The sequence below is a fragment of the Somniosus microcephalus genome, unplaced genomic scaffold, assembly GCF_052327205.1.
Source record: "Somniosus microcephalus isolate GS21.2 unplaced genomic scaffold, FLI_Smic_1.0 unresolved_chr4, whole genome shotgun sequence".
Taxonomy (NCBI): Eukaryota; Metazoa; Chordata; class Chondrichthyes; order Squaliformes; family Somniosidae; genus Somniosus; species Somniosus microcephalus.
The window spans coordinates 34,730,189-34,800,925 of NW_028225182.1; the positions used below are offsets into that span (position 1 = coordinate 34,730,189).

Below are 70,737 nucleotides of genomic sequence, written 5' to 3' on the forward strand. Positions count from 1 at the left end.
GACCAAGTGAGAGAGAGAGTGACCAAGTGAGAGAGAGAGTGACCAAGTGAGAGAGAGAGTGACCAAGTGAGAGAGAGAGTGACCAAGTGAGAGAGAGAGTGACCAAGTGAGAGAGAGAGAGAGTGGCCAAGTGAGAGAGAGAGTGACCAAGTGAGAGAGAGAGTGACCAAGTGAGAGAGAGTGATCAAATGAGAGAGAGAGTGACCAAGTGAGAGAGAGAGAGTGACCAAGTGAGAGAGAGAGTGACCAAGTGAGACAGAGAGTGACCAAGTGAGAGAGAGAGTGACCAAGTGAGAGAGAGAGTGACCAAGTGAGATAGAGCGTGACCAAGAGAGAGAGAGAGAGACCAAGTGAGAGAGAGAGTGACCAAGTGAGAGAAAGAGTGACCAAGTGCGTGAGAGTGAGTGACCAAGTGAGAGTGAGAGAGTGACCAAGTGAGTGAGAGAGTGACCAAGTGAGAGACAGTGACCAAGTGAGAGAGAGAGTGACCAAGTGAGAGAAAGAGAGAGTGACCAAGTGAGAGAGAGAGAGACCAAGTGAGAGAGAGAGTGACGGAGTGAGAGAGAGAGAGTGACCAAGTGAGTGAGAGAGTGACCAAGTGAGAGAGAGAGTGACCAAGTGAGAGAGAGAGTGACCAAGTGAGAGAGAGAGTGACCAAGTGAGAGAGAGAGTGACCAAGTGAGAGAGAGAGTGACCAAGTGAGAGAGAGACCAAGTGAGAGAGGGAGTGACCAAGTGAGAGAGAGAGTGACCAAGTGAGAGAGTGACCAAGTGAGAGAGAGAGTGACCAAGTGACAGAGAGAGACCAAGTGAGAGAGAGAGTGACCAAGTGAGAGAGAGAGTGACCAAGTGAGAGAGAGTGTGACCAAGTGAGAGAGAGTGACCAAGTGAGAGGGAGAGAGTGACCAAGTGAGAGGGAGAGAGTGACCAACTGAGAGAGAGAGTGACCAAGTGAGAGAGAGAGAGTGAACAAGTGAGAGAGGGAGTGACCAAGTGAGAGAGAGAGTGACCAAGTGAGAGAGAGAGTGACCAAGTGACAGAGAGAGACCAAGTAAGAGAGAGAGTGACCAAGTGAGAGAGAGAGTGACCAAGTGAGAGAGAGTGTGACCAAGTGAGAGAGAGTGACCAAGTGAGAGGGAGAGAGTGACCAAGTGAGAGGGAGAGAGTGACCAACTGAGAGAGAGAGTGACCAAGTGAGAGAGAGAGTGAACAAGTGAGAGAGGGAGTGACCAAGTGAGAGAGAGAGTGACCAAGTGAGAGAGTGACCAAGTGAGAGAGAGAGTGACCAAGTGACAGAGAGAGACCAAGTGAGAGAGAGAGTGACCAAGTGAGAGAGAGAGTGACCAAGTGAGAGAGAGTGTGACCAAGTGAGAGAGAGAGTGACCAAGTGAGAGAGAGAGTGACCAAGTGAGAGGGAGAGAGTGATCAAGTGAGAGAGAGAGTGACCAACTGAGAGAGAGAGAGACCAAGTGAGAGAGTGAGAGAGTGACCAAGTGAGAGAGAGAGAGTGACCAAGTGAGAGACAGAGTGACCAAGTGAGAGAGAGAGTGACCAAGTGACAGAGAGAGTGACCAAGTGAGAGAGAGAGAGTGACCAAGTGAGAGAGAGAGTGACCAAGTGAGAGAGAGAGAGAGAGAGTGACAAAGTGAGTGACAGAGAGACTGACCAAGTGAGTGAGTGAGAGTTACCGAGAGAGACCAAGTGAGAGAGAGAGAGACAAAGTGAGAGAGAGAGTGACCAAGTGAGAGAGAGAGTGACCAAGTCAGAGAGAGAGTGACCAAATGAGAGAGAGTGTGACCAAGTGAGAGAGAGAGTGAACAAGTGAGAGAGAGAGTGACCGAGTGAGTGACCGAGTGAGAGTGAGAGTGACCAAGTGAGAGAGAGAGTGACCAAGTGAGAGAGAGAGAGAGTGACCAAGTGAGAGAGAGAGTGACCAAGTGAGAGAGAGAGAGAGTGGCCAAGTGAGAGAGAGAGTGACCAAGTGAGAGAGAGAGTGACCAAGTGAGAGAGAGAGTGACCAAGTGAGAGAGAGAGTGACCAAGTGAGAGAGAGTGACCAAGTGAGAGAGAGAGTGACCAAGTGAGAGAGAGAGTGACCAAGTGAGAGAGAGTGATCAAGTGAGAGAGAGAATGACCGAGAGAGTGAGTGACCGAGTGAGAGTGAGAGTGACCAAGTGAGGGAGAGAGTGACCAAGTGAGAGAGAGAGTGACCAAGTGAGAGAGAGAGTGACCAAGTGAGAGAGAGAGTGACCAAGTGAGAGAGAGAGTGACCAAGTGAGAGAGAGAGAGAGTGGCCAAGTGAGAGAGAGAGTGACCAAGTGAGAGAGAGAGTGACCAAGTGAGAGAGAGTGATCAAATGAGAGAGAGAGTGACCAAGTGAGAGAGAGAGAGTGACCAAGTGAGAGAGAGAGTGACCAAGTGAGAGAGAGAGTGACCAAGTGAGAGAGAGAGTGACCAAGTGAGAGAGAGTGTGACCAAGTGAGAGAGAGAGAGACCAAGTGACAGAGAGAGTGACCAAGGGAGAGAGAGAGTGACCAAGTGAGAGAGAGAGTGACCAAGTGAGATAGAGCGTGACCAAAAGAGAGAGAGAGAGACCAAGTGAGAGAGAGTGACCAAGTGAGAGAAAGAGTGACCAAGTGCGTGAGAGTGAGTGACCAAGTGAGAGTGAGAGAGTGACCAAGTGAGTGAGAGAGTGACCAAGTGAGAGAGAGTGACCAAGTGAGAGAGAGAGTGACCAAGTGAGAGAAAGAGAGAGTGACCAAGTGAGAGAGAGAGAGACCAAGTGAGAGAGAGAGTGACGGAGTGAGAGAGAGAGAGTGACCAAGTGAGTGAGAGAGTGACCAAGTGAGAGAGAGAGTGACCAAGTGAGAGAGAGAGAGACCAAGTGAGAGAGAGAGTGACGGAGTGAGAGAGAGAGAGTGACCAAGTGAGTGAGAGAGTGACCAAGTGAGAGAGAGAGTGACCAAGTGAGAGAGAGAGTGACCAAGTGAGAGAGAGAGTGACCAAGTGAGAGAGAGAGTGACCGAGTGAGAGAGAGACCAAGTGAGAGAGGGAGTGACCAAGTGAGAGAGAGAGTGACCAAGTGAGAGAGTGACCAAGTGAGAGAGAGAGTGACCAAGTGACAGAGAGAGACCAAGTGAGAGAGAGAGGGACCAAGTGAGAGAGAGAGTGACCAAGTGAGAGAGAGTGTGACCAAGTGAGAGAGAGTGACCAAGTGAGAGGGAGAGAGTGACCAAGTGAGAGGGAGAGAGTGACCAACTGAGAGAGAGAGTGACCAAGTGAGAGAGAGAGAGTGAACAAGTGAGAGAGGGAGTGACCAAGTGAGAGAGAGAGTGACCAAGTGAGAGAGAGAGTGACCAAGTGACAGAGAGAGACCAAGTAAGAGAGAGAGTGACCAAGTGAGAGAGAGAGTGACCAAGTGAGAGAGAGTGTGACCAAGTGAGAGAGAGTGACCAAGTGAGAGGGAGAGAGTGACCAAGTGAGAGGGAGAGAGTGACCAACTGAGAGAGAGAGTGACCAAGTGAGAGAGAGAGTGAACAAGTGAGAGAGGGAGTGACCAAGTGAGAGAGAGAGTGACCAAGTGAGAGAGTGACCAAGTGAGAGAGAGAGTGACCAAGTGACAGAGAGAGACCAAGTGAGAGAGAGAGTGACCAAGTGAGAGAGAGAGTGACCAAGTGAGAGAGAGTGTGACCAAGTGAGAGAGAGAGTGACCAAGTGAGAGAGAGAGTGACCAAGTGAGAGGGAGAGAGTGATCAAGTGAGAGAGAGAGTGACCAACTGAGAGAGAGAGAGACCAAGTGAGAGAGAGAGAGAGTGAGAGAGTGACCAAGTGAGAGAGAGAGAGTGACCAAGTGAGAGACAGAGTGACCAAGTGAGAGAGAGAGTGACCAAGTGACAGAGAGAGTGACCAAGTGAGAGAGAGAGAGTGACCAAGTGAGAGAGAGAGTGACCAAGTGAGAGAGAGAGAGAGAGACTGACCAAGTGAGTGAGTGAGAGTTACCGAGAGAGACCAAGTGAGAGAGAGAGAGACAAAGTGAGAGAGAGAGTGACCAAGTGAGAGAGAGAGTGACCAAGTGAGAGAGAGAGAGACCAAGTGAGAGAGAGAGAGTGATAAGTGAGAGAGTGACCAAGTGAGAGAGTGACCAAGTGAGAGAGAGTGACCAACTGAGAGAGAGAGAGTGACCAAGTGAGAGAGTGACCAAGTGAGAGAGAGAGTGACCAAGTGAGAGAGAGTGAGTGAGAGACTGACTAAGTGAGTGAGAGAGAGACCAAGTGAGAGAGAGAGTGACCAAGTGAGTGAGAGAGAGAGTGACCAAGTGAGAGAGAGAGTGACCAAGTGAGACAGAGTGACCAAGTGAGAGAGAGAGTGACCAAGTGAGAGAGAGAGAGTGACCAAGTGAGAGAGAGAGTGACCAAGTGAGAGAGAGAGAGTGACCAAGTGAGAGAGAGAGTGACCAAGTGACAGAGAGAGTGACCAAGTGAGAGAGAGAGAGTGACCAAGTGAGAGAGAGAGTGACCAAGTGAGAGAGAGAGAGTGACCGAGTGAGTGACCAAGTGAGAGAGAGAGAGTGACCGAGAGAGAGGGTGACCAAGAGAGTGAGAGAGTGACCAAGTGAGTGAGAGAGTGACCGAGTGAGAGAGAGTGACCGAGTGAGAGAGAGTGACCAAGTGAGAGAGAGAGTGACTGAGAGAGTGAGAGAGAGAGTGACCAAGTGAGGGAGAGAGAGTGACCAAGAGAGAGTGAGTGACCGAGTGAGTGAGAGAGTGACCAAGAGAGAGTGGGTGAGAGAGAGAGTGACCAAGTGAGAGAGTGCCCGAGAGAGAGAGTGACAAAGTGAGTGAGAGTAACCAAGTGAGTGAGTGACCGAGAGAGTGACCAAGTGAGTGAGAGAGTAACCGTGAGTGAGAGAGAGTGACCGAGAGAGTGACCAAGTGAGTGAGAGAGTGACCGTGAGTGAGAGAGAGTGACCAAGAGAGAGAGTGTGACAAAGTGAGTGAGAGAGGGACTGAGAGAGAGAGTGACCAAGTGAGAGAGTGAGCGAGTGACCAAGTGAGTGAGAGAGAGTGACCAAGTGAGAGAGAGAGAGTGACAAAGTGAGCGAGAGTGACGAAGTGAGTGAGAGAGATTGAGTGACCAAGTGAGTGACAGAGAGACTGACCGAGTGAGCGAGCGAGAGTGACCGAGAGAGTGAGAGAGAGAGACCAAGTGAGAGAGAGAGAGACAAAGTGAGAGAGAGAGTGACCAAGTGAGAGAGAGAGTGACCAAGTGAGAGAGAGAGTGACCAAATGAGAGAGAGAGTGAACAAGTGAGAGAGAGAGTGACCAAGTGAGAGAGAGTGATCAAGTGAGAGAGAGAATGACCGAGAGAGTGAGTGACCAAGTGAGAGTGAGAGTGACCCAGTGAGAGAGAGAGTGACCAAGTGAGAGAGTGACCAAGTGAGAGAGAGAGTGACCAAGTGAGAGAGAGTGATCAAGTGAGAGAGAGAATGACCGAGAGAGTGAGTGACCGAGTGAGAGTGAGAGTGACCAAGTGAGAGAGAGAGTGACCAAGTGAGAGAGAGAGTGACCAAGTGAGAGAGAGAGTGACCAAGTGAGAGAGAGAGTGACCAAGTGAGAGAGAGAGTGACCAAGTGAGAGAGAGAGTGACCAAGTGAGAGAGAGAGTGAGTGACCAAGTGAGAGAGAGAGTGACCAAGTGAGAGAGAGAGTGACCAAGTGAGAGAGAGAGTGACCAAGTGAGAGAGAGAGTGACCAAGTGAGAGAGAGAGTGACCAAGTGAGAGAGAGAGAGAGTGACCAAGTGAGAGAGAGAGAGGCCAAGTGAGAGAGAGAGAGTGACCAAGTGAGAGAGAGAGTGACCAAGTGAGAGAGAGAGTGACCAAGAGAGAGAGAGAGAGACCAAGTGAGAGAGAGAGAGAGTGACCAAGTGAGAGAAAGAGTGACCAAGTGAGTGAGAGTGAGTGGCCAAGTGAGAGTGAGAGAGTGACCAAGTGAGTGAGAGAGTGACCAAGTGAGAGAGGGAGTGACCAAGTGAGAGAGAGAGAGTGACCAAGTGAGTGAGAGAGTGACCAAGTGAGAGAGAGAGAGACCAAGTGAGATAGAGAGTGACCAAGTGAGAGAGAGAGAGTGACCAAGTGAGAGAGAGAGTGACCAAGTGAGAGAGAGAGTGACCAAGTCAGAGAGAGAGTGACCAAATGAGAGAGAGTGTGACCAAGTGAGAGAGAGAGTGAACAAGTGAGAGAGAGAGTGACCGAGTGAGTGACCGAGTGAGAGTGAGAGTGACCAAGTGAGAGAGAGAGTGACCAAGTGAGAGAGAGAGAGAGTGACCAAGTGAGAGAGAGAGTGACCAAGTGAGAGAGAGAGAGAGTGGCCAAGTGAGAGAGAGAGTGACCAAGTGAGAGAGAGAGTGACCAAGTGAGAGAGAGAGTGACCAAGTGAGAGAGAGAGTGACCAAGTGAGAGAGAGAGTGACCAAGTGAGAGAGAGAGTGACCAAGTGAGAGAGAGTGATCAAGTGAGAGAGAGAATGACCGAGAGAGTGAGTGACCGAGTGAGAGTGAGAGTGACCAAGTGAGGGAGAGAGTGACCAAGTGAGAGAGAGAGTGACCAAGTGAGAGAGAGAGAGAGTGGCCAAGTGAGAGAGAGAGTGACCAAGTGAGAGAGAGAGTGACCAAGTGAGAGAGAGTGATCAAATGAGAGAGAGAGTGACCAAGTGAGAGAGAGAGAGTGACCAAGTGAGAGAGAGAGTGACCAAGTGAGAGAGAGAGTGACCAAGTGAGAGAGAGAGTGACCAAGTGAGAGAGAGTGTGACCAAGTGAGAGAGAGAGAGACCAAGTGACAGAGAGAGTGACCAAGGGAGAGAGAGAGTGACCAAGTGAGAGAGAGAGTGACCAAGTGAGATAGAGCGTGACCAAGAGAGAGAGAGAGAGACCAAGTGAGAGAGAGAGTGACCAAGTGAGAGAAAGAGTGACCAAGTGCGTGAGAGTGAGTGACCAAGTGAGAGTGAGAGAGTGACCAAGTGAGTGAGAGAGTGACCAAGTGAGAGAGAGTGACCAAGTGAGAGAGAGAGTGACCAAGTGAGAGAAAGAGAGAGTGACCAAGTGAGAGAGAGAGAGTGACGGAGTGAGAGAGAGAGAGTGACCAAGTGAGTGAGAGAGTGACCAAGTGAGAGAGAGAGTGACCAAGTGAGAGAGAGAGTGACCAAGTGAGAGAGAGAGTGACCAAGTGAGAGAGAGAGTGACCAAGTGAGAGAGAGAGTGACCGAGTGAGAGAGAGACCAAGTGAGAGAGGGAGTGACCAAGTGAGAGAGAGAGTGACCAAGTGAGAGAGTGACCAAGTGAGAGAGAGAGTGACCAAGTGACAGAGAGAGACCAAGTGAGAGAGAGAGTGACCAAGTGAGAGAGAGAGTGACCAAGTGAGAGAGAGTGTGACCAAGTGAGAGAGAGTGACCAAGTGAGAGGGAGAGAGTGACCAAGTGAGAGGGAGAGAGTGACCAACTGAGAGAGAGAGTGACCAAGTGAGAGAGAGAGAGTGAACAAGTGAGAGAGGGAGTGACCAAGTGAGAGAGAGAGTGACCAAGTGAGAGAGAGAGTGACCAAGTGACAGAGAGAGACCAAGTAAGAGAGAGAGTGACCAAGTGAGAGAGAGAGTGACCAAGTGAGAGAGAGTGTGACCAAGTGAGAGAGAGTGACCAAGTGAGAGGGAGAGAGTGACCAAGTGAGAGGGAGAGAGTGACCAACTGAGAGAGAGAGAGACCAAGTGAGAGAGAGAGAGAGTGAGAGAGTGACCAAGTGAGAGAGAGAGAGTGACCAAGTGAGAGACAGAGTGACCAAGTGAGAGAGAGTGACCAAGTGACAGAGAGAGTGACCAAGTGAGAGAGAGAGAGTGACCAAGTGAGAGAGAGAGTGACCAAGTGAGAGAGAGAGTGACAGAGAGAGTGAGAGAGAGAGAGACCAAGTGAGAGAGAGAGTGACCAAGTGAGAGAGAGAGTGACCAAGTGAGAGAGAGAGTGACCAAGTGAGTGAGAGAGACCAAGTGAGAGAGAGAGTGACCAAGTGAGTGAGAGAGAGACCAAGTGAGAGAGAGAGTGACCAAGTGAGTGAGAGAGAGACCAAGTGAGTGAGAGAGAGACCAAGTGAGAGAGAGAGTGACCAAGTGAGAGAGAGAGTGACGGAGTGAGAGAGTGACCAAGTGAGAGAGAGAGTGATAAGTGAGAGAGAGAGAGTGATAAGTGAGAGAGAGAGAGTGATAAGTGAGAGAGTGACCAAGTGAGAGAGAGAGTGACCAAGTGAGAGAGAGAGAGACCAAGTGAGAGAGAGAGAGTGATAAGTGAGAGAGTGACCAAGTGAGAGAGTGACCAAGTGAGAGAGAGTGACCAACTGAGAGAGAGAGAGTGACCAAGTGAGAGAGTGACCAAGTGAGAGAGAGAGTGACCAAGTGAGAGAGAGTGAGTGAGAGACTGACTAAGTGAGTGAGAGAGAGACCAAGTGAGAGAGAGAGTGACCAAGTGAGTGAGAGAGAGAGTGACCAAGTGAGAGAGAGAGTGACCAAGTGAGACAGAGAGTGACCAAGTGAGAGAGAGAGTGACCAAGTGAGAGAGAGAGAGTGACCAAGTGAGAGAGAGAGTGACCAAGTGAGAGAGAGAGAGTGACCAAGTGAGAGAGAGAGTGACCAAGTGACAGAGAGAGTGACCAAGTGAGAGAGAGAGAGTGACCAAGTGAGAGAGAGAGTGACCAAGTGAGAGAGAGAGAGTGACCGAGTGAGTGACCAAGTGAGAGAGAGAGAGTGACCGAGAGAGAGGGTGACCAAGAGAGTGAGAGAGTGACCAAGTGAGTGAGAGAGTGACCGAGTGAGAGAGAGTGACCGAGTGAGAGAGAGTGACCAAGTGAGAGAGAGAGTGACTGAGAGAGTGAGAGAGAGAGTGACCAAGTGAGGGAGAGAGAGTGACCAAGAGAGAGTGAGTGACCGAGTGAGTGAGAGAGTGACCAAGAGAGAGTGGGTGAGAGAGAGAGTGACCAAGTGAGAGAGTGCCCGAGAGAGAGAGTGACAAAGTGAGTGAGAGTAACCAAGTGAGTGAGTGACCGAGAGAGTGACCAAGTGAGTGAGAGAGTAACCGTGAGTGAGAGAGAGTGACCGAGAGAGTGACCAAGTGAGTGAGAGAGTGACCGTGAGTGAGAGAGAGTGACCAAGAGAGAGAGTGTGACAAAGTGAGTGAGAGAGGGACTGAGAGAGAGAGTGACCAAGTGAGCGAGTGACCAAGTGAGTGAGAGAGAGTGACCAAGTGAGAGAGAGAGAGTGACAAAGTGAGCGAGAGAGTGACGAAGTGAGTGAGAGAGATTGAGTGACCAAGTGAGTGACAGAGAGACTGACCGAGTGAGCGAGCGAGAGTGACCGAGAGAGTGAGAGAGAGAGACCAAGTGAGAGAGAGAGAGACAAAGTGAGAGAGAGAGTGACCAAGTGAGAGAGAGAGTGACCAAGTGAGAGAGAGAGTGACCAAATGAGAGAGAGAGTGAACAAGTGAGAGAGAGAGTGACCAAGTGAGAGAGAGTGATCAAGTGAGAGAGAGAATGACCGAGAGAGTGAGTGACCAAGTGAGAGTGAGAGTGACCCAGTGAGAGAGAGAGTGACCAAGTGAGAGAGTGACCAAGTGAGAGAGAGAGTGACCAAGTGAGAGAGAGTGATCAAGTGAGAGAGAGAATGACCGAGAGAGTGAGTGACCGAGTGAGAGTGAGAGTGACCAAGTGAGAGAGAGAGTGACCAAGTGAGAGAGAGAGTGACCAAGTGAGAGAGAGAGTGACCAAGTGAGAGAGAGAGTGACCAAGTGAGAGAGAGAGTGACCAAGTGAGAGAGAGAGTGAGTGACCAAGTGAGAGAGAGAGTGACCAAGTGAGAGAGAGAGTGACCAAGTGAGAGAGAGAGTGACCAAGTGAGAGAGAGAGTGACCAAGTGAGAGAGAGAGTGACCAAGTGAGAGAGAGAGAGAGTGACCAAGTGAGAGAGAGAGAGGCCAAGTGAGAGAGAGAGAGTGACCAAGTGAGAGAGAGAGTGACCAAGTGAGAGAGAGAGTGACCAAGAGAGAGAGAGAGAAACCAAGTGAGAGAGAGAGAGAGTGACCAAGTGAGAGAAAGAGTGACCAAGTGAGTGAGAGTGAGTGGCCAAGTGAGAGTGAGAGAGTGACCAAGTGAGTGAGAGAGTGACCAAGTGAGAGAGAGAGTGACCAAGTGAGAGAGAGAGAGTGACCAAGTGAGTGAGAGAGTGACCAAGTGAGAGAGAGAGAGACCAAGTGAGATAGAGAGTGACCAAGTGAGAGAGAGAGAGTGACCAAGTGAGAGAGAGAGTGACCAAGTGAGAGAGAGAGTGACCAAGTGAGAGAGAGAGTGACCAAGTGAGTGAGAGAGTGACCAAGTGAGAGAGAGAGAGACCAAGTGAGAGAGAGAGAGTGACCAAGTGAGAGAGAGAGTGACCAAGTGAGAGAGAGAGTGACCAAGTGAGTGAGAGAGTGACCAAGTGAGAGAGAGAGTGACCAAGTGAGAGAGAGAGTGACCAAGTGAGAGAGAGAGTGACCGAGTGAGAGAGAGTGACCGAGAGAGAGTGACCAAGTTAGAGAGAGAGAGAGTGATCAAGTGAGAGTGAGACTGAGTGACCAAGTGAGGGAGAGAGTGTCCGACAGAGAGAGAGTGAACAAGTGAGAGAGAGAGAGTGACCAAGTGAGAGAGAGAGTGACCGAGAGAGAGAGAGAGTGACCAAGTGAGAGAGAGAGAGAGAGAGAGTGACCAAGTGAGAGAGAGTGACCAAGTGAGAGACAGAGTAACCAAGTGAGAGAGAGAGTGACCAAGTGAGAGAGAGAGTGACCAAGTGAGAGAGAGAGAGTGACCGAGTGAGAGAGAGAGTGACCAAGTGAGAGAGAGAGTGACCGAGAGAGAGACCAAGTGAGTGAGAGAGAGACCAAGTGAGTGAGAGAGTGACCGAGAGAGTGAGAGAGTGATTGAGAGAGAGTGACCGAGAGAGGGAGGGAGAGAGTGACCGAGAGAGAGAGTGACCAAGTGAGTGAGTGACCGAGAGAGAGAGAGAGTGACTGAGAGAGAGAGTGACCGAGAGAGAGAGTGACTGAGAGAGAGAGAGAGTGACTGAGAGAGAGAGTGACCGAGAGAGAGAGTGACTGAGAGAGAGAGTGACCGAGAGAGGGAGAGAGAGAGTGACCAAGTGAGAGTGACCAAGTGAGAGTGACCAAGTGAGAGTGACCAAGTGAGTGAGCAAGACCATGAGAGAGTAACCGAGAGAGAGCAAGCAAGAGTGAGCGAGAAAGTGTGAGAGAGAGAGCGTTTTAGAGGACAAAGAAGCAGGTGAGAGATAGAGTGAGTGAACGAGGGAGAGAGAGAGCGAACGTGAGAGAGAGAGCATTTTAGAGGAGAAGGGAGCAGGAAGCAGGTGAGAGAGTGAGAGTGCCCGAGAGTGAGTGATCGAATGAGCGAGAGAACGTGAGAGTGCCCGAGAGTGAGTGATCGAATGAGCGAGAGAACGTGAGCGAGAGAGTGAGAATGCCCGAGAGTGAGTGATCGAATGAGCGAGAGAACGTGAGCGAGAAAGTGAGAGTGCCCGAGAGTGAGTGATCGAATGAGCGAGAAAACGTGAGCGAGAACGTGAGAGTGCCCGAGAGTGAGTGATCGAATGAGCGAGAGAACGTGAGCGAGAAAGTGAGAGTGCCCGAGAGTGAGTGATCGAATGAGCGAGAGAACGTGAGCGAGAGAGTGAGAATGCCCGAGAGTGAGTGATCGAATGAGCGAGAGAACGTGAGCGAGAAAGTGAGAGTGCCCGAGAGTGAGTGATCGAATGAGCGAGAGAACGTGAGCGAGAACGTGAGAGTGCCCGAGAGTGAGTGATCGAATGAGCGAGAGAACGTGAGCGAGAGAGTGAGAGTGCCCGAGAGTGAGTGATCGAATGAGCGAGAGAACGTGAGCGAGAAAGTGAGAGTGCCCGAGAGTGAGTGATCGAATGAGCGAGAGAACGTGAGCGAGAGAGTGAGAGTGCCCGAGAGTGAGTGATCGAATGAGCGAGAGAACGTGAGCGAGAACGTGAGAGTGCCCGAGAGTGAGTGATCGAATGAGCGAGAGAACGTGAGCGAGAACGTGAGAGTGCCCGAGAGTGAGTGATCGAATGAGCGAGAGAACGTGAGCGAGAAAGCATGAGAGCGAACGAGAGCGAGAACGTGAGAGTGACCGAGAGAGCGTGAAAGAGTGAACGAGAGCGCATGAGAGTGAGTGGGGGAGAGCGAGAGGGCACGCTGTAATCTGGTTCTGTTTGTTGAGATCCTTTTCCAGGAAAAAAACCAAAATGTCACGAAAAAATGGCAGCCGTCCCTCTTAAAGGAGCCACACACCTCACACTGTGGAGTTATTTGCCAGCCCCACTAGACCGCCCACCACCAACACCATCTCCAGACAGCTTTCTCTTTAAGTGAATTGGAAGGTGTAGTAGGCCCGAGGCTTTGAGCTACAGGCGAAAGACGTCTGCACCTTTGTGGGGACCAGGCCCCACTCCCTCGCCCCCTCACCCCCTAATCCAGCTTTAAACGGGATGGTTCGGTTGCATAGTATTTACAGCACAGAAACAGGCCATTCGGCCCAACTGGTCCGTGCCGGTGTTTATGCTCCACACGAGCCTCCTCCCACCCCTTTCATCTCACCCCATCAACATAACCTTCTATTCCTTTCTCCCTCAGGTGTTTATCCAGCTTCCCCTTAAATGTATCTCTGCTGTTCGCCTCAACTACTCCCTGTGGTGGCGAGTTCCACATTCTCACCACTCTCTGGGTCAAGAAGTTTCTCCTGAATTCCCTGTTGGATTTATTGGTGGCTATCTTATATTTATGGCCCCTAGTTTTGGTTTATGACCCCTGGTTGTTGGAGCCCAGTATTAATCCGGATTTGGGGGGGTCAGTCTTCCCAAGGACCAACATGTCAGCATTCTCCCACTAGTGTTCCGAAGGAGTGGAATCATCCACTGGCAGGTCAAGTGGCATAGGCCATGGGCACCTGGGCTGCCGGAACAGGAGGAGGCCATTCAGCCCCTCGAGCCTGTTCCGCCATTCAATTCGGTCATGGCTGATCTGTGACCTAACTCCATATACCCGCCTTTGGCCCATATCCCTTAATACCTTTGGTTAACAGAAAGCTATCAATCTCAGATTTAAAATTAATAATTGATCTAGCATCGTTTGCGGAAGAGAGTTCCAAACTTCTACCTCCCTTTGTGTGTAGAAGTGTTTCCTAATTTCACTCCTGAAAGGTCTGGCTCTAATGTTTAGGCTATGCTCCCCTAGTCCTAGACTCCCCAACCAGCGGAAATAGTTTCTCTCTCTCTACCCTATCTGTTCCCCTTAATATCTTGAAAACTTCGATCAGATCACCCCTTAACCTTCTAAATTCCAGGGAATTCAACCCTAGTTTGTGTAATCTCTCCTCGTAACTTAACCCTTGGAGTCCGGGTATCATTCTGGTAAACCTACGCTGCACTCCCTCCCAAGGCCAATATATCCTTCCTGAGGTGTGATGCCCAGAACTGAACGCGGAACTCCAGGTGTGGGCTAACCAGGTGAAGCTGAAAGAGAGTCTTAGTAGACTTGACGTTCAACTGGTCCAGCCAGTGCAGTAATCAACAAAGGCCATGGTGATATTGAACTCCCATCGCCAAGACGGCGGAATACAAGGCACAGGAAACGGGGATCACGCTGGATGAGGCTCTGATCAGGCCGCACCTTGACCACTACGTCCAGCTCTGGTCCCCGAGGCACAAGGGTGGTATTCAACTACTGGAGGCAGTGCTTCAAAGAGCCACGAGGTCGATCTCCAGTGTCGGCAGGGGTGGGGGGGGGGCGGTTTCTGAATGATGCGGAGAGACTTGGGCTATTGATCCTGGAACGCAGAGGTGGTCTCACAGAGGGATGCAGCAACAACAACTTGCATTTATATAGCGCCTTTAAGCCGTCCCAAGGCGCTTCACAGGAGCGATTATCAGACAAAATTTGACATCGAGCCACATGAGATATTCGGGTCAGGCGACCAAAACCTTGGTCAAAGAGGTAAGTGTTAAGGTGCGTCTTAAATGATGAGAGGGAGAGGCGGAGAGGTTTAGGGAGGGAATTCCAGAGCTTGGGGCCCAGGCGGCTGAAGGCACGGCCGCCAGTGGTGGAGCGATGGAAATCGAGGATGCGCAAGAGGCCAGAATTGGAGGAGCGCCGAGATCTCATAGTCATAGGGTTATACAGCACAGAAAGAGGCCCTTCGGCCCATCGTGTCCACGCCGGCCATCAAGCCCTGAGGAGGGTCGTAGGGCTGGAGGAGGTTACAGAGATAGTGGGTGGAGCGGGGGGGGGGGGTGTAGAACACGAGTAATATGGAAAAGGAAACTGTGGATTGTTACTCCAAACTAAACTGAGGCAGGAGGTCAAGGTGGATCGGAGTCAAACCGGGCAATGGCAAGCTCAGGGCTAGAGCCAGGCAGTGATCAAAACATGGAGTGGACTCCGGCAGTAGGGGAATGGAGTCAGAAACCCCCGGAGGTGGTCTTGGAGACAGTCGTATGCTGGTGACGGGATTGTAGGTTTTCTAATGGGCCGAGTGGCCTCCCAATTCATCCGTAGGTGTCTTGTGAGGCCAAAGTCCGTTTGTGTTTTTGATTCAAGTTCGGAGGAGACCAAGGGTGTGAGGGTGGCTGCCAGGTTAGTTCGACTGACGAGGCAAATCTCTTCCATGATCTGTGCTGTGGACTTTGCCCCTTTTTTCCAAAAATACGCAGCGCGCGCTCACTCAGAAAATCACCATTCCCCCTCAACATGTGGCGGAAAGTCGATTCCGGGCTGAGGACGAGATGGGGGGGGGGGGGCTTGCCAGCGAAGCCTCACGCACCTGAATAGCCAACCACTGCTCACTTTCTGGAGACTCGCGTGAAGAGTGGCTGTCATTTCCCCCTCAGTAGGATGTAACCCTAATGAGAGTCAGGGCCAGCAAGAGGAGGTGGGGGGGTGGCAATGCGAAGGAGAATCTCTCTTGGCCGCCTCCTGTTCCAGTGTTTCCGATAGAGGGAGGAGAATGTGGAACTGAAGTCACAGCCCGGCCTTGGGCAAATAGAACAAATTCCAGGCATTCTTACCAGCAGTAAGGCTACAGAAATAGGGTGTGACAGGAGACCAGGCCGGTCAAAAAGACAATGAGTTGATCATGCAGTGATCGAGAGGGTGGAGTTGTTCAAAGAGTTTGTGCACTTCCATCATAGATTCATCCCCACAGCCCCGCCTCTTACAGGGATCATTTCCCTACCACAGCCAGAAAAATATATAATTCTCCACACTGCACCAGTTTCTCATGATAGGATTTGAACAGCCCCTTCCAGCTCAAATTGTTTAATTAAATGGAATGGAAATGTGGTGTGTGACATTAGTAGTCAGGCTTTGGCCTACAAGCCTCTGGTGTGTGACATTACTAGTCAGGCTTCTGCCTACAAGCATCTGGTGTTCAACACTAATAGTAAGGCATTGGCCTACAAGCCTCTGGTGTGTGACATTAGTAGTCAGGCTTCGGCCTACAAGCATCTGGTGTTCAACACTAATAGTAAGGCATCGGCCTACAAGCCTCTGGTGTGTGACATTAGTAGACAGGCTTCGGCCTACAAGCATCTGGCATTCGACACTAGGAGTAAGGCGTCAGCCTACACGTATGTGGTGTGCAACATTAGTAGTCAGGCTTCGGTCTACACGCATCTGGCGTTCGACACTAGGAGTAAGGCATCGGCCTACACGTATCTGGTGTGTGACATTAATAGTCAGGCTTTGACCTACAAGCATCTGGTGTTCGACACCAGGAGTAAGGCTTCAGCCTACACGTATCTGGTGTGTGACATTAATAGTCAGGCTTCGGCCTACAAGTCTCTGGTGTGTGACATTAGTAGTCAGGCTTCGGCCTACAAGCATCTGGTGTTCGACACTAGCAGTAAAGCTTCGGCCTAAATGTATCTGGGGTGCAACATTAGCAGTCAGGCTTTAGCCTATTGATTGCGGAGGCAAATTTTTTTTTTAAATCTTTAAACCTCATGATTTTTAATCGTTGTAATTCATCCCACCTCCCCTTACAGAAGGCACCGACTCTCGTTGGGTCACAGTTCCACAGGCACTGAATGACCTCCAATACGTTGCCCATGTGGCCAATCCGTGTGGGTGACAATGAGCATCAGCCCAAAGCTGCCCTCAGATGCCTTGAACACACACAGACACGCACTTTCCAAACCCCCTCCCAGATTGCCCCGGAGTCTCCCGCAATAGAAAGTCAATCTCCTTTAAGCGAGCAACCCAGCAGGAAGAAACCTGCGCCAATTTTCTAATTACAACATGGCACCAGAATTGCAAAATAAAGTTTAAACCAACCTCATTTTACTTTCAAGGATTGTAGGCAGGCTGGCAGCACCAGGATGCACTGCGCTCTAACCAGGAAATGGACAGTGTGGTTTCTGGAGCGCAAAAGCTCCTGGCCAATTGCCGAGAAGGTAGCTGTGTCGGGCGACCAATAGAAACATAGAAAGAGAAAAATAGGAGCAGGAGTAGGCCATTCGAGCCTGCTCCGCCATTCAATATCATGGCTGATCCTCTATCTCAATACCATATTCCCACTCTCTCCCCATACCCCTTGATGCCTTTTGTGTCTAGAAATCTATCTATCTCCTTCTTAAATATATTCAGTGACTTGGCCGCCACAGCCTTCTGTGGTAGAGAATTCCACAGGTTCACCACCCTCTGAGTGAAGAAATTTCTCCTCATCTCAGTCGTAAATGTCCTACCCCGTATCCTGAGACTGTGACCCCTCGTTCTAGACCCCCCCCCCCCCAGCCAGGGGAAACATCCTCCCTGCATCCAGTCTGTCTAGCCGTGTCAGAATTTTATATGTTTCAACGAGATCCCCTCTCATTCTTCTAAACTCTAGTGAATTCAGGCCTAGTCGACCCAATCTCTCCTCATACGACAGTCCTGCCATCCCAGGAATCAGTCTGGTGAACCTTCGCTGCTCTCCCTCCATGGTCAGTATATCCTTTCTTAGGTAAGGAGACCAAAACTGCACACAGTACTCCAGGTGTGGTCTCACCAAGGCCCTGTATAACTGTAGTAAGACATCCTTGCTCCTGTACTCAAATCCTCTTGCAATGAAGGCCAACATACCATTTGCCTTCCTAACTGCTTGCTGCACCTGCATGTTTGCTTTCAGTGACTGGTGTACAAGGACACCCAGGCCCCCCGGTCCTTCAACATTTCCCAATCTATCACCATTTAAACAATACTCTGCCTTTCTGTTTTATCTGCCCGAAGTGGATAAATTCACATTTATCCACGTTATACTGCATCTGCCCACTCACTCAACTTGTCTAAATCGCCTTGAATGGCACGGGGTGGGTTCAGGGCCAGAGGTGGATAGTGATCAGGAGCAGGAACCCTGGCTGAATGAGTTTTTTTTTATTAAATGTTGCCCCTTTCCTCAATCCCACTGTTGAGAAAAAAGAAATCAGGCTTCGAAAACACGACACTGCCCTGTGTGGTAGATCTAGCTACTGCCTTGGTGAACTCCTACCCAGAAAGCTGACCAGTTCATTGCCTTGAGCTTCGTTGGAACAGCAGAGGAGGTCGAGGGCAGAGAGGCGAGAGCGGGAGTGGGACAGAGAATTAAAATGACAGGCGACCGGACACTCAGGGTCACGCTTGCGGACTGAACGGAGGCGTTCCGCAAAGCCATCACCCAATTGGGGCTTGGTCGCCCCACTGTTGAGGGCAAGTGAAGGCAAATCGCTGTCTCACCTGGAAGGAGTGTTTGGGGCCCTGGCACGGTGGCAAAAGGGCAGATATTGCATCTCCTGTATTTGCAGGGGAAGGTGCCGTGAGGAGGACAGCAAGCGTTGGGGATGATGTCAGAAGGAACAGTCGCTTCGGAATGCTGACAGGGGAGGGAAGAGGAAGGTGATCGGTGGGCGTGCACAGAGTCGATCACTAGAATGGAGACAGAGAAGTCGAGGAAGGGAAGAGTCAGAGATGGAAGATGCAACCTAAAGCTGCACTCATCCAGGTCAGTGGAGAGTATGCCATCATACCCTTGACTTGTGCCTTGTAGATGGTGGAAAGGCTTTGGGAAGTCAGTTGAGACACTGGCTGCAGGATACCCAGCCTCTGACCTGCTCTTGTAGCCACAGTATTTACGTGGCTGGTCCAGTTAAGTTTCTGGTCAATGGCGATCCCCAGGATGTCAATGGCAGTGGGAATTGGACAATGGTTGTGCCCTTGAATGTCATGGGGTGGTTGTGCCCTTGAATGTCATGGGGAGGTTAAGAGTCTCTCTCTCATTGGGGAGAGTCACTGCCTGGCACTTGTGTGGCACAAATATTACTTGCCATTTATCAGCCCAAGCCTAGATATTGTCCAGGTCTTGCTGCACGTGGCCATGGCCTGCTTCATTATCTGCAGAGTTGTGAATGAAACGGAACACTGTGCAATCGCCAGCAAACATCCCCACTTCGGACCTTATCTGATCGCCATTGACTTCAGTTTTACAATGGCTCGCCACCTCACCTGCAGAGTAACACATTTGCCAACCCCGATGTCCCATCTGTACTGAAACATTGGCAATAGGTTTCAGTATGCAACACCACCACCTGGTGTCAGAGCACGATACTACAACACTACTTGAAAACGGCCACATTCAAAGCCCGATTTTCACCCTGAATAAAACCTCAGTTGCGAAAATTCTGTTGTATCGTTTTTTAAAAATTGTACAGTGAAGATGTCCATTGCCTGGGTTTTGTTCCATTGGAAGGAATCTTTGTTCATTTTACGCTCATCATTCTGCTGGGGTGTGCCATGGCTCAGTGGGTCGCACTCACTCTCTCTCGCACCCGAGTCCGAAGGTTGTGGGTTCGTAGTCCAACTCCAGAGACTGGAGCGCAAAATCCAAGCCTACACTAGCAGTGCCAGTGCTGAGTGAGTACTGCACTGTGGGAGATGCCCTCTTTCAGAGAAAACGTTAAACCGAGGCCTCAGCTGCTCTCAGGTGCGAAATACAGATTCCACGGCCATCATTTCTAAAGAGCAGCAAGGAGGGGGAAGTTCTCCCCTGTGCACTGGCTAATATTTAGCCCTCAGCTAACATCACTGAAACCGATGATCTGGTCATTTTCTCATTGTGGTTTGTGGGAGCTTGCTGTGCGCAATTTTGGCTGCTGCGTTTCCTACATTACGACAGTGACTACGCTTCCAAAAGTACTTTGTTGGCTGTAAATCGCTTTGGGACATCCCGAGGTTGTGAAAGGCGCTATAGAAATGTACGGTATTCCTTTATCGTTTGGGGGCAAAGGCTCTTGGTCTTGTCCCAGTGAGGTCTTGCGTTTGCTTGCTGGTCTTGTGCAGGGCGGTCTGCAATTAGCCTCAGCGCGCCGGTGTGTGAGGGAGGGAAAGGACTGGGAAAAATAATTACCCACTGTTCCAGCTCCTGGGTGCACTGTCACTGCTGGAGAGCAAAAGACAGGTGCATGGATTTGCTATCTTGCTCAGTTGTGAGACTAGTCTCTCATCGCTGCAGGAGTTCCTCAGGGCAGTGTCCTCGACCCAACCATCTTCAGCTGCTTCATCAATGACTTCCCCTCCACCATAAGGTCCAAAATGGGGATGTTTGCTGATGATTGCACAGTGTTCCGTGCCTGTCGCAACTCCTCAGATAACGAAGCAGTCCATGCCCACATGCAGCAAGACCTGAACAATATTCAGGCTTAGGCCATTTGTGCCACACAAGTGCCAGGCACTGACCACCTCCAACAAGAGAGTCCAACCACTGCCCCTTGACATTCAACGGCATTACCATCACATCCCCCACCAACATCCCAGGGGTCACCATTAGCCAGAAACTTAACTGGACCAGCCACATAAATACTGTGGCTACTCACCTCCCGACTCCCCAAAGCCTTTCCACCGTCTACAAGGCACAAGTCAGGAGTGTGCTGGAACACACTCGATTGCCAGACCAGGGTTCACATGCCTAGATGAGGACTACACTCTACTGCCACCACACTAGCCTGCAGCAGGCCCGTCTACATTCACATGAGGAATAATCGCTTGGACGAGGCTAGAGGAGGAAATGGCATAAATACATTCTCAGGACCACGCTCAACAATCTCTTCAAGGAGTAGGGGATGGTAAAAAACAGTAGCGGGGGTGAGGGACTTCAGTTATGTGGAGAGACTGGGATGGTTTTCCTTAAGATTTAATAGGCTTTCAAAAGTATGAAGGTTTGAGCACTTAAGGTGAAACTGTTTCCACAGGCAGGAGGGTCGGTAACCAGAGGACACAGATTTAAGATAATTGGCAAAAGAACCAGAGCGGGAGATGAGTGTTTTTTTTTATATAAAGTGCAGCGAGTTGTTGTGATCTGGAATGCACTGTCTGAAAGGGCTGTAGAAACAGATTCAATAGTAACTTTCAAAAAAGGGGAATGTAATAAATACTTGAAAAGGAAAAAAAAAATTGGGAAATAAGGGAGAACATAAGGAATAGGAGCAGGAGTTGGCCATTCGGCCCCTCGAGCCTGCTCCGCCATTCAATAAGATCACGGCTGATCATCGACCTCAACTCCACTTTCCCGCCCCATCTCCATATCCCTTGATTCCAAAAATCTATCGATGTCGGCCTTGAATATACTCAACGACTCAGCATTCACAGGCCTCTGGGGCAGAGAATTCCAAAGATTCACCACCCTCCGAGTGAAGAAATTCTTCATCTTAAATGGCCGACCCCTTATCCTGAGACTGTGCCCCCTAGTTCTCGGCACTCCAGCCAGGGGAAACAACCTCTCAGCATCTACCCTGTCAATCCCCCCCCTCAGAATCTTGTATGTTTCAATGAGATCACCTCTCATTCTTCTAAACTCCAGAGAGTATCGGCCCATTCTACACAATCTCTCCTCATAGGACAACCCTCTAATCCCAGGAATCAATCTAGGTGAACCTTTGTTGCACCGCCTCCAAGGCAAGAATATCCTTCCTTAGATGAGACCAGAACCGTGCACAGTACTCCAGGTGTGGTCTCACCAAGGCCCTGTACAGTTGATGTACATGCAGCAGCTAGCGTGGATCAGTGGGTTGCACGCTCGCGCGAGTCAGAAGGTCGTGGGTTTGAGTCCCGCGCCAGAGGCTTGGGCCCATAATCCACACCCTCATGGTTGAGGACAACAATGTCGTGAAAGACTGGGGAACAATGGGATAAGCTCTTTCAAAGAGCCGAATGGCCTCCCGCCTGTTGCTGTGCGAGCCCCCCGCCAAGCCAAATGAACGGATGCAGGACACAAGGCAGCTGCTGACGATCTTCAGGAAGCCGTTTTATTGTTGCACATGACCCCAAATCAGCACATTTGGTAAAGTAAAACCAGAAACACGTGTAAACTCAGCGCACAGGGCGGAGATTCTCCGGGACAAGCGCCACGCGTACAAAAATACAAAAAAAACTCTCGACGAAGGGGTGGGGGTGGGGGAGGGAAAAAAAGACAAATATTCCACAAAAAAAAAGTAAAAATAAAAATCTGATAAGTCCAAAAACTCCCCATCTTCATTTGGGATTTTGTTTTTATATATATTAATATATATATAAATCTAAAGGGTCACACAATATATAGGGGCTCTTCAGTTTGCTCTGCCCCTTCCCCACAAGTCCATGAACTTCATGTGCAATTAGCAAAAAGATTCCTGCAGCAGAAAAAAAAAAGTTAATTAGAACCAGTCACCGAGCTCCATCAAAAGCATCGACTGCAACACCTACTGGCATTTATATAGCGCCTTTAACGTAGTAAAACGCCGCCAAGACATTTCACGGTAGCGTTATCAAACAAAAGCCAACAGAACCGAAGGAGGAGATATTGGGACGGGCGACCAAAAGCTTGGTCAAAGAGGTAGGTTGACAGAGAGACAGGCGGCGGAGAGGTTTAGGGAGGGAATTCCAGAGCTTGGGGCCCAGCTGGCTGAAGGCGCGGCCGCCAATGATGAAGCGACGGAAATGGGCGATGCTCAAGAGGCCAGAATTGGAGGAGCGCAGCGATCTCGGACGGTTGTAGGAAGTTAGAGATTTTGGAGGGGGGGGGGGGGGGGGGGCCAAGGTGGAAGAGGCCATGGAGGGATTTGAAAACAAGGAGGAGAATCTTAAATTTGAGACATTGGTGGACCAGGAGCCAACAGTGATCACAGAGGGGTGATGGGTGAAATGGGACTTGGTGCGAATTTTGACAAAAAAAGGCAGAAGGCCAGCCAGCCAGGAGCGCATTGGAATAGTCAAGTCTAGAGGTAACAAAGGCATGGATGAGGGCTTCAGCAGCAGATGGGCCAAGGCAGGGCTGAAGACGGGCGACGTTCTACCGGTCTTGGTGATGGGAGAGGGTATGCAGTGGGAAGCTCAGCTCAGGGCCAACAAGGGTGCCAAGATTGCAGACAGTCTGGTTCAGCCTCAGACAGGGGAGGGGGATGGAGTCGGTGGCTCGGGAAGGGAGTTTGTGGCAGGGACCGAAGACAACGGCTCCAGCCTACCCGATATTTAATTGGTGGAAATTTCTGCTCATCCAATACTGGGAGAAAGCAGAGCAAAAGCACTCCGATTCCAAACAGCTTAGAAAACAGGCAACTACTCCGTGCCGTACCTACCCCAGTCTCCTGGGAAAACCCAGCTCCCTCTTTCCCCTCAAGACACTTGCCTTTTTTTTTTTTTTTAAACCCAGTGCGTTCGGTTCAGATGTTGCTTTCTTCTTTCTCTGGTTGAGCGGTGGCGGCCATGACAGGCTGGTCTGTGACGGGATCTACCATTTTCTGCATGGGGGGGGGGGGGGGGGGGGAGAAAAGAGAAGACAAGAAAAATTAAACTTTCAACATCAAATGCTACCTGACTGAACACACAGGAGAGAGAGGGGAAGAAAGAGAGAGGGGAAGAAAGAGAGAGGGGAAGAAAGAGAGAGGGGAAGAAAGAGAGAGGGGAAGAAAGAGAGAGGGGAAGAAAGAGAGAGGGGAAGAAAGAGAGAGATAAGCACACACACACAAACTCCATCCTGTTAACTTACGGTCAAGATTCAGGAGAACACAAATGATAATGCCTAGAAAGGGATAGGTACGATGGGCTGAATGGCCTCCTTCTGTGCAAGGAACCTTCTATTTCTAGTTTCATAAGCCAACCAGACAAAAGGCATTGGGAAGGGGAGTGGGAATCCATCTATAAGATGATGCAGTGGTCTACAGGGGTGGGTTTAGGACCTTACACAAAGACAATTAGGTTACAAGGTGGTCCAGATGTGATGGAGGCGGGGGGGGGGGGGGAAGAAAGTGGGCCTGTGTGAATTACTATAGATAAATAGTGTTATACACAAGGGTCAAGCTTATGTAGACCATGCAGAGTTGTAAATGCAAAACTATTGCGAGAAAGACCTAGGTCTATGAACCCCTGAAGATCCAGGAACCAAAAAAAAGGATGAGGCAGCACCAGAGAAGGTGCAACAAACATTTACAAAGGATGATATCAGAACTGAGGGGTTAGAACTCTCAGGAAAGACTGAACAGGCTGGGACTCTTTCCTCTAGCAAAGAGCAAGAAGGCTGACCTGATGGAGGTCTTTTAAATTATGAAGGGGTCCGATAAAGAAGATGGAACAAGTTGTCCGGCCCGTGCAGTGAGTGAGGACTCATGGCACGTGCTCAAGAGGAACTGGACGAGTTCCCAATTTGGCCAGCGCGACACGATGTAGAAGGCAAGGCAGATGATCGTTGGCAGATGCATCTCCCAGTGACTGTGGTCTCCAGATCACATTAAGGGGATGTGCAGGGAGGGTGGTCAAGAGAACATTTTCCTACAGGTTTCCCCAACCCCCCCCCCCCCCCCCCCCCCCCCAAAACCAGCTCCCTGTCTCAAAATGGCCCAGGGGATTGCATAGTTGGCAGATGGGAATCATGGTGAAGAGGAGACAGTATGGGACAGGCTTGATGGGCCAACCGGTCTTCTCCAGTCCATTGCTGCCAAATGTGCATGGGGGCCCCACCCCACCCAAGTGTGTGGGCCCACGTACACTGAGGAAATCTGAAACAACAACAGAAAACGCTGGATAAACTCAGCAGGCCAGGGCAGCATCCGTGGAGAGAGAAACAGTCAACGTTTCAGGTTGAAGACCTTTCGTCAGAACTGGAAAAAAAAAAGCTGGAAATGGAACAGATTTTAAAGCAAGTTTAGGTGCTGGGAAATGGGGGAGGGGGGTGAAAGAACAAAAGGGAAGGTCTGTGATAGGATGGAAGGCAGGAGAAGTAAAGAGGCATTAAGAGATATTCAAGGCGAGACTAGATGGTAATGGGGCAGGTTAAGAAACAAAGGATGGCTCTAGATGAAGTGTGAATTGCGCTGGCAGAATGAAAGACAGCTGCCATGTGGGAGAGAAGTAAAAAAGGCACAAAGTGTGGATAAAAAATTATATATACTTATGAGATAGGGGCTGAGGTTATGATGTGAAATTGTTAAACTCGATATGGAGTCCAGAAGGCTGTAAAGTGCCTAATCGAAAGAGGTGCTGTTCCTCGAGCTTACGTTGAGCTTCTGTGGAACAATGAAAGAGGCCGAGGACAGAGAGGTCCAAGTGTGAATGGAGCGGAGAATTAAAGTGACAGGCGACCGGAAGGACTGAGAGGAGGCTGGGCTGCAATGGAGAACTAGCACCTTCAAAAAATAGTAGAACAGCGCCAATATTGAAGAAACCTTTTGTAAAATTTAAAAAAAGTTAAATTCAACCAACGGCAAGATGTCGACAGGTTCCAGGCTCTTACATCAATAGGGCGAGCATCCACGGACTCGGACGTGACGACAGGTTGCGTTTCTCTGGCCGTGGCCGTGGAGCTGGTCGCTTCCAAAGCCGCTGGCAGTTCTTTGGTCACCTGCGTTTCCGGAAGAGCAGGGGCTGGACTTGCAACAGGGGCTGGACTTGCAACAGGGGCTGGACTTGCAACAGGGGCTGGACTTGCAACAGGGGCTGGACTTGCAACAGGGGCTGGACTTGCAACAGGGGCTGGACTTGCAACAGGGGCGGGGGTGGCTTCCGAAGCTCCTTCAGCAGGGGTCCCCGAGGCTGCGCTGTCGTCGGTGGCTTTGGCCTTCTGTGGAAGGTGGGGGGGGGGGGGGGGGGGGGAAATGGGGGTGGAGGAGGGGGGGGGGGGGGGGAAAAAAGAGAAAAAAAGAACGTCAAAAGGTGAAGCCATGAGTTCTAAAGAGGTGGGGCCTGGTGTCAATTGGCCCCAGACTCATTTTCTCAGCAACCAAATACGGCCAGATTCTACACCGACTGCTGGGCAGCTCTCTGCCCACTGAACCATCCTGATCGCAAACCCTGTCCCTTTTGACCGACACATGCTAAATAAGAGAATTATCAAAGAAAGATCGGAAAAAGGAAGCGTGGTTACATTTATATAGAACCTCACTTCCTCAGGATGTCCCAAAGCGTTACACAGCCAATGAACTGCTTTGCGAGGTGGTCAGTCATTGTTGTCTTACAGGCTAACCTGGCGAGCACAGAACAATCCCACAAACAGCAAACACATGAAAGAGAAGAGAATTCGATTTTGGTGTTGATTGAGTGAGGAATGTTGCCTGGATTCGAGAATTCCTTCCCCCGCCCTCCCTTCCCCCACCCTATGGAAACATCACCATGAGATCTTTTACAACCATCTGAACAGGCAGTTTATATCATATTTACAGCACAGACACAGGCCATTTGGTCCAACAAGTTTATACACCACACAAGCCACCTCCCATATCTCACCCTATCCTTCTATTCCTTTCTCCCTCATGTGTTTATCTAGCTTCCCCTTAAATGCATCTCTGCTATTCACCTCAACTGTGGTAGCGAGTTCCACATTCTCACCACTCTCTGGGCAAAGAAGTTTCTCCTGAATTCCCTATTGGATTTATTAGTGACTATCTTATAGTGATGACCCCCTAGTTCTGGTCTCGCCCACAAGTGGAAACATCTTCTCTACGTTTACCCTATCCAACCCTTTCATTATCTTAAAAGACCGCCATCAGGTCACTCCCTCAATAACTTTTCAGTTCTGGTGTCGTTCTAGTAAATCTGTTTTGCACTTTCTCCAGTGCCTCTGCAGCCTTTGTGTAATATGGAGACCAGAACTGTGCACAGTACTCCAAGTGTGGTCTAACCAAGGGTCTATACAAGTTTAACACAACTTCTCTCGAATGTCTCATCCGAAAGACGGCACCTCCGACAGTGCAGCACTCCCCTCAGCGCTGCACTGGGAGTGTCTGCCTGGATTACGTGCTCAGGCCCTGGGAGTGGGGCTCGAACCCACAACCTTCTGACTCAGGAAGACGGGGGTATTGAGCCACTCGGCCAATAAGTGGTGCGGGGTGGAGTCGTACAACAACTTGTATTTATACATCGCCTTGAACTCAGTAAAACGTTCCCAGGCGCGCGACAGGAGTGTAATCATGACACCAAGCCACACAAGGAGAGATATTAGACATAAACACCGAAAATGCTGGAAATACTCAGGTCAGGCAGCATCTGCGGAGAGAAAGAAACTGAGTTAACGTTTCAGGTCAATGACCTTTCGTCAGAACTGGAAAATGTTTAGAGAGGCATGATGTTTTTTTTTTTTTTTTTTTTTTTTTTTTAAGTACAGAGGCAGGGAAAGGGGAGGAAAGTAAAAAAGGAAAGGGCTGCGATGGGGTGGAAGGCAGGAGTGATAAATGACAAAAGGGATGATGGTGCTGTGAGGCAAAAGGAGATGGTAATGGGACAAGTTAAGAAACACAAGATGGGTCCAGGAGGTGTACATAGCAATATCAAAATTATCAACAGCTGCTGTCTGGGGAAAAAAAAAAAGCTGAGCCATGGTTATGATCTGAAATGGTTGTCCAGAAGGCTGTAAAGTACCAGATAGGAGGATGAGTTGCTGTTCCTCGAGCTTCATTAGAACAGTGTAAGAGGCCGAGGACAGAGAGGTCAGAGTGGGAGTGGGGTGGAAAATTAAAATGGCAGGTGACCAAAAGCTTAGTCAAGGAGCTAGGTTTTAAGGAGCGTCTTAAAAAGGAGGGGGGCGCGGAGAGGTTTAGGGAGGGAGTTCCACTGCTTAGGGTCTAGATGGCTGAAGGCACGGCCGCCAACGGTGGAGCGATTAGTACAGAGCAGAATGCCCAATGTCGAATCCTTGGCTTGTTAGTTAGTTAGTTGCCCATGGCTACAGCAGTGCTGGGATGGACCTCAGCACCCCTTGGGCGAAGTGACCGGGATGCAGGGGAGGAAGTAGAGAATAAGACACCCAGTCGTCACATTCAACGCTGCTGCTCAATAACAAAACATCTCCTGTGGGGAGACAAGCCCAACTGGGCAAGGTGTGAGTAAGAGAGTTGCTAAGATGGCTTCAGTGTAGATTAGAAAGACAGTTGGGCGAATGTGTGGAGCACCCTGGGACTGAGGAAGAATCTCTCAGCACAGAAGGTGGTCATTCAGTCCACCGTGCCTGTGCCAGCTCTTTGAAAGAACTATCCAATTAGTCCCACCCCCCCCCTTCAATCTGCATCCTCTGTTACAACCAGTGGAAAGTTTGAGAGAGTCTAACCACCGCCCCCAGACATTCAATGGCATTCCCATCGCCAATCCCCCACCATCAACATCCTGGGGGCCACCATTGGCCAGAAACTTAACTGGACCAGCCACATAAACACTGTGGCAACAAGAGCAGGTCAGAGGCTGGGTATTCTGTGGCGAGTGTCTCACCTCCTGACTCCCCAATGCCTTTCCACCATCTACAAGGCACAAGTCAGGAGTGCGATGGAATACTCTCCACTTGCCTGGATGAGTGCAGCTCCAACAACACAAGAAGCTCGACTCCATCCAGGACAAAGCAGCCCGATTGACTGGCACCCCCATCCACCACCTTAATCATTCACTCCCTCCACCACCGGCACACCGTGGCTGCAGTGTGTACCATCTACAAGATGCACTGCAGCTACTTGCCAAGGCTTCTTCGGCAGCACCTCCCAAACCCGCGACCTCTACCACCTAGAAGGACAAGGGCAGCAGGCGCATGGGAACACCAGCACCTCCAAGTTCCCCTCCAAGTCTCACACCATCCTGACTTAGAAATATAAATCGGCCGATCCTTCATCATCACTGGGTCAAAATCCTGGAACTCCCTCCCTAACAGCACTGTGGGAGTACCTTCACCACACAGACTGCAGCGGTTCAAGGCGGCGGCTCACCACCACCTTCTCAAGGGCAATTAGGGATGGGCAATAAATGCTGGCCTTGCCAGCGACGCCCACGTCCCATAAGCGAATTTTTAAAAAATTTACTCGATCCAAACCCCTCATGATTTTGAGCACCTCTATTAAATCTCCCCTTAACCTTCTCTGCTCTAAAGGAGAGCAAGCCCAGCTTCTCCAGTCTCTCCACGTAACTGAAGTCCCTCATCCCTGGAACCACTCCAGTAAATCTCCTCCGCACCCTCTCCAAGGCCTCGACATCCTTCCTAAAATGTGGTGCCCAGAACTGAACACAACACTCCAGCTGGGGACTAACCAGTGACTGATAAAGGTTTAGATGTAACTATGCCTCTATTTATACAGCCCAAGGATCCCTTTCTTTAATGATAACGGAGAGTTGGGGCTGATCAGAAGGCTCAGGGTTTGATGATTCCGAGGGCCTTCTCCCAGTGGGTAGTGGAGATCTGGAACTCCCCCCAGCAAAAAGCCATTTTCTAAACGGAGACTCACCTCCGCGTCGGCTGGCTCCTGCGCCGCGGGGACCTGGCCTGGCTCGCTCGCCCTGCGTCGGAAGAACGGGCGGCGGAAGCGGCGACGCTCCGGCAGCGGCTGCTCGGTCTTCGGGAGCGGCTGCTCGGTCTTCGGGTCCTTGTTCTCATCGGCCTCGCCCGGGGGCTCCTGCTGTTGTGGGCGCGGGCGGAAAGGTCGCCTGCGGCAGGGGGAAGGAAGGAACCGCACTAGAGATTAACCGTCGGGGGCGCCACGGAAACAGCCTCCTATTCCTACAACAGTTTGTTGGGCGCCTTGACTGTAGTCACTGCGGCCCAGTAGCCTAACTTGCGCCAAGTCCCATTCGCCCATCACCCACCTGTGCTCGCTGACCTACATTGGCTCCCGGTTAAGCAACCCCTGGATTTCAAAATTCTGATCCTTGTTTTCAAATCCCTCCATGGCCCTCGCACCACCCCCCCCCCCCCCCCGTCCCCCTCTCTGTAACCTCCTCCAGCCCCACAACCCACCGAGATCTCTGCACTCCTCCAATTCTGGCCTCTTGCACATCCACGATTCCCATCGCTCCACCATTGGCGGCCCTGGGTCCCAAGCTCTGGAATTCACTCCCTGAAGCGCTCTGCCTTCCTCATCTCCTCCTTTAAGATACTCCTTAAAACCTAGCCCTTTGGCCAAGATTTGGGTCATCTGTCTGAATATCTCATGTGGCGCGATGTCAAATTTGGCCGATTAATGCTCTTGAAGTGGCTTGGGGCGTTACATATCAATGCGCAGCAAAACATCCTAAGGTACTTCATTGGAAAATTTGCCATCGAGCCACAGAGCTATTAGGACAGATGGCCAAAAGTTTGGTCAAAGGCATGGTGGTGTAATTAGTGCAGCAAGCTTACATAGAGAGGGAAGGAGGGGAGAGTCCTGTTACTTGGAAAGAATTAAAAGGTAAGAGACACCCTGGATAAAGGAGACAACTGCTAGCTAAAGACAGTACCTACACCAGAAACCAAAGATTCTGACCCAGCACAAATATAACCGGTACCCAAATGACTAAAGTACTGGTATCAGCAGTGGGTGACTGCGACACTACAAGGTTGTCCCCTCCGGTAAGCTCTTGTCGGAGAGCGAAGCCTGTAAGACGGCAGGGGTGCAAGTCACTGACCCAATACCTTACCTGCGGAACTGGGGTCTGAACCGGCCTCCCAGAGCACCGCGTTGACTGGGCTGCTGTGGCTGGGCCTGCCCGGATTCTGGAGCCGGTTCCTTGTTCTCTGTCGTCTCATCACCCTGGAAGGGGGGAAAAGCAGGCCTGTAACTCAATGCTGCCTCAGGTGACCAAAAGCTTACTCAGGCCGTGACCAACTCAGCATCGTAGCCCCGATCTTGGACACCACCCATCGCCCCCCCCCGCCCAATCTCTTGGCAACGCTCACAAACAACGCAGTTCATAAAAAAATGATTTTGCACCACAGAGAGCCAGTCCAAATCCAACCGGCCCACCCGGGGGTGGGGGGAGGGAGAAGAGACTCCCCTACTTTCTCTCCCACCACCCCACCCCTATAGTAGTCCACCGTTGCTAGGAGACAGCTGCAAGCGCACCAGCCTCTCGCCAAGAGGCTACTCATTACACATGCGCCCAGGCAACTATTCGGCCATGGCTGGGGCACTTCTCCATACCAGACACTCAAGATGCCTGAAATGTAGCAGCAGGAGGTAGTATACAGCAATCCAGGGCAGGAACATGCTTGTGGATCATAGAACCCTCCTCCCCCTTACCACCCTCCCCAAATCAGACTATTGGGTCCCGAGGCCAATTGTAGCAACCCAAACCAGACAGAGTCATCGACAGTACAACCCCTACCACCTCCGCATGCATCACTTCAGGAGGTAGCCAGAAAAGCTTCTTTCTCCCACCACAGACGGACTAGCACACAATAGTCAGGCTTCAAGCGCGAGCAGCAGGCCCAACCACGACCGTCAAAGGGTTCGCCAACATATAAAAATCCAAAACGCTGAAACAAAAAGCACCGATAACTCACGCTGACCGCCTGCCCCTCCCCATCTTGCTGAGAAGCCGGAGGCCGAGGTTGGCGCCGAAACCGTCTGCGGTAGGGGTAGGGAGCGGGGACACGCCGGCGCTGATTGGAGGCCTGCTGCTGGGAGTCGCCAGTCTCTGGCGCGTCCTCCGGCCTCGCCCCAGAACTTTCGGCTGGCTCTCCCGCCGCCAGCTGGTCATCCTGTAGAAAGCAGAAGGTCAAAACCGGCCAGGTTACACCCACTGCAAGGAGAATTGCCCCGCAGGTTCATATCCACTGCCTCCACCATGCTGGAAATGGAGTGGATTGGTACCATTATAACCAAACACTCCCAGGGCAGGTACAGCACGGGTTAGATACAGAGTAAAGCTCCCTCTACACTGTCCCATCAAACACGCCCAGGGCAGGTACAGCACGGGTTAGATACAGAGTAAAGCTCCCTCTACACTGTCCCATCAAACACTCCCAGGGCAGGTACAGCACGGAGTTAGATACAGACATTCTTTCACAAACTGACTTGAAGAGCTGAAGGAGGTTGGAAAATGAAGGCTACAGCAAGGCCCATCAGAGAGAGACTGCTTCACTCGGGTCAGGCTCCTGACAGGAGAGCAGACACAAGTCTCCGTCAAAGCCCAGGTGAAGACATTAAACAGCAGAGTGCTGGACAACAGCATCAAACCTCAATCGCCTCTCGCCCAGCAATTCTCACCCCAGCTGGGCTGTTGTCCCGCAGGCACAAGTCATCCTCCACCACTTCACCCAGGAGGCTATTCAACTGCAAGGTGCAGCACAGGGGATGGGTACATCAGGTGCCAACAAGATTTACAAGGAGGATACCAGAACAGAGGGGGGGGGGGGGGGGACGACCTGATAGAGGTCTTGAAAATTATGAAAGGGTTCAATAGGGTAGACGTAGAGAAAATATGTTTCCACTTGTGGAGGAGACCAGAATTATCAATATAAGATGGTCACTAATAAATCCAATCGGGAATTCAGGAGAAACTTCTTTACCCAGAGAGTGGCGAGAATGTGGAACTCACCACCGCAGGGAGTGGTTGAGGCGAATAGTATAGATACACGTAAGGAGGAGCTAGATAAGCATATGAGGGAGAAAGGAATAGAGGGATATGCTGATGGGGTGAGATGAAGAGGGGTGGGAGGAGGCTTGTGTAGAGCATAAACACCAGCACGAACCAGTTGGGCTGGTTTTGGTGCTGCAATACTACATAATATTTTTGCACTCATACAAGATCCTCCATACTCACGTGCACGCCATCAGCAATGACAGCATTCAGGTGTCAGAAACCTGGTTGAGGTCATCTCCCTGGACAAGGGCAGAGAGTCCACATGCATCTGCCCCAACCCCACTCCCCTCCCATATCTGGATCAAGGACAGTAGCTGGGAGTTGAACTCCATGAATGATGCAGCACAGAAGGAGGCCATTTGGCCCATCGCACCTATGCCTCTGTCCTTCAGCTTGCAAGTAGGGCAAGATAACCACACGTTCCCTTGATCTGCGCAGCAGAGGTTTTTTTTGGAAATAACTGGACCAACTCAGTCTATTGGACATCTTGGCACCCTTTACAAGATGGGCACTAGTCTCCGCCAGTGATCGTGGGCACTACTCAGTCACGTTGCGCGTTACGCCGAAGAGCAACACACCCCTTGTGACACTGTACCTGCCAAGGGCAACTTCCCTGGTCCACCCCTCCCTTACATGCTGTGTTATGATGGGCTGAATGGCCTCCTCCGTGCTGTAAGAGGTTTTAATTCTTGGGATTTGGGCATCATTGGCAAGGGGAAGAGCCAGGAGTGGGACTAATTGGATAGCTCTTTCAAAGGGCCGGCCCAGGCACAATTGGCCTCCTTCTGTGCTTTCCTGCCCATAAGGTGGTGGCGGATGGGCTGTTTTCTTGAGTCACTGCAGTCCACGGGGTGAAGCTACTCCTACCAGGAGATAGCTCCCCCAACATCTGGCACTCCTGCCCCATAACTTGTGGATACTTACATTTTCAAGATGAACAGATTTTAGTTAGGCAAGGTAATCAAGGGACATTTATTGCAAGGGGGTTAGAGTATAAGAGTAAGGAAGTCTTACTACAATTGTACAGGACTCGAGAGACCACACCTGGAGTACTGTGCACAGTTTGGGTCTCAACTGAGGAAGGATATACTTGCCTTGAAGGCGGTGCAACAAAGGTTTACTAGATTGATTCCTGGGATGAGAGACTGAGTAGAATGGGTCTTTTCTCTCAGGAGTTTAGAAGAATGAGAGGGGATCTCATTGAGTGCGGTCGGCATTGAGTGTAAGCAAGAGTTTGGTAAGTGAGAGAAAAGTTATTTAAGTTTATTTAGTGAATTTAAGTGAAGGGAAAATTTAGTTTTCTGAAGTAAGTTTAATTTATTAAAGTAAATTAAACTGTTGGGGAGTTTAAACCGGAAGTAGAATCCGGGTATAAAACAGGGCGGGCCGAGTGCGGCAGCACGAGTGCGGTCGGCGTCGAGTGTAAGCAAGAGTTTGGTAAGAGTGTGTGTTCGGGCAAGTGGGAGGTGAGGGGGTGTTTTTGCTCCGTTTTGCTTCCCACTCAGGCTTAGACAGCACTGCGGAACCAGAGCAGCGAGACGACTCAACCTAACAGGCCCCACAGACAGCATGCAAAAGGGAGGCAGGTGATCAGCTGGTTGGTAGGTCCTCTTCCTTCTCTTTTATACCTTTATAAGTTGGTAAGTTGTATTAAATAGTGGTGTGATAGTCATCATCTATATCGGGGGCAGAAATGGGTGAGCAGGTGATGTGTTACTGCTGCGAAATGTGGGAGCCGGTGGACACCATTGATGCTCACGGTGAATACATTTGCGACAAGTGTTTGCTGCTAGAAGAACTCTGGCACCATGTTGATGTGCTGGAGACCGAGCTTCAGACACTGCGACATATCAGGGAGGGGGAGAAGTACCTGGACTCTCTGTTTCAGAAGGTAGTCACACCTATGAAATTAATTAATCCAGATGTAGTCCGTGGTCAGGGACAGGACAGTGTGACTATGAGTGAGGCAGGTATGGGGATCCAGGAGGTAGTGTTGGAGGAGCTGCAGCCCTTGCTCTTGTCCAACAGGTCTGAAGTTCTTACTCCCTGTGGGGGCGGGAGCGGGGACTGCAGGGAGGATGAGCAACTTGGCCACAGCACCGTGGAACAGGGGGCCATTCAAGAGGGGGGAGTAAATAGAAATGTTGTAGTGGTAGGGGATAGTATCATTAGGGGGATAGATAGGGTTCTCTGCAGTCGAGAGCCCCGAAGGCTGTGTTGCCTGCCCGGTGCCAGGGTCAAGAACATCTCTTCTGGGCTGGAGAGAAACTTGGAGTGGGAGGGGCAGGATCCAGTTGTCGTGGTCCATGTTGGTACCAACAACATAGATACAACAAGGAAGAAGGTTCTGTTAAAGGAGTATGAGCAGCTAGGGGTCAAATTAAAAACAGAACCTCAAGAGTAATAATCTGTGGATTACCTCCTGAGCCACGAGTGAAATTGGCTAGGATAAATAAAATTAGAGAATTAAATGTGTGGCTCAAAGACTGGTGTGGGAGAAATGGGTTTTGCTTCCTGGGACACTGGCACCAGTACTGGGACAGGAGAGAGCTGTTCCGTTGGGACGGACTACACCTGGCTAGTGCTGGGACTAAAACCTGGCGAATCATATAACTAGGGCTGTAGAGAGGGCTTTAAACTAATTAGTGGGGGGGGGGGGGGGGGAAGAGGTTTCTAGAGAGCAAATAATAAAAATGACAACAGAGAAGGTCATAGACCTAGGTAGCAGTGGGGGAATTAAAAACCAGAGAGTGTGTCAGGAAGGGACAGAATGTATGGAGTAAAAGGTAAAGTAGTAAAAGGGGAAAAAGCAGGAACTAAGTGTCACAAAACATATTTGAAAGTTCTTTATTTGAATGCACGTAGCATTCGTAACAAAATGGACAAGTTGACGGCACAAATAACTACATATGGGTATGATCTTGTGGCCATTACAGAAACATGGCTGCAGGGTGACCATGACTGGGAATTAAACATACGAGGGTATTTAACAATCAGGAAGGACAGGCAGGAAAGTAGGGGAGGTGGGGTGGCTATGTTAATAAAGGAAGGAATCACTGCAATACAGAGAAATGATATTGGGTCAAAGGATCAGGATAATGAAAGAGTTTGGGTGGAGATAAGGAATAATAAGGGGAAAAAAACACTAGTGGGCATAGTCTATAGACCTCCTAACAGTTGCAACTCTGTTGGACGGCGTATTAATCAGGAAATAGTTGGGGCTTGTAATAAGGGAACAGCTATAATAATGGGGGATTTTAACTTTCATATTAACTGGACAAATCAAATTGGGCAGGGCAGCCTTGAGGATGAGTTCATTGAGTGTATTAGGGATGGGTTTCTTGAGCAGTATGTAACTGAACCGACCAGGGGGCAGGCAATCTTAGATCTGGTCCTGTGTAATGAGACAGGATTAATTAAAAATGTCCTAGTAAAGGATCCCCTTGGAATGAGTGACCATAACATGGTTGAATTCCATATTCAATTAGAGGGTGAGAAGGTTGGCTCTCAAACAAACATACTGAGCTTGAATAAAGGAGACTATGAAGGTATGAGAGCGGAATTGATTAGAGTGGACTGGGACAATAGATTAAAGGGTAAGGCGGTACATGATCAGTGGTGTACATTCAAGGAGTTATTTTACAACTTTCAAAAAATATATATTCCACTGAGGAAAAGGTGTAAAATAAAAGACAGCCATCCGTGGCTAAGTAAAGTAATAAAGGATAGTATCCGACTAAAAAGGGCATATAAGGTAGCCAAATCTAGTGGGAGGATAGAAGATTGGGAAGTCTGTTAAAGACAGCAAAAAATAACTAAAAGATTGATTAAGAAAGGGAAGATAGATTATGAAAGTAAATTAGCTAAAAATATAAAAACAGATAGCAAGAGTTTCTATAGTTATATAAAAAGAAAAAGGGTGGCTAAAGTAAATGTTGGTCCCTTAGAGGATGAGACCGGGAAATTAATGGTGGGAAATATGGAGATGGCAAAAACACTGAATGAATATTTTATATCAGTCTTTACAGTAGACACTAAGAATATCCCAACACTGGACAAACAGGGGGCTAAAGGGGGGGGGGGGGGGGGGGAGGAGCTAAACACGATCAAAATCACTAAGGAAGTGGTACTCGGTAAAATAATGGGACTCAAGGCAGATAAATCTCCTGGACCTGATGGCTTACATCCTAGGGTCTTGAGGGAAGTGGCGGTAGGGATTGTGGATGCATTGGTAATAATTTTCCAAAACTCCCTGGACTCAGCAAAGGTCCCGGCAGATTGGAAAACTGCTAATGTAACACCTTTACTTAAAAAGGGTAATAGACAGAAGGCTGGAAACTATAGACCAGTTAGCCTAACATCTGTGGTTGATAAAATTTTAGAGTCGATTATTAAGGAGACAGTAACGGGACATTTGGATAAACATAATTTAATAGGACAAAGTCAGCATGGTTTTATGAAGGGGAAGTCACGTTTGACAAATTTGCTCGAGTTCTTTGAGGACGTAACATACAGGGTGGATAAAGGGGAAACCAGTGAACGCAGTGTATTTAGACTTCCAAAAGGCATTTGACAAGGTGCCACACAAGATTATTGCTCAAGATAAAAAATCACGCGATTTGGGGTAATACTCTGGCATGGGTGGAGGATTGGCTATCTAACAGAAGGCAGAGAGTTGGGATAAATGGTTCATTCTCAGACTGGCAATCAGTGACTAGTGGTGTTCCACAGGAGTCAGTGCTGGGACCCCAACTCTTTACAATCTAGATTAACGATTTGGAGGAAGGGACTGAGTGTAACATATCAACGTTTGCAGATGATACAAAGGTGGGAGGGAAAGTAGTGAGTGAGGAGGACATAAAAAACCTGCAAAGGGACATAGATAGGCTAAGTGGGCAGAGATTTGGCAGATGGAATATAATACTGGAAAGTGTGAGGTTATGCACTTTGGCAGGAAAAAATCATAGAGCAAGTTATTATCTTAATGGCAAGAAACTGGAAAGTACTGCCGTACAAAGGGATCTGGGGGTCCTGGTGCACGAAACACAAAAAGTTAGTATGCAGGTGCAGCAGGTGATCAAGAAGGCCAATGGAATGTTGGCTTTTATTGCTAGGGGGATGGAATATAAAAACAGGGAGGTATTGCTGCAGTTGTACAAGGTATTGGTGAGACCACACCTGGAATACTGCATACAGTTTTGGTGTCCATACTTAAGAAAAGACATACTTGCTCTCGAGGCAGTACAAAGGTGGTTCACTCGGTTAATCCCGGGGATGAGAGGGTTGACATATGAGGAGAGGTTGAGTAGATTGGGACTCTACTCATTGGAGTTCAGAAGAATGAGAGGTGATCTTATTGAAACATATAAGATTGTGAAGGGGCTTGATCGGGTGGATGTGGTGAGGATGTTCCCAATGATGGGTGAAACTAGAACTAGGGGGCATAATCTTAGAATAAGGGGCTGCTCTTTCAAAACTGAGATGAGGAGAAACTTCTTCACTCAGAGGGTGGTAGGTCTGTGGAATTTGCTGCCCCAGAGAGCTGTGGAAGCTACATCATTAAATAAATTTAAAACAGAAATAGACTGTTTCCTAGAAGGGGAATTAGGGGTTACGGGGAGCAGGCAGGAAATCGGACATGAGGCTAGGTTCGGATCGGTCATGGCCCTGTGGGTGGCGGAGCGGGCCCAGGGGCCGTGTAGCCTGGTCCTGCTCCTACTTCTTGTGTTCTAATTCTGTGTTAGATTTCAGGAGATGGTTCTATTCACAGGGATTAGTGGAGACCTCGGGAACAGGCTGCCAGCTAGGAGTCCTTCAAGAGTAAATTGGGCCTGTTCCTGGCTGGGGTGGAGATCACCTCTTACAGAAGGTAAGTACTGTAGGAAATACAGGGACAGAGTGATCTCCTGGACCAGTTTCGATCGCCTAGATGGGTCGGAGAGGAATTTCCCAGATTTTTTCTCCCAAATTGGCACATTGGGTTTTTTAAATCTGGTTTTTCGCCTCTCCCGGGAGATCACATGGGTTCGGGTGGGATGGAGAGTGAAAGTAGATTTGAGGTTAGGATCAGATCAGCCATGATCTTATTGAATGGCAGAGCAGGCTCGAGGGGCCGATTGGCCTACTCCTGCTGCTCCTATTTCTTATGTTCTTATGAAACATATATGATTCTGAGGGGGGTTGACAGGGTAGATACTGAGAGGATGTTTCCCCTGGCTGGAGAGTCTATAACTAGGGGGCATAGTCTCAGGATAAGGGTTCAGCCATTTAGGACTGAGATGAGGAGAAATTTCTTCACTCAGAATTGTGAATATTTGGCATTCTCTACCCAAGGGCTGTGGATGCTCAGTCGTTGAGTACATTCAAAGCGGAGATCGATAGATTTTTGGACTCTAGGGGAATCAAGGAATATGGGGATCGGGCAGGAAAGTGGAGTTGAGGTCGAAGATCAGTCATGATCTTATTGAATGGCCAACTCCCGCTACTAATTCTGACGTTATGACATAGGGATAAAGGCGGGCAAATGAGGTTGAGGTACAGATCAGCCATGATCTGTTTGAACAGGCTCCAGGGGCTAATGGCCTGCCGCTACTCCCCACCGTGTTCATTGCAATGATTTGAAAAAGGTCTCTGGTCACTCATACTTGCCTGACCCACGGCACCCCGGCGCCTGAAGTATCCCCGACGGAAACGGCGGCGGTTCGGCGCGTACCGACTCCCTTTGACCGGAACGCCACCTGGGCCACTCACGTTCGCGGCCTCCGCTCCCTGCGTGTGTTGGGGGGGGGGGGGGGGCACAGAAACATGTTAGGAGACCACACTCGGGTACATTACCTTCAAACCCTCACCACCCCCACCCCCTCCCCCAAGCAGTCACATTCCCTCCTGCACTGGGTGGTGGGGTGCGGGGAGGAGGTGCAGAAAGTGCACTGGCTGCGCCCAAATGGTTGGGGGGGGGGGGGGGCGCCCCCGAGGGTAAAGGCCTCTCTGCTGTGGGACAGAGCCGCACCCCTCAAGGTCCCCAGGTTTGATGCCCAATTTCGGCCAGCAGAGACAAAGACTTGCATTTCTATAGCGCCTTTCACAACCTCAGGGTGCCCCAAAGCGCTTTACAGCCAATGAAGTACTTTTTGAAGTGGAGTCACTGCTGTAATGTAGGGAAACGCGGCAGCCAATTTGCACACAGCAAGCTCCCACGAACAGCAATGCGATAATGACCAGATCATCTGTTATAGTGATGTTGATTGAAGGATAAATATTAGTCCCAGGAGACCTCCCCTGTTGTTCTTCCAATAGTGGCCACGGGATCTTTTACATCCACCCGAGAGCGCAGACGGGTCCTCGGTTTAACGCCTCATCCAAAAGACGGCACCTCCCGACAGTGCAGCGCTCCCTCAGTACTGCACTGGGAGTGTCGGCCTGGATTGCTGTGCTCAAGTCTCTGGAGTGGGGATCGAACCCACGACTCAGAGGCAGTAGAGCGTGACCCACTAAGCCACCTTGGTTATCTGGGGGTGGTGGGGGGTGGAGTGGGGAAAGAGGGGCAGGTCCAGGATTCAGACTCCCGACCACTATCCAGTGCCCCCTGCTGGAAAGTGCATGTACACTGAATGAGCGCAATGCACGGTCAAATAGCCCACCAGCACTCGCCATCCAGCTCCAAACCACTGGAATGAGATACAGGTCTGCAGTGCCAATGGCTGCAGAACTGTGCCCCACTTCATGTGACCACGAAAGGGCAATAAAAGAGAGTGTACAACTGGATATTCTTCCTCCGCCACCCCAACCCCCCTACTAGTCCTTCCCCAGAAAGCAGAGACTTCCACACCTCCTGCCCAATGTTGCCTCAATTTTTTTGGCCACTGTGTGGCCCCTTTAAGGTGCTGCGCGGGCCATTCAATATACCACACGCGCGTGGTTTTTACACTGAAAAACCGGCAGCGGGTGATCCCTGGAGCGCTGCACAGCTTAAAGGGAACGTTGCTCCTGACCCCCCACCACCACCCGCTACAAGGCTCAAGGTCAGGAGCAACGCTCCCCGTGAGCTGGGCTTCGTTCTGCACGGCCCGTTCCTTTTCATGCGCAGTCCCTTTAAATCTCAGCCCCCCTCCCAGTGCGGAATTTACGATGAAAATCATCGGCAGGCGGTTAAGGCGGCAAATGGCATGCTGGCCTTCATAGCGAGAGGATTAGAGTACAGGAGCAAGGATGTCTTGCTGAGTTTGTACAGGGCCTTGGTGAGACCACACCTTCAGTATTGTGCGCAGTTTTGGTCACCTTATCGGAGGAAGGATGTTCTTGCCGTGGAAGGAGTGCAGCGAAGATTCACCAGACTGATAGCTGGGATGGCAGGAATGACGCATGAGGAGAGATTGGGTCGATTGGGCTTATACTCGCTGGAGTTTAGAAGAATGAGAGGGGATCTCATTGAAACTTATAAAATTCTAACAGGACTAGACAGACTAGATGCAGGAAGGATGTTCCCGATGGTTGGGGAGTCCAGAACCAGGGGTCACAGTCTAAGGATAAGGGGTAAGCCATTTAGGACTGAGATGAGGAGGAATTTCTTCACCCAGAGAGTGGTGAACCTGTGGAATTCTCTACCACAGAAGGCAGTTGAGGCCAATTCATTAAATATATTCAAGAAGGAGTTGGATATATTTCTTCAGGCTAAAGGGATCAAGAGATATGGGGAGAAAGCAGGGACAGGGTACTGAATTTGGATGATCAGCCATGATCTCATTAAATGGCGGAACAGGCTCGAGGGGCCGAATGGCCTACTCCTGCTTCTGTCTTCTATGTTTCTATATACTGTAAAAGCCGGTTAGCGGCTGGCAGGGGACCGTGCCGATTACTGCACGGCCACGCAGTTGAGAGAGAACACTGCTTAGGAGCGTGCTGGAACACTCGAGCGCTGGCCTGGACCTCTGCAGCTGCAACATTCAAGGAGCTTGGCACCATCCAGGACAACGCAGCCTGCTTGACCGGTGTCACCCATCCCCGTCCCTTAGTGCCTTTAACACAGTTAAACGTCCCATGTAAATAAATACAAGTTTCCGCTGTCGCCCAGTGGCCAGGCTCAACACCCACCCCATCTAAGCTCCGGGGCAGCAGTGTGCAGGTTGCGCTCGCAGAGTTCCTGGCAACGTTCCCTCTACGCTGTGCAGCTTCCCTTCAACCCACAATGTGACTGAGCCGTGCCGCCTCGCCTCTTAAAGGGGCAGCGCAGCCAAAGAAAAAAATAAGAGGGAACACTGGTTACTGGGTTAGCACCTACCCTCCTCCCTCTGTCAGCCATGGCCCAGTGGTCAGCACACTCGCCCGAGTCAGAAGGTTGTGGGTTCAAGTCCCGCTCCAGGGACATCAGCACATAAAGCTAGGCCGACACTCCAAGTGCCAGTGCTGAGGGAACGCCGCACTGTCGGAGGTGCCGTCTTTCGGATGAGATGTTAAACTGAGGCCCCCCGTCTGCTCTCTCAGGTGGACGTAAAAGATCCCACGGGCAATATTTCGAAGAAGAGCAGGGGAGTTGTCCCCGGGGCCAATATTGATCCCTCACCCAACATCACTAAAACTGATGATCTGGTCATTTTCACATTGCTGTTTGTGGGAGCTTGCTGTGCGCAAATTGGCAGCCGCATTTCTACATTACAACAGTGACTCCACTTCAAAAAGTATTTCATTGGCTGTAAAGGGCTTTGAGACGTCCAGTGGTCCTGAAAGGCGCTATATAAATGCAAGTCTTTTCTTTCTCTAGCCCCTCCCACAACTTCTACCAATAAATCAGCAACGTGATGTGAACAGCCATCACCTCCCAAGTGACACTCCAGCCCGACTTGGAAGCAGTCACTGGGTGAATATCCTGGAAATCCCGACCTAATCACCACAAGGACTGCAGGACTGCCTTGCGATTGGTGGGGTGGGGTTGGGGGCGGGGACTGCGAGGAGAATTCGGACAAGGTTCCGAAACGGTCAAAGACTTCGAATGACAATGCGCAAAAGGAATCGGGCAGCCGCGACGCCCCGTGGTCGAACAGCCAACCACCCCTATGGCCGAATAGCCGGTCAGGGTCGAGGCGGCCGCTCAGGGCAGGGGTACCAGAGGGAACAGAGCACCCGTGGGCCTGTACCCCACCCCCCCACCATGGATCAGCGCTGCCAAGAAAAGTTCGGAAAAGCTACTCAAAAAAAAAAGTTACCTTCTCGCCTTCGACCACATCAAACTCCACGGTCTCCCCGTCGCCGACACTGCGTAGGTATTTCCGAGGGTTGTTTTTCTTGATGGCAGTCTGCCGGGGCAGCAAAGGAAAAAAAAATTAACCGAGCATTGCCCAACCGGTGATTCGGCCGGAACAAGCTGCCCTCCACCCGAAAGCACTTAAAACCCTGGCTCCTGGCCTCCTCCAGAGCAGGGCGCTGATCCCAAGGTTATTCACGCTTCGTGTACACAGAACATTTCTAAAAACTGTGTTTTCCCCCACAGACCAGGCACTACCACTATAGTGGTGCAAACTTTGGTCCTCCAGACTCACCGAGGGGGCCTGCTGAACGTGCTCGTTGTGGTAGAACCACCACCTGCATTTACATAGCACCTTTCAACGTAGTATGATGTCCCCAGGGCGCTTCACAGGAGCGATTATCAGACAACATTTGACACCGAGCCACATGCGGAAATATTAGGGACAGTGACCAAAAGCTTGGTCGAAGAGGTAGGTTTTAAGGAGCGTCTCAATAGGAGAGGGGCGCGGAGAGGTTTAGGGAGGGAATTCCAGAGCTTAGGTGCTAGGTGGCTGAAGACACGGCCGGAGGGTAGAAGATGAGGCCAGCCAGGAGATAGTTGGAATAGTGCAGATTCCAAAAAAGGGGTCATCAGCTCTTCAACAAGTGATCAATCTACCACGCCAGGCATAGGCAGCAAATGCCAGCATGCTATTGGATCACAGCCAATCCCCATCTTCGCTGCATCCTGAATGCCAAACACTAACATGCACCTTCCAATAGGGGAAATAAGGAGCAGGGACCTTGGCTGGCTTTCTCCATTTCCTTTTCCTACCCCACCTCCCCCTCATCCCAATAATCTAAGCCGACACTTCAGGGCCGTACGAGGGAATGTTGCATTGTCGGAGGTGCCATCCCCCCCCAGGAGAAAGAGGGGTCGAAGTGGAGCCCCCGCCTGTTGAGAGTCAAGGTGGAGGGACAAGAACCCGTGGCATTGTTCGGAGGAGAGTTGGGGAGTTCTCCCCTGGAGCCCTGGCCAACAATCCTCCGTCAGCCAACATCACCTTGGCAGGGGGGCGGGGTGGGAAACCCCTCCGATTAACCCCATCATCTTATTCCCGCTTTGTAGGACGTCTCGGTGTGCAAAATGGCTGCGACATTTGCAGACATGTCAATTAAACTAGGCTACCAAAAAGATCTAAATTTGTAGCCCCTTAGCTGGGTCGATTTTGTCAGTTGTGAGCCAGGCTTGGCAGATCAGCAGAGGCCAGTTCTGGGACTAGGGGGTAAGGACAAAAAGACAAAAGGAGGATTGGCTGTGGAAACACTCAGTACAGAGAAGGAGCAAGCTTAAGTTCATGCTATTCGACCATAAAATGTTTATAAAAAAAAAAACCAGTCAGTGCTGCGGAATAGAATACTTCATATTTCAGGTCACTGCACTTGCCAGACAGCAAACACTCCCAGGGCAGGTACAGCACGGGTTAGATACAGAGTAAAGCTCCCTCTACACTGTCCCATCAAACACTCCCAGGGCAGGTACAACACGGGTTAGATACAAAGTAAAGCTCCCTCTACACTGTCCCATCAAACAGTTAAACAGTAACTAATTTACCCTGTACTGCATTAGTGTCACATTCCTTTCCTTCACACTACCCAACTAACCACCTTGAGTGTAATGACAGGAGATTGTCAATATTTTCTGCCGGGGTCAGTGCAGGTAGTTGGAGAGAAAATGGACAGAGACATCCCAGACTCGTTTTACACAGGAGAAGCCTTAGTACTAGGCCCCGGACGCGAAAGAACAGCGTCCAGCCAACTGCAGTCATTGAGTGACCTTTGAGAGGCAAGATAAAAGCCAGCAACAGATAAAGAGTGCACTTTGACCCATACCTGGTGAACAAACACATCCTCTTTCGTGTCATTCCTAGAAGAGAGGGAAGGAGGAAAAAAAAGTGGGTAAGAAAGTGAAATCACACGCAAATAAATGGACAAACTTTACATAGCGCCTTTCACCACCTTGGGATGGCCCGATGATGTGCATTTGAAGCAGAGTCACTGTTGTAATGTAGGGAAACGCAGCAGCCATTTCACGCACAGCAAGCTCCCACTGCAAGCAATGAGATGAATGATCAAATCTGTATTTTTAGTGATGCGGGTGGAGGGATAAATATTGGCCCCAGGGATAACTCCGCTGCTCTCCTTCCAATCGCAGCCGTGGGATCTTTTACGTCCACCCGAGGGGGCAGACGGGGCCTCGGTTTAACATCTCATCCACCTCCGACAGCGCAGCACTTCCCTCAGTACTGGCGCTGGGGCGTGCCGGCCTGGATTATGTGCTCAAGTCTCTGGAGTGGGGCTCGTCGCCTTTCTGACTCGGAGTGCGATCCACTGAGCCATGGCCAACAATAAAAGGAAATGAGAAGCAAAGAGGGGCCCAGCTAAGAGTTGGAGCCTACGCGGTCTCGTTCATCGGGCAGGGGTGGGAAAAGACAAAATGGTGGACATTCGCCGGGAAGGACGGAGAGCGAGGCAAACAGTCATCAAATCAGGCTTCTCCTCGGACAGCGCTGTCCAATATGTTGGCCAGTAGCCAACGTGTGGCTAATTGGAAATCCAGGTGTGGTGAATGGCACTTCTGATAATTAAAAATTCTAACAGGACTAGACAGACTAGATGCAGGAAGGATGTTCCGATGGCAGGGTGAGTCCAGAACCAGGGGTCACAGTCTAAGGATAAGGGGTAAGCCATTTAGGACAGAGATGAGGAGGAATTTCTTCACCCAGAGAGTGGTGAACCTGTGGAATTCTCTACCACAGAAGGCAGTAGAGGCCAATTCATTAAATATATTCAAGAAGGAGTTAGATATATTTCTTAAGGCTAAAGGGATCAAGGGATATGGGGAGAAAGCAGGGACAGGGTACTGAGTTTGGATGATCAGCCATGATCGCATTGAATGGCGGAGCAGGCTCGAGGGGCCGAATGGCCTACTCCTGCTCCCATCTTCAAAAAAAAATAGTAGACGACACCATCGTTCATCATGTGATCTCAGTACACAGTCGCACGACATGTGAACTTTAACCTTTGAGCATTTGTTGGTTAAAAAACACCAGAAAGCAGAGTGCGCAAGAGGTTTTTTTTGATCGTTGTGCACGCTTTTACTTCCTTTGGTTGTGTGTTAACACAGGCAAAAAGGTCAGACTTCACCATGGAAACACCAGTAAAATTGGTGCACTTGACAAACTGTGTTGCCATAGCAACACCTGTAGTACCACACTTGGGAGCACTGTGCACAGTTCTGGGCTCCACATTACAACAAAGGGTACAGAGTGACTGCTGAAGGTACAAGAGAGAAGATTTGCATGGAGGATTCCAGAACTGGCAGGTTTTAACCATCGAGAAAGACTGAACAGGCTGGGGCTCTTTTCTCTGGAAAAGAGGCTGGGGGGGGGGGGGGGGGGGGGGGGTGATCTGATAAGAGGCCTTTAAAATTATGAAAGGGTTTGCTAGGGTAGATGTAGAGAAGATGTTTCAACTTGCGGGCGAGACCAGAACTAGGGGCCATAAATATAAAAGATGGTCACTATAATGTATGTACCTTTAAGGGGGGGGGGGGGAACTACTTTCTACAGCTCATGTATACTGTAGTACCGGCAGTGACCACACCTGTATATAACGCTGAGTAGTAATCTGTTGTTTCAGTTGCAGTTTGAACCACGTTGAGTAAACACCTGTTGTACCGTTCTCCGCAGTCCTTTTCTTATTATTACACGGACGCAACAGTCACTAATAAATCCAATCGGGAATTCAGGAGAAACTTCGTTACCCAGAGAGTGGTGAGAATGTGGAACTCGCTACCACAGGGAGTGGTTGAGGCGAATAATGTAGATGCATTTAAGGGGAAGCTGGATAAACACACAAGGGAGAAAGGAATAGAAGGATAGCCTGATGGGATGAGATGAAGAAGGTAGTGTTAGAAAATCAGTGGTGTCCAAAATGTATATGGTTATGCGGATAAAATTGTGACGCGAATAACACCGTGTTTAAGTGATGGAGACAAAATGTCTCTTCAGACTAACATTAGAATAACTGGATAGATGCTTAGACTCTGCTGGTGTTTTAGTTCTCTGCACGTGTTCTAGCATTCTGTACTGTGACGGTCATAAATAATCTTGCTTTCAAGCTAGCCAGCTGCTGCTCTCCAATTAGGAATTCAACTTTGTTTATGTATCTCTAATTTGACCAACTAAGGCCCAATACCTACGTTTCTTCTATCATTACTAATAACCATGTTATAACACCAAGGTAGGAATCAGAATTGGCTTAATAGAACTGCTTATAAAGATAATTAAAAGTTAATTAGTATAAAATTCTGACAGGGCTAGACAGACTGGATATTTCCCTGGCTTTTTGGGGGGGGGGGGGGGGGGGTCTAGAACGAGGGGTCACAGTCTCAGGATACGGGGTAGGACATTTAGGACTGAGATGAGGAGAAATTTCTTCACTCGGAGGGTGGTGAGCCTGTGGAATTCTCTACCACAGAAGGCTGTGGAGGCCAAGCCACTGAATATATTTAAGGCGGCAATAGATAGATTTCTAGACACAAAAGGCATCAAGGGGTATGGGGAGAGAGCAGGAATATGGTATTGAGATAGAGGATCAGCCATGATCATATTGAATGGCGGAGCAGGCTCGAAGGGCTGAATGGCCTACTCCTGCTCCTATTTTTCTATGTTTCTATAAAAGACGTAGAATAAAAAAGGAATTTAGGGGCGTCATGGTATCCATCACAGGATGGAACAGTCTGTTAGATTAAAAGGGAGATAGTTTGGATAACGGCAGGATGAGCAAGGCAACGCTGACGTGGGCTCCTTGATAGCGAGGGTACGAGGTCAAGCCTTGTACTTGCTGTGTCAGGGACAAAGAGATAGGACGAATTCCAAATGGAGGAACCTTCAAAAATGTAAAAAAAGATAAAATTGGCAAAGGACCCGAAACCCCTTTGAGGGAGGGCTTTCACCTAAGAATTGAGGCAAAGAACTCAACGTGCCATTGGGCACTGAACTTTTAAAGGAAGAGCCCTTACAGGTTAAATGGCCTTGTCCATATTTCACAGCAGGCCCACCCCTAAGAAAGGGTACAAGAGAAAAGCCCTTAGCACAGACGGTGGCGGTGAGAGCCATACAAGAGTGGGGCTGGTCTAACACCCTTCCGGGAGCAGACTCAACCCATTCTTGGAGGTTCTAGACGAGAGGGAGAAAGACCGTAAGCCGGAGAACTGTTCACACACGCCAGCCGTCTGTCTGTCCGATCAGGACCGGTACCAGCTGCTCGTCACGGTCGTATGTTTGTGCTGTATAACTAGTGCGTTATATTCCGTCTTAAACTCTGATTAAACACAATATTCCCACCATATCGGTTTGCAGTTGATCCTGATAATTTGAACGAGATTGGTAATCATCTACAAGGAACAGGTGGGAGGAAGCTCGTGTGGAGCTTAAACACCAGTCTGGACCAGTTGGGCCGAATGGTTCGCTTCTGTGCTCTACGCTCCACCTGGTATATCTCTCGGGAGAGCAAGGCCCCATGGCCGAGTGGGTGAAGAAGCACCTGATGAGGAACCGAGCCATGCCGAGACAGTCTGCCAGGATCCGCAAGCTGAGCCAATCTCGGCCTAGAAAGCAGGCGGTGATTTGTTTGGGGGGGGGGGGGGGGGGGGGGGGGGGAAACCACAACCGATTTCAGCAGTCGAAGGGAATTTATTTATTTATTTTTTAAAATTAGGCCGAGGCCCACCAACCGACCACTTCTACAGTCAAGTTAGAACATAACATAAGAAATAGGAGCAGGAGTAGGCCAATCGGCCCCTCGAGCCTGCGCCGCCATTCAATAAGATCATGGCTGATCTGATCCTAACCGCCAATCTACAATCACAGAACCATCTCCTGAATCTAACAGAATTAGACACACGAAATAGGAGCAGGATCAGGCTACACGGCCCCTGGGCCCGCTCCGCTACCCACAGGGCCATGTCCGATCCGAACCTAGACTCATGTCCAAATTCCTGCCTGCTCCCCGTAACCCTTAATTCCCTTTACCTCTAGGAAACTGTCTATTTCTGTTTTAAATTTATGTAATGATGTAGCTTCTACAGCTTTTTGGGGCAGCATATTCCATGGCATGGAATCACAGGCATGGCGGCAGAACAGAACCAGCACTGGGCCCAATACATGCCCGCACATTCTCCCAGTCTCCTCCACTACTGCCCACATTATATTCAAAAAAAAGTTCAACCCTCAATGAAGAATTCCCACTTGGGGGTTGAAGTACCAGCAGGCCATCAGGCCCATGGAACCAGCTTTCAGCACCCATGGGGGGAGGGGGAAGAAATCTGGGACAGAGAGTTTTCTTTTACCTGTTAATGAATCCATACCCATTTCGGACGTTGAACCACTTCACGGTACCGAGAACACTAGTGGCTGTAGCATGAAAAATAAAATAATAAAGTAGAATTAGGAGCGACGACTGGATTGAACACATCAATTATTCCTGCAAGGCCCCTCACAAAATTCTCACCACCCACTCTCCCGGCACCTTCACTACACAAGCAATGCGCTCTCACCCAAGCCAGAGCAGAGGCTCCGAATGAGACAGGCTGCTTACAACAAAAAAGGTCAACATCAAAAGCACAGATACTTACCCGGAAAGTAAAGGCATTAAAGAATTAAAAAAGCAAAGAACGTGCATTTATGTAGCGCCTTCCAACACCTCGGGACGTCTCAAAGCGCTTGACAGCCAACAAAGTACTTTCTGAAGTGCTGTCACGGTTGTAATGTGGGAAACTCGGCAGCAGATTTGCGCACAGCAAGCTCCCACAGGCATCAATTAAATAACTGACCGGATAATCTATTTTAGCGATCGAGGTCCAAATTGGCTGCCACAATTCCCTAAATTGCAAATGGCTACACTTCAAAAAAACAATTTATTGCTTGTAAAGTGCACACAATGTTGTAGGGTAGTGCAGTGGTTGCGTTCCCGGACTAGTAATACCGAGAATGAGGGGTTCAAATCCCACCATGGCAGTTTGAAAATTTGAATTCAGTTTTATTTTTTGAAAACTGGAAACTAATCACTAAAAGTGGCCACGAAGTCATTGTTGTTGTTATAAACCTAGCTGACTCACTAATGTCCTTTAGGATAGGAAACCTGTCGTCCTGACCCAGTCAATCAATCAAATCAACTTTTATTGTCATTGTTAGTGCACAAGTGCAGTACAACGAAATGTAGGCTTGCGGCTCCCGAGAGAGTACATTTAGATTAAGACATTTAAACATTCAACATACATTTGGCTTGTAGTATATTAACATAAATATGACCATAATAAAGTGCATTGGCAGATGTGCAGGCTTTAGAGTTTATTTGTGGAGTTCAGTAGGATGACAGCCCTGGGAAAGAAGCTGTTCCTAAATCTGGTCGTACGGGTGCGAATGCATCTGTAGCGTCTCCCAGATGGCAGGAGGGCGAACAGACTGTGGCTGGGGTGGGTAGGGTCTTTGATGATGGACCGTGACCTCCGTAGACAGCGTTTCTGGTATATGTGCTCTATGGTCAGTAGCCGGGTGCCGGTAATGCGTTGGGCAGTTTTGACTACCCGCTGCAGGGCTTTCCGGTCATAGTAGCTACAGCTGCCATACCACACTGTGATACAGTTTGTCAGGATGCTCTCTATAGTGCAGCGGTAAAAGTTAGAGAGGATCAGGGGTGACAGATTACATCCCTTCAGCCTCCTTAGGAAATATAGGCGCTGCTGGGCCGCCTTCACCAGAGGGGAGGTGTTGAGGGACCAGGAGAGGTCTTCCGTGATGTGGACTCCGAGGAACTTAAAGCTGTCCACCCTTTCCACCACAGCCCCATTGATGTGGATGGGGATGTGACTTCCGCCTTTGGACTTCCTGAAGTCCACAATGATTTCTTTGGTTTTCTTGGTGTTAAGGGCCAGGTTGTTATCGGCGCACCACTTCACGAGATGCTGGACCTCCTCCCTGTAGGCTGACTCATCGTTGTTGGTGATCTGGCCTACTACCGTGGCGTCATCCGCAAACTTGATGGTGTTGGAACCATTAACAGCCACACAGTCGTGGGTGAAGAGGGAGTAGAGGAGGGGGCTCAGCACACATCCTTGTGGGGGCCCCAGTGTTCAGGGTCAGAGAGGAGGGGGAGAGAGGGGAGGTGTGGTTACCTAATTTGACAGACTGGGGTGTGTTTGTTAGGAAGTCCAGGGTCTGGGCCTATATGCGACTCCACCCATCGATGTTGCATTTTCGCTTCACTGAATTCACTTCAAATGTGCACAAGTTAGAAAGAGAAAAAAAACACACACTAGGACATATACAAACCATCTCAATCCATCACACCATTCACAGGTCCACGATGGGCACAACTGGCGATTTTTGGGGGGGGGGGGGGGGGGGGGGGGGGGGCCACTCTGGCTCCCTGCCACTCTTCCCCGGCCTGGTTTGTGCCAGAGTGGCCCTGGAGAGGGTTTGCGTGGTGCCCACTAGCACACTCTAGGCCTCTCGCGACCAGCAGGCACCGCACAGAAGAGTGTGGCACACATAAAACTAAAATCATGATGTTGTTGCAAGTTGGCTTAGAATCACTTAAACATAAAATCAAATTTATTAGCTGCGCCTCCTTGCGAGAGGTGCACTTGCGGAATTGTTTTTCCCCGGTCGACGACACAGCCAAGCCAAAAACAGGCTGAGATCACCACACAGGCCCGGCGGCCATCTTGGAAAGAGACCTACCATTCATCCAGTCACATGGCTATGTTGCAATAGCCATGAGACTGATTCATTGGCCAAGTGAGTGAAGGTGGCTTCTTGGGCACCATTCTGTGCAGCGAGCTGCTTCGGCAAGCACAGATGGGCTCTTACAGCAGCGAGAGAGAAATCTTGTTTGTTTATTAAAAAAAAACAACTACTGATGGGGAATTATACCAGTGGGCTGGAATCGCTCAAGTGCCCGTTTTAAAATGTGAGCAAAGAAAAAAAAATACCAAGATAAAACTAAGGTGTAACTGCAAATAAGAGATTGCGATCTGCTGGATTGAAAACACCAAGAATTGGATTTCCATGGAACCTAGCCCAAATAAACGACAGAATCACCTACACCAAACCCTAGCCTGTAACTCACTCCCAGGTATGTGTTATTCTATATATAAACCCCCCGAACCCCTCGATTCGATTCCAGCCTGTAACTCACTCCCGGGTATCTGTTATTCTATATATAAACCCCCCGAACCCCTCGATTAGATTCCAGCCTGTAACTCACTCCCGGGTATCTGTTATTCTATATATAAACCCCCCGAACCCCTCGATTAGATTCCAGCCTGTAACTCACTCCCGGGTATCTGTTATTCTATATATAAACCCCCCGATTAGATCCCAGCCTGTAATTCACTCCCGGGTATGTTATTCTATATATAAACGCCCCAAACCTCTCGATTAGATTCCAGCCTGTAACTCACTCCCGGGTATCTGTTGTTCATAAACGACCCCACCCCACCCACTCGAGTAGATTCCAACCTGTAACCTCACTCACTAGTATTCATGGTTTGGTGTGAGACACACTGGGAACTTTCATACAATCAATTGGATTTAGTCAATAAAGTAGGGATTAGAAACTGGATTTTGACCCCTCCCCAAACCAATTGCACCAGGTGTAGTTTACAGACAATCTTGTCTGCAGATGCAAGGTGACAATTAGCATCTGTGCATCAAAAATAAGTTATACCCCTTAAAATCATTAATGCAAACAGAGCCTATATTGGCTTCTCTTGTTAAAGATGTTACAAATCACAACAGCTGAGGCTGCTTCATCGACATGGTGGGGGTGGGGGGGAAGGAAGAGGGAGGAGAGAGGGGGAATATATTCCACTCCCCTTCCTTGCCACTTGGGGGGGGGGGGGGGGGAGGGAAAGTACTGAGGGGACTGCTCCATCAAGCGGCCCCTTTAAATCAGGGTGGCAGAGTCCCTTTAAGAGAAAAAAAACCACACACCAGCCGAACAGCAAATCAAAGTTCACCTTATTAAAAACGCAAACGGGATTCAGAAAAAAAAGCAAGCGAACATTTCATCCCGTCAGAAATAAAACTTGGATTTAAAAGGCTTGTTAAAAATAAAACGAGTTTTCTAAAAATAAAATTAGCACTTTAAAAAAAAAGGTACATTTCACAAACTGTCTGCACAATTTTACTTGTCATTTCATAAGGCTTTAAACACATTTTATAAAGTGCATAAAACTTATAAAGTGCATTAAAAAGTCCATTTCAACTTTTTTTTTATATAAAAGTCCATAAAACTTTTAGAAAAAGTGTATTAAACTTTTTATTAAAACTTTTTTTTTAAATAAAGTGATTTTTCTTCATATAAGAGTGCTCAAAAACAATTGTAAAGGTTGGTAAACTTTAAAAGCCTCCCCACCACCAAAGGAGTAAAATGTTCTCCTCCCTCTCGTAACCCAGTTGGGCAATTTGGAACTTTTTATTTTTCCCCCTCTGCATTTTTCCTACCAAGAACCTTCTTCTCCACCGCACTGAGGCTCCTCTCGGGTTGAATCTGCGCCTCGCTCATTGCTCTGGGCTCCGGTGGAAGGTGTCCTGTGAGCAGACACTGCTGTCAACCCCAATATCAGCGCCTGTTTAATCTTATCTTTCCCCCCCTAACTTGCGGGCCTCGTCCACCGGGCTCCTGAACTCCACCCCAAACACTTGCCAAAACTTTCAGCAACTTTTCTAAAGTCCGCGGCCAGGGGGCGGCGCCGGCCCGCCGGGCCGCACCCCTATTGGCCGCCCTCTAATTAACATCTTCGCTCCCATTGGCTGAGACCGCCCCCGCGGCAAAACTCTCCTTTATGAATGAGAAATTAACACCATTTTTCAAATAAGGAATTTGCTTATAATTTTGTTTTCCTTTTCTGCTGCAGTTTGACAGTTTAAAATAAAATAATGTCATATTTCTTAAATTCAGTTCAAGTGGTAAAGGTTGCAGAGGCTGCCTCCCTTGTTCAATAATTCTAATTGCAAATCAGTTGTTCAAATAATTCTATTTGCACATCAGTTGTTCAATAATTCTAATTGCAAATTCTTGATACCCCAAAGCCTTTCCACCATCTACAAGGCACAAGTCAGGAGTGTGATGGAATACTCTCCACTTGCCTGGATGAGTTGCAGCCCCAACGACACTCAAGAAGCTCGACACTATCCAGGACAAAGCAGCCCGCTTGATTGGCACCCCATCCACCACCTTAAACACTCACTCCCTCCACCACCGGCGCACTGTGGCTGCAGTGTGCACCATCTACAAGATGCACTGCAGCAACTCGCCGAGGCTTCTTCGGCAGCACCTCCCAAACCCGCGACCTCTTCCACCTAGAAGGACAAGGGCAGCAGACGCATGGGAACGCCGCCACCTCCAAGTTCCCCTCCAAGTCACACACACCATCCTGACTTGGAAGTATATCGGCTGTTCCTTCATCGTCGCTGGGTCAAAATCCTGGAACTCCCTCCCTAACAGCACTGTGGGAGCACCTTCACCACACGGACTGCAGCGGTTTAAGAAGGCGGCTCACCACCACCTTCTCAAGGGCAACTAGGGATGGGCAATAAATGCTGGCTTTGCCAGCAATGCCCACATCCCATAAAAACGAATAAGAAAAAAAATCAGTGGTTCAATAATTTTATTTCCACATCAGTTTATACCAAGTTTACAGCACAGAAACAGGCCATTCGGCCCAACTGGCCCATACTGGTACAAAAGCAAAATACTGCGGATGCTGGAAATCTGAAATAAAAGCAGAAAATGCTGGAAATACTCAGCAGGTCAGGCAGCGTCTGTGGAGCGAGAAACCGAGTTAACCTTTCAAGTCAATGACTTTTCGCCAGAACCATGGTCCATGCTGGTGTTTATGCTCCACACGAGCCTTCTCCCACCCCTCTTCCTCTCACTCTATCAGCATAACCTCCTATTCCTTTCTCCCTCATGTGTTTATCTAGCTTCCCCTTAAATGCATCTACGCTATTTGCCTCAACCACTCCCTGTGGTAGCGAGTTCCACATTCTCGCCACTCTCTGGATCAAGAAGTTTCTCCTGAATTCTCTATTGGATTTATTAGTGACTATCATATATTGATGACCCCCTAGTGTTTGAATCCACTGCAAGTGGAAATATCTTCTCTATGTCTACCCATCATCATTTTAAAGACCTCTATCGGGTCACCCCTCAGCCTTCTCTTTTCTAGAGGTAAGAGCCACAGTCTGTTCAGTCTTTCCTGATAGTTATAATGTCTCGATTCCGGTATAATCCTTGATCAGCACATCAGTGAGATCCACATATTGATCAGCACCTTCCAATAACTCACACATCAACAACAACTTCCGTGGTAAAACGCCCCAGGGCACTTTGACAGGAGCGATTGTCAAACAACATTTGACACCGAGCCACATAAGGAGATATTAAGACAGGTGACCAAAAGCTTGGTCAAAGAGGTAAGTTTTAAGGAGCGTCTTAAAGGAGGAGAGAGAGAGGCCAAGAGGTTTAGGGAGGGAATTCCAGAGCTTAGGGCTCCAGGCAGCTGAAGGCACGGCCGTCAATGGTGGGGGCGACAGAAGTGGTGGATGTGCAAGAGGGCAGAGTTGAAGGGAATCAGAGTTCTTGGAGGGTTGTAGGGCTGGAGGAGGTTACAGAGATAGGGAGAATCATAGAATCATAGAAAGTTACAGTACGGAAGGAGGCCATTTTGGCCCATCGTGTCCGCGCTGGCCAACAAAGAGCTATCCACATAGAATCATAGAAAGTTACAGTACGGAAGGAGGCCATTTTGGCCCATCGTGTCCGCGCTGGCCAACAAAGAGCTATCCAACCTAATCCCACTTCCCAGCTCTTGGTCCGGAGCCCTGCAGGTTACAGCATCCCAAGTGCACATCCAAGTACTTTTTAAATGTGGTGAGGGTTCCTGCCTCTCCCACCCTTTCAGGCAGTGAGTTCCAGACCCCTGATGTGCCTCAATTATTCCGAGACTCGAAGTTAGCAGAACAAAAGTAAGGCTTTTATTAACTTAGAACATAACACACGTAAACTAGAGAGATGCCTTCCTTCAGGAGGCTGATGCCCGACTGACTTAGATTACAAAGGAGCCAGGTATGGGCGGAGCCCTGCACACAACCAATTCCAGCACATTCCAATACATAATACATGAGGACTGGGGGAAGGGAAAAGACACAGAAAACAGGCAGTGATGAATGGAATATATTTCATCACATTCACCCCTTCTATAGATTTAGTCTGTTCGGGGGTTTGATAGTCCTCTGCGACCGACGTGGCTGTTGTGGTGCCGCGGGTGTCGGCTGGGTGTCCCCGGTAGCCTCCTGGGTCTCTGCCGGGGGTGCCGCCGGGGTTGTTGAAGGGGTAGTTGGTGGGGGTGCCGTTGGTCGATGTTCTTCCGGGGGTGATGAAAGAGTAGTGGGTGGGTAAGGGTTGCTGTGATCGTCGTCGCTGCTATTGCCGTGGTTGTTGTCGATGCCGGCTGGGGCGACGTCTTTTATGGACACGGTGTCCTCCCTTCCGTCGGCGTGCCGGACATATGCGTATTGGGGGTTGGCGTGGAGTAGGTGTACTGGCTCCACGAGAGGGTCCGTCTTGTGGCCCCTCACATGCCTTCGCACGAGTACCGGACCTGGGGTGGAGAGCCATGATGGCATGGATACGCCTGAGGTGGATTTCCGAGGAAAGACAAACATTCGTTCATGAGGCGTGGCATTAGTGGCCGTACACAATAGCGACCGTATCGAATGGAGCACATCCCAGAGGACTTCCTGCCAGCGGGAGATAGGGAGGCCCTTGGTCCTTAGAGCTAGAGTGACTGCTTTCCACACTGTCCCGTTCTCTCGCTCCACCTGGCCGTTACCCCGGGGGTTGTAGCTGGTGGTACGGCTCGTGGCGATCCCCTTGGACAGCATGTACTGGCGTAGCTCTTCACTCATGAAGGACGCCCCCCTATCCGTGTGGATATAGCTCGGCATACCGAACTGGCAGAACAGGCTGTTGAGGCATTTAATGACCGTGGCGCTGGTCATGTCTGGGCAGGGGAAGGCGAATGGGAAACGGGAGTATTCGTCCACAACGTTCAGGAAGTAAACGTTGCGGTCGACGGATGGGAGGGGGCCCTTGAAATCTAAGCTGAGCCGCTCGAAGGGCCGTGTAGCTTTGATTAAGTGGGCTCTATCTGGGCGGTAGAACCGAGGCTTGCACTCAGCGCAAGTGCGGCAGTTCCTGGTCAGAGACCGAACTTCCTCAATCGAGTAGGGTAAGTTACGGGACTTTATGAAGTGGAACAGCCGCGTGACCCCTGGGTGGCAGAGGTCGTTGTGGAGGGTCTGTAGCCGATCCTCGGTGGCGCTGGCACACATCCCTCGTGAGAGGGCGTCAGGGGATTCGTTAAGGGCCCCTGGCCGGTAAATGATGTCGTACTCGAAAGTGGAGAGCTCGATCCGCCACCTAAGAATCTTATCACTTTTAATCTTCCCCCTCTGTTTATTGTTGAACATAAACGCTACCGACCGCTGGTCGGTAAGTAGGGTGAAGCGTTTGCCGGCTAGGTAGTGGCGCCAGTGGCGCACTGCCTCCACGATGGCTTGGGCCTCCTTTTCCACGGAGGAGTGTCTGATCTCGGGCCCTTGGAGGGTCCTCGAGAAGAAAGCTACGGGCCGCCCTGCCTGGTTGAGGGTGGCCGCCAAGGCAAAGTCGGACGCATCACTTTCCACTTGAAATGGAGTGTTCTCGTCCACTGCCTGTAGCGTGGCCCGCTCAATATCCTGCTTAATGCTTTTGAAGGCGGCGTGGGCCTCAGCAGAGAGCGGAAAAGAGGATGCTTTCAAGAGGGGGCGGGCTTTGTCGGAGTAGTTGGGGACCCATTGGGAATAGTAAGAAAATAACCCCAGGCACCTTTTCAGGGCTTTGGGAGTGTTGGGCAGGGGCAGCTCCCGTAGGGGGCGCAATCGGTCGGGGTCTGGTCCGATTTCCCCATTCTCCACCACGCTGCCCAGTATGCAGAGGCGCGTGGTGTTGAAAACGCACTTGTCCTCGTTATAGGTGAGGTTGAGTTTTTGTGCGGTTTTCAGGAACCTCTCGAGGTTCGAGTCGTGATCCTGCTGGTTGTGACCGCAGATGGTGACGTTGTCGAGGTAGGGGAAGGTTGCCTGCAAGTGGTGGTCATCGACCATGCGATCCATCTCCCTCTGAAAGACCGAGACCCCGTTCGTCACCCCAAAGGGGACTCTGAGGAATTGGTAGAGGCGTCCGTTCGCCTCGAAGGCGGTGTACGGGCGGTCCTCTGGTCTGATAGGGAGCTGGTGGTACGCTGACTTGAGGTCGATGGTGGAGAACACCCGGTATTGGGCGATTTGGTTCACCATTTCTGATATACGGGGTAGCGGGTAGGCGTCTACTAGGGTGTACCTGTTGATCGTTTGACTATAGTCGATCACCATCCGTTTCTTCTCGCTACCCCTTACCACTACCACTTGGGCGCGCCACGGGCTGTTGCTGTGTTCAATAATGCGCTCTTTCAGGAGCCTGTCTACCTCGGTCGTGATAAACCGCCTGTCCTCCCAGCTGTACCTCCTGCTTTTGGTCGCTATTGGCCGGCAGTTAGGGGTAAGGTTCGCGAATAGCGAAGGCGGCTTTACCTTCAGGGTAGCCAGACCGCACACTGTGAGGGGCGGCTGGGACCCACCGTACTTGAGCGTGATGCTTTGGTGGTTGCACTGGAAATCCAAACCCAAGATCACGCTCGCACATAGATTCTTCATGATTAATACTTTAAAATTATCATACACAGTTCCGTTAACGCACAATTGTACCGTGCAGTAACCCAGAATGGTCGATGTCTGGGTTTTATCGGCCATAGAGATGGTACCCTGAGCAGGGACCACCTTTAGGGAGAGTTGTTGTGCCAGTTCAGGGTGGATAAAACTCTCCGTGCTTCCACTGTCAATTAAGCATTTAACCCGGCACCCGTTTACCTCGATGTCCACCATTGATTTGGATAGCGGATGCGGCCTGGTCTGGTCCACTGTGACCGATGCCACTGTAGGGCCCTGATCGAGACAAGATGGCGTCCACGCTGTCTGCTCATAAGGTGGCGGACCCCACGAGGTCGGGCGAGATGGCGTCCAAGATGGCCGCTCCCACGGCGCACACGCGGCGGTGGCGGGTTTTCCGGCGGTTGGTTTCCCGGCGGGGTTCCCTCTGCACACCTTCCCGAAGTGCCCCTTCTTACCGCACTTAAAGCAGGTGGTGCCTTTCGCCGGGCACAGGTTTCTGGTGTGCTTTGGCTGCCCGCAGAAGTAGCAGTTGGGTCCTTGACGCGTCGCGGCTGTCGTAGGGCTTCTGGGGGGAGAGCTGGGCCCCGCCGGTGTCGGGCTGCCGGGCGGGGAAGATGCCTTCCAAGATGGCGGCGCCCTCGGCGCACACGTGGCGGCGTGGACGGCGCGGGCTGAAGAGTAGGCGTCCGAGTTTCTCTGGGCCATCGCCAGGGACCGCGCGGTGTCCGCAGCCTGTTTCATGTCCAACTCCGTTTTTTCCAGCAGTCTTTGCCGGATGTGAGTGGAGCTGAGGCCTGTGATAAAGGCATCGCGAACAAGCTCGTCGGTGTACACTGCGGCTTTTACATCTCGGCACTTACAGTCCTTGCCAAGCTTTTTCAGGATGCTTAGGAACTCCTCCACCGATTCCCCAGGTCGCTGTGCGCGAGTAGCGAGTAGATGCCTAGCATACACCTCATTCGTAGGCTGCTGGTAATGCGCCTTTAAGATGTTGCAGGCTGCCAGGTACGTATCGGCGTCTTGGATGAGGGGGTAAACCCGGTGGCTTACCCAATTCCGTAGCATTCCGAGTCTCATCTTCGCAGTGTCCGTAGCGTCTTTGATGGCTGCGGAATTGTCCAGGAAGAATTCCATACAGTCAAACCAGTGTCCGAAGCGTGCTGATGCGTCCGGAGCATGTTGATCCAAATCCAAACGTTCGGGTTTCAGGAGTTGATCCATAGTGTTGAAAATTTAAGTTAATAAAATTGATGTGCCTCAATTATTCCGAGACTCGAAGTTAGCAGAACAAAAGTAAGGCTTTTATTAACTTAGAACATAACACACGTAAACTAGAGAGATGCCTTCCTTCAGGAGGCTGATGCCCGACTGACTTAGATTACAAAGGAGCCAGGTATGGGCGGAGCCCTGCACACAACCAATTCCAGCACATTCCAATACATAATACATGAGGACTGGGGGAAGGGAAAAGACACAGAAAGCAGGCAGTTACAAGACACAGAAAACAGGCAGTGATGAATGGAATATATTTCATCACAACCCCCACAACCCTCTGGGTGAAGAAATTTCCCCTCAAATCCCCTCTAAACCTTCCCCCAATTACTTTAAATCTGTGCCCCCTGGTTTTTGACCCCTCTGCTAAGGGAAATAGCTCCTTTCTATCCACTTTATCTAGGCCCCTCATAATTTTATACACCTCAATAAGGTCTCCCCTCAGACTCCTCTGTTCCAAGGAAAACAGACCCAGCCTATCCAGTCTTTCCTCACAGCTAAGATTTTCTACTCCCGGCAACATCCTTGTAAATCTCCTCTGTACCCTCTCTAGTGCAATCACATCTTTCCTGTAATGTGGTGACCAGAACTACACGCAGTACTCTAGCTGAGGCCTAACCAGTGTTTTATACAGTTGAAGCATAACCCCCCCCGCTCTTGTAAGGGAGGGGTGAGGCCATGGAGGGATTTGAAAACCAGGATGAGAATTTTAAAACTGAGGCGTTGCCGGACTGGGAGCCAGTGTAGGTCAGCGAGCACAGGGGGTGATGGGTGAACGGGACTCGGTGCGAGTTAGGACACGGGCAGCAGAGTTTTGTAGGAGCTTATGTTTACGTAGGGTAGAATGTGGGAGGCCGGCCAGGAGTGCGTTGGAATAGTTAAGTCCAGAGGTAACAAAAGCATGGATGAGGGTTTCGGCTGCAGATGAGCTGAGGCAGGAGTGGAGTCAGGGTATATTATGGAGACGGTCTTGAAATTACCTGAAATGAGCTTCCGACCACATATCTGCGGCATAACTAAGACCGTCTACTTCCACCTCCGTATCATCGCCCGTCTCCGCCTTTGCCTCAGCTCATCCGCTGCTGAAACCCTCATCCATGCCTTTGTTACCTCTAGACTCGACTATTCCAACGCACTCCTGGCCGGCCTCCCACATTCTACCCTACGTAAACTTGAGGTCGTCCAAAACTCTGCTGCCCCATGTCCTAACTCGCACCGAGTCCCGTTCGCCCATCACCCCCTGTGCTCGCTGACCTACATTGGCTCCCGGGCGGGCAACGCCTCGATTTCAAAATTCTCATCCTTGCTTTCAAATCACTCCATGGCCTCACCCCTCCCTATCTCTGTAATCTCCTTCAGATCCACAACCCCCCAGGATATCCACGCTCCTCCAATTCTGGCCTCTTGAGCATCCCTGATTATAATCGCTCAATCATTGGTGGCCGTGCCTTCAGCTGCCAAGGCCCTTAGCTCTGGAATTCCCTGCCTAAACCTCTCCACCTCTCTTTCCTCCTTTATGATGCTCCTTAAAACCTACCTCTTTGACCAAGCTTTTGGTCATCCGCCCTCATTTCTCCTTATGAGGCTCGGTGTCAAATTTTTTGTCTTATAACACTCCTGTGAAGCGCCTTGGGACGTTTTACTATGTTAAAGACGCTATATAAATACAAGTTGTTGTTGTTGTCTTTGTGACGGAGAGGGTATGGGGTCAGAAGTGCCTTTAAGGTAGAAAAAGCCTGGTTGTAATGGAAGACTATAATCTTCACTTAGACTGGGAGAAGCAGAACTGCTCAAATCCCAAAAGGCAGCAAATGTGTTGAATGTTTTGAAGAGAAAGGCATGGATAAGGGCTTCAGCATAGGATGAGCTGAGACGGGGCGGAGACGGGCGATGTTACGGAGGTGGAAGTAGGCGGTCTTGGTGATGGAGTGGATTTGGCTTTGAAGAGATGAGGCAGAAATTGACCCCAATAACAGTTAACGGGTAAAAATACAGATGAACAGTGGGAGGTGTTCAAATACTTACAGATTCAGATTCAGATTAGATTTATTTGCCATATGTAACAAGTATAATAGAATGCTTGTTCCCCGTTGGGACGCGTCAGCTATCCATACAGCGCCACGTTCAGAGTCAATACAATGGCTTCCCGTGGCAGTGGGAGCACGATGTCCTTCAGCCGCTCCGTCCTCCTCGTCACCGCGGCCTCCTCCTCACTGTTCTACTTGGTAGAATACAAGACCTGTACATACCCCTAAAGGGCAAGAGTTCTACTTGTATAATTAAACAACACAAGAGGTGAGAGTGGGGGGGATTTTGCCAATGGGGGCGCGTTGGAGGCGGGACTGCTGCTTGTCGGGTTTTAGTCCCGCCTCCATCGACTTGTGGCCAACCCACGCTATTTTCCCTTGATTGACCTTGTTAAGCCCGCCCAGCGGGCTTAGCAGGCCAGTTAAGGGAAAGCCGGTGACAGAGAACGTCAGCGTATGACGTTTCATCTGTCAAAAATTTTTGACATATGAATTGTCATCGTTTGACAGCTCTGTGAAGCTGTGAAACACTGACATTCTCTGTTGTTTGGTGAATTCTTGTACTCAAGGCTCACCAAACCTATTTTCTGGGCAGAAATCAGGTGGCTGTTACATCGGAGAGTGCAGCAGCCATTCTGTCATCTCTGCCGTGGAGATGCCGGAGCCTCCGGATCCCCAATGATTGAAGCCTCCAGGAAGAAACAAAGGTAAGTAAACATTTTCACCCACCTCACATACCCACCTCTCCACACTTGCACCCATCACTCACCTCCACAGCGCACTTTTGCACCCCTCCGACCCCCGCAGACCCACTGCTCACCTCGGTGACCCTGGCGGGGTTTCCCGACATCGGGAAGCCCGCGCCTCTGATGGAAAAATGGGGATAATCCTCTTAACTACCTGATAACTACCTGTTATCAGGCAGTTAAGTGGCTGTAATCCTCTTCCCGCCTCCAGGAGACGGGACACGGCGCGGATCGGGTACCCACCTCCTGGGAAGATGGTACGGAGGCGGGTTGGGGGCGGGATGGGCACCCGCCCCAGATTCTGCCATTTTCACGACAGTCTCGCCTCCAAACCCGCCTCCCCAGGGCTGGCAAAATCGCCCCCATAGTATAAAACTAAAATAAAGGGTTTTCACACATACAAAGAATAAGGGAGATCCTGTGGACTGGGAGAGATATAAAGAACAGCAAAGGAATACAACTACAATTATACAGGGCCTTGGTGAGACCACACCTGGAGTACTATGTACAGTCTTTGTCTCCTTATCTAAGGAAGGATATATTTGCCAAAGAGGGAGTGCAACGAAGGTTCACCAGACTGGTTCCAGGAATGGGGGGGATTGTCGTATGAGGAGAGACTGAGGAGGCTGGAATTTAGAAGAATGAGAGGTGATCTCGCTGAAACATATAAAATTCTTACAGTGATTGACAGGGTAGATGCAGGGAAGATGTTTCCCCTGGCTGGAGAGTCTAGAATGTAGGATTCGCAAAATTGAACATTGTCCTATAAGGGTCTATTGGCAGAAAAGGCCTTAATTTTTAAAGACTGTTTTAAAAGAAGCCCAGAAAAAGGGGCACACAAAATGGCCGCCAGAACCCGTGACCAGCTTTTTGGGACATTTTAAAATGGTTCCTGCAGTCCACGGACAGCTTTTGTGGATTCAGCCCACAGTAAGTTCTGGAATGCAATTTCAGAGAATGCAAAACCAGACAGAACCCCATACATATGGATTGGATGCAGATCCAATCAGATCGGCCTGTAGATAAAGGCCATCAAAATGTTTACCCAGACAAAGGGAAACAGCTTCAAGTTCAAAGGGGGACATCAAGACCCATTAAAGACAATGCAAGGTCATTCCAGACCAGAGATGGCAGTTACCGGCCATCCCGAAAGTACTTTAAACACAATGACTACCCCTCTGTGCTACAAGCCCACCAAAATTTAAACAAAGACTAACCTTGATATGGCGGGAGATAAGGGCCTCGATGAGAAGTATAACTGGAGACCTGGGGTAGCTATCGGGAGATGATCGGGAGATGATCGAGAAAGTTGATCGAGAAAGAGCATTGTAGAGATCATTTTTGAGAGATCGTTCGGGGGTCCGAAGAAGGCGCAGTTCGGTTAGGAGTTCGGGTTCGGTAGAGAGGCCGTTCAGACTCGGAAGAAGAAGACGATTCGGTAGACGATTGGGATCGGAGACGTGTTGAAGACTCAGAGTAGCCCTTGGTGGTTCAGGTTGAGTCAGCGTCCAGACCCGGGGTAGCTATCGGGAGATCATCGACAAGCCCCGGGCCATTGACGAGACGAGAAGATGACGACCCTCCAAGAAGAGACCTTATTAAAATGGTCAAACAGTTGGTCTCTCTTCACGCCAACGTCCAGGCCTGCTAACATCCAGCCTGTCCATGTCCATTACCTCGAGGGAGAAAAGAGTGTGTCGCAGCCCGCTGCGTTCCGCTGACCACGTGGAGACAGGACGCCTGAGAGGACCAAAACGCAGACTTCAAAACCTCTATTTTCCAACTGGGACTGGTGAGCATGTTTCTGGCCCCTCATAATCTGATCTAGCTAGGTTTAGGGGGTGGGCATTTTAGGGGATAATTAACAATGAGTTGTTGTCCCTCGATGTCCCGTGTGTTTCCCTATTTCATGGTGAACCGTGTAAAGTATAATATGTCTGTAGATATATTGGTTAGTACATGATTTGTTTTTCCCTCCCATGTACCTTATTTTGGCTTACATTCAATTTTTCCTTTATGCAATAAAATTTCACTTTGTTTCATTAAACTTGGTCTACAGAGTATTCTCTGCATTGTAGTTCCTGCCTCAAAGTCCAGTGTACAGAACCTAAGGGGTGAGTGGGTCGAACCACTCGGTAAATTACTGTGCAAAAGAGAGAGAGGTCTCACCAGAGAGAGAGACCTAGCAAGAAAACCCCTTACAAGAACCAGGGGTCACAGTCTCAGGATAAGGGGTCAGCCATTTAGGACTGAGATGAGGAGAAATTTCTTCACTAAGAGGGTGGTGAATCTTTGGAATTCTCTACCCCAGAGGGCTGTGGAGGCTCAGTCGTTGAGTCTATTCAAGACAGACATCGATAGATTTTTGGATATTAAGGGAATCAAGGGATGTCGGGATTGTGCATGAAAGTGGAGATGAGACAGAAGATCAGCCATGATCTTATTGAATGGCAAAGCAGGCTCGAGGGGCCGAATGGCCTACTCCTGCTCCTAATTCTTATCTTCTTGTAACGAAAGTAGTAAGATCTACAAAAAAGGAATATGAGAAAAAACCTACAAGGGCTGTCAAAGACAACACTAGAGGTTTTTACAAAGATATTAAGAGAAACAGGGTGGCTGAGAGTAATATGGGCCCCTTAAAGACAGACACAGGTGATATTGTAATTGAAAATCAGGAAATGGCAGACTTGCTAAATAACTACTTTGTATCGGTCTCCATAGTAGAAGATGAGGATAAAGTACCAGAAATACTAGGAAAACTAAAAATAATTCAAGGGGAGAAACTTACTAGATTTAATACAAGTTAAAAAATGGTAATGGAGAAAATAATGAGACTGAAGACAGACACTCTCCAGGACCTGATGGTTTCCACCCCAGGGTATTAAAAGAAGTAAGTGAGGAAATTGTAGATGTTCTAGTCATGATTTTCCAAAACTCTCTTGATTCAGGAATTGTCCCCATGGATTGGAAAATTGCCAACGTCACTTTACTACTTAAAAAGGGTCAAAGAGATAAACCAGGAAGTTATAGGCCTATTAGTCTGACGTCTGTTGTGGGGAAGTTACTACAATCTGTTATTAGGGTCAGAGTGACTGAGCGACTTGACAAATATGAACTGGTCAGAGAGGCCCATTATGGATTTGTAAAGAGCACATCACCTCTAAGTAACCTAGTTGAATTTTTTGAGGAGGTCACTAATGTGCTAGATAGTGGAGTGTCTGTGGATGTTATTTATATAGACTTCCAGAAGACATTCGATAAGGTTCCACTCAAGGGACCACGCTCGATCAGCTCCGATGGACGGGCCACATCGTCCGCATGCCTGATACGAGACTCCCAAAACAAGCGCTCTACTCGGAGCTCCGACACGGCAAGAGAGCCCCAGGTGGGCAGAGGAAACGCTTCAAGGACACCCTCAAAGCCTCCTTGAAAAAGTGTAACATCCCCACCGACACCTGGGAATCCCTGGCCCAAGACCGCACAAAGTGAAGGAGAAGCATCCGGGAAGGCGTTGAACACCTCGAGTCTCTTTGCCGGGAGCAAGCGGAAGGGCAGCGCAAGGAGCGCACGTCAACCCACCCACCCGCCCCTTCAACCACCATCTGCCCCACCTGTGACAGAGACTGTAGGTCCCACATTGGACTCATCAGTCACCTGAGAACTCATTTTTAATGTGGAAGCAAGTCATCCTCGGTTCCCAGGGACTGCCTAAGAAAAAGAGGAAGACTCAAGGGAGCGTTAGGAAAAATGGAAACGCATGGAATTGGAGGCAACGAGGGTGAAATCATCCAAGGTCTCCACTCCTGTGCACCAAGTCCTACAAGGAGTACACGTGTGTGGATCTGAGTGAGGACAGGACGTGCTACCCTATGACCTTTCAATAGGCTGCTGACACCAAAAATGGCCACTTGGGCAAGACGCTGTACCACTATTGATGTAACTTTGTATCTTAGTTAAGTATAGGAAGTTCCCTTTTCTTGCTCTGTCTGATTTATACATTTTCACATGATTGACAGCTGCATGTTACGTACGCAAAATGGCCGGTCCTAATGTCTCCTTATGTGGCTCGGTGTCAATTTTTGTCTGGTAATCGGTGGCATAGTGGTTAGCACTGTTGCCTCACAGCGCCAGGGACCCGGGTTCGAATCCAGCCTCGGGTGACTGTCTGTGTGGAGTTTGCACATTCTCCCCGTGTTTGCGTGGGTTTCCTCCGGGTGCTCCGGTTTCCTCCCACAGTCCAAAGATGTGCGGGTTAGGATGATTGGCTATGATAAATTGACCCTTAGTGTTAGGGGGATTAAATACGTGGGGTTACGGGGATCGGGTGGGATATGTGTCGGTGTAGGGGTTACGGGGATCGGGTGGGATATGTGTCGGTGCAGGCTCGATGGGCCGAAATGGCCTCTATTTGCACTGTGGGGTTTCTGTGAATCGCTCCTATCAAGCGCCTTGGGATGTTTTACTACTGTAATGTATACAACATTGAAGGGACTACTTTGTTTTGCGGATGTACATCCTTAGTTGCGAGCGTATATAACAGACGCGTATCGATTTGTATAGTCAGTGCCGAAGTTCCAGTTAACCAGTAAAGATCACTTGAAGTTACTCTCAGTCTCTGCTGCTTTATTATTTTATGTAGTTGTGTATAGCGGTACAAACACAACAAATTGGCGACGAGAATTATGAACCTACGTCTTCCTATTCTGGCATCGCATCCAGAGGACACCGAAATTTGGAAGAAAGGAGCGAGAGGGTAGAGAAAACGGAGCACGCTTGCTAAGCTAGGCAGGGGATACGTAAGTCAAGTGAAAAGTGCACAGTGACGGTTTATTCCTGAAACTTATCGAAAGCGGGGTAGGGGGAAAAACATATGATGTAATTAAATCAATGTATACAAACAACAAATGTGCAGTTAAAATTGGAGACAAACAAACAAAATACTTCCCACAGGGGCGGGGGGTGACGCAGGGCTCGCCAATCTCACCGACACTCTTTAATATTTACATAAATGAATTGGCAAAACTACTTGAACAATCTACAGCACCCGGCCTCACCCTATATGAATCCAAGGTTAAATTCCTCCTCTATGCAGACGACCTGGTTCTGCTGTCACCAACTAAGGAGGGTCTACAGCAGAACCTGGATCTGCTGGAGTCGTACTGCCAGACTTGGGCCCTGACAATAAATCCCCAAAAAACCAAAGTCCTTGTGTTCCAGCAAAGATCCAGACATCAGGGACCCAAAATAAATTTCACACTAGGAACAACCAAAATTGAACAAACCACTAACTACACATACTTGGGCTTACTGTATGGATAGATCTGTATTTTTGTGAACAAACATGAATGTTTTCCGATGCTTTGGCAACATAAGATGTAACTTGTCATGCCAATAAAGCGATTTGAATTGAATTGAATTGAATTGAATTGAATTGACTTGCATGACGCTAGCTAACTAGTAAAGAAAGAAAAACGGGTTTGGAAAAAAAAAATGGCGATGATTGGCACGATTGCAGCATTTGATAGCAGCATTGACGACTGGGCAACTTACATTGAAAGAGTGGAGTTGTATTGTGAGGCTAACGGAGTGGAGGTAGAAAAGAAAGCCACTGTTTTGCTGAGTGTTATGGGTGCAAAGACATACGGGCTGCTACGTAGTTTATTAACCCCTGAAAAGCCAGCAAACAAAACATTCAAATAAATAGTGGACACACTCCAAGACCATTTAAGCCCCAAACCACTGCTCATAGCCGAAAGATTTAAATTCCATAAACGGAACCAGAGCAAAAATGAAAGCATTTCTGAATATTTGTCAAAGTTGCGCAAATGATCAGAACATTGCCAATTTGGAGTGGGCTTATCAGACGCATTGAGGGACAGATTTGTGTGTGGCATGCAAAGTGAAAGCACACAAAAGAAGCTCCTGTCTGAAAAAGACCTCACATTGGAGAAGGCTCTGAGTATTGCAATATCAATGGAAGCAGCAGCACGTGGCGCTTTAGAAATTCAACAAAAATCCCTGGAATATTCAACTAATAAAATGTCACTGAAACAAGAAAAGAAGTGCTATCGCTGAGGCAAAATGTCACATGACCACAATGACTGTTGGTTTAAAGACAAAGACTGCAGACAATGTGGCAGACGAGGGCACATTGAAAGAGTCTGCAAAGCAAATAAGAAGCAGAAAACTGATACAATACAGAGTAACAAGAAGGTACATCAAGTGACTGAAAACAAGAAACCTTTCAAAGATAGATACAAGAAGGTACACCACGTGACTGGAGACAGTTCAGATAAAGAAAAAAGTGACACAGACTCAGAGGAAGAGGATCTGACTTGTCTAAAATTACACAGTGTGAAAGAGCCACTAATCAGACTCCAGCGATGATGTTTCTGAACAGGAACCTGAGATCTCGCATGGACCTTCTTAAACCGAATGTACGTCATGATGTAGAGAACAAACAGTTCAAACATTTGAATGCTAAGCCAACAAGAAGCTTCAGTGTGGGACAGTCAGTTCTTGCTCGTGATTTCTGGACGGAAAAGTGGCAACCAGGGACAATATCCACAAGAGAGGGACCACTGATGTATACAGTGGATGTGGGAGAGAACGTTTTGAGACGTCATGTGGACCAAATTCTGGATGTTCAGGTGGAAAACACCCCTATACCTCGCCCAGACTCACCTGACATGGAAACAGACACTCCTGATTCATCAGCATCAGCACCAGCCTCATCCACAGCTGAGGGCTCTACCTGTGCTGATAGCTCACCTAATGCACCTGTACCTGTACAGTCTCATTCCCCAAAGCAAAAGAGTCTGGAGAGACGTTACCCAGAGAGGCAGAGGAGGCCTCCCCAGAGTCTTGACTTGTAAAAGGGTTGTTGACAAAATAAAATGTTATGTTGGAATTTGAATTTTGTTACTTTTAAGAAAACAAAAAGGTTACTGTAAAGACAGGCTCTGTATGTTAATTATAGAAATGTTGCGTTAATATACTATTAAACTAAAGGGGGAGGAAGTGTAATGTGTACAACATTGAAGGGACTACTTTGTATTGCGGATGTATATCCTTAGTTGCGAGCGTATATAACAGACGCGTATCGATTTGTATAGTCAGTGCCGAAGTTCCATTTACCCAGTAAAGATCACTTGAAGTTACTCTCAGTCTCTGCTGCTTTATTATTTTATGTAGTTGTGTATAGCGGTACAAACACAACAACTATGTTAAAGGCACAGGTACCTGAGCAAGCGCTGGCCCCTTCAGGAGAGCAGGGGACAGTTTTCTTAATTCTGTTGTGGTTGTGGAGTCTGCCACACGATATATAGGAGGTTAGATTTCACTTCTCCTCAGGCAATACTGTGGGACTGCTTCAGGAAATAAACTCTGAGAGCAGCAGTTGTTTATTTTGCTTAATGAGGCCTATCTTGTCACTCTTAAAACAAGGTCAATCGTGGCTCAGTGGGTCGCACTCTCGCCTCTGGGTCAGCAGGTTGTGGGTTCTAAGTCCCGCTCCAGAGACTTGAGCACAATAGCCAGGCTGACACTCCCAGTGCAGTGCTGAGGGAGTGCTGCACTGTCGGAGGTGCCGTCTTTCGGATGAGATGTTAAACCCAAGGCCCCGGTCTGCTCTCTCAGGTGGACGTAATAGATCCCGTGGCACTATTTCAATGAAGAGCTGGGGAGTTATCCCCGGTGTCCTGACCAATATTTATCCCTCAATCAACATCACTAAAACAGATGATTTGGTCATTATCACATTACTGTTTGTGGGACCTTGCTGTGCGCAAATTGGTTGCTGAACTGTGTTGCCTTTGTTAACTCTAGACTTGACTATTCCAACGCACTCCTGGTTGGCCTCCCACATTCCACCCTACGTAAACTTGAGGTTATCCAACACTCGGCTGCCCGTGTCTTAACTCGCACCAAGTCCCATTCGCCCATCACCCCCTGTGCTCGCTGACCTACATTGGCTCCCGGTTAAGCAACGCCTCGATTTTAAAATTCTCATCCTTGTTTTCAAATCCCTCCATGGCCTCGCCCCCACTCCCTATCTCTGTAACCTTCTCCAGCCCCACAACCTCCCAAGAGATTTGCTCTCGTCCAATTCTGGCCTCTATCGCAGCCCCGAATTTATTCGCTCAACCATTGGCAGCCGTGCCTTCAGCAGCCTAGGCCCTAAGCTCTGGAATTCCCTCCCTAAACCTCTCCACCTCTCTCTCTTTCCTCCTTTGAGACGCTTCTTAAAACCTACCTCTTTGACCAAGCTTTTGGTCATCTGCCCTAATTTCTCCTTATGTGGCTCGGTGTCAAATTTTGTTTTATAATACACCTGTGAAGCGCCTTGGGACGTTTTACTACATTAAAGGCGTTATATAAATACAAGTTGTTGTTGTTGTCATAAATACAGCTTTTTTATTTCACTGAATGTAACTTGGTAGGAACCCGGGATGTGGGCGTCGCTGGCAAGGCCGGAATTTATTGCCCATCCCTAATTGCCCTCGAGAAGGTGGTGGTGAGCCGCCTTCTTGAACCGCTGCAGTCCGTGTGGTGAAGGTGCTCCCACAGTGCTGTTAGGGAGGGAGTTCCAGGATTTTGACCCAGTGACGATGAAGGATCGGACGATATATTTCCAAGTCAGGATGGTGGGTGTGACTTGGAGGGGATGGTGTTTC

The 70,737-nt window shown here is 49.5% G+C and overlaps 1 protein-coding gene across 3 annotated transcripts; it reads right to left on the reverse strand.

Annotated features, from left to right (window-relative positions):
* Window positions 1-21,353: 21,353 nt before the first annotated feature.
* LOC147090504 (Y-box-binding protein 2-A-like) lies at window positions 21,354-52,925 on the reverse strand. Of its 3 annotated transcripts, none has more exons than XM_085977279.1 (11): window positions 52,708-52,923; window positions 48,549-48,612; window positions 44,027-44,060; window positions 42,115-42,204; window positions 38,564-38,683; window positions 30,834-31,031; window positions 29,969-30,081; window positions 28,801-28,999; window positions 24,840-25,166; window positions 22,744-22,851; window positions 21,354-21,745 (listed from the first exon to the last, which is right to left on the reverse strand). In XM_085977279.1, the coding sequence occupies exons 1-10, from the start codon at window positions 52,766-52,768 to the stop codon at window positions 22,774-22,776; spliced, it is 1,284 nt and encodes a 427-aa protein (XP_085833405.1). In that variant the 5' UTR covers window positions 52,769-52,923; the 3' UTR covers window positions 21,354-21,745; window positions 22,744-22,773. The 3 variants fall into 3 exon arrangements, with proteins under 3 accessions (XP_085833405.1, XP_085833404.1, XP_085833406.1); XM_085977278.1 differs by having other exon boundaries at window positions 21,354-21,744; window positions 22,740-22,851; XM_085977280.1 differs by lacking the exon at window positions 24,840-25,166 and having other exon boundaries at window positions 21,354-21,744; window positions 22,740-22,851; window positions 52,708-52,925.
* Between the last annotated feature and the right edge of the window lie 17,812 nt (window positions 52,926-70,737).

Coding starts and splice junctions, on each gene's coding strand:
- LOC147090504 (XM_085977279.1), bottom strand. CDS start 52,768: ATGAGCGAGGCGCAGATTCAACCCGAGAGGAGCCTCAGTGCGGTGGAG. Junction 42,205..44,026: donor AGGATGTGTTTGTTCACCAG/GTATGGGTCAAA, acceptor CTGCCCCGGCAG/ACTGCCATCAAGAAAAACAA. Junction 31,032..38,563: donor GCCGGGGTGCCGTGGGTCAG/GCAAGTATGAGT, acceptor TGCTTTCTACAG/GATGACCAGCTGGCGGCGGG.